This window comes from Carya illinoinensis, chromosome 14 (genome assembly GCF_018687715.1).
Source record: "Carya illinoinensis cultivar Pawnee chromosome 14, C.illinoinensisPawnee_v1, whole genome shotgun sequence".
Lineage (NCBI taxonomy): Eukaryota > Viridiplantae > Streptophyta > Magnoliopsida > Fagales > Juglandaceae > Carya > Carya illinoinensis.
This window is the reverse complement of record NC_056765.1, coordinates 31,962,505-32,023,452: the sequence shown is the minus strand read 5'-3', so window position 1 is coordinate 32,023,452 and position 60,948 is coordinate 31,962,505. Positions and strand designations below refer to the sequence as shown.

The window sequence follows — 60,948 nt, the reverse complement described above, 5'->3', positions numbered from 1 at the left end:
GGCACTTTCAATATGAGTGTCCTAAATGGGAGAAGGAAACGAATTATGCTGAGCTTGAGGAAAAAGAAGAAATGTTGCTGATGTCATATGTGGAGCTTAATCAATCAAGGAGAGAAGATGTCTGGTTCCTTAACTCAGGGTGCAGCAATCATATGTGTGCAAATAAGGAGTGGTTCTCAGATCTTGATGAGGAATTCCGGCAATTTGTGAAGCTCGGGAATAATTCCAACATGGCTGTGTTGGGAAAGGGTAACATTGGGTTGCAAATTGCTGGAGTTACTCAGGTAATCACTGATGTTTTCTATATACCTGAGTTGAAAAATAACTTATTAAGTGTTGGACAATTGCAAGAAAGAGGTGTAGCTATTTTGATACAACATGGAGTTTGTAAAGTCTATCATCCCAAGAACGAGCTTATTATGCAAACAGCAATGTCTGCAAACAGGATGTTCATATTGTCTGCAAAAATTCTGTTGAAAGCTCCCACTTGCTTCCAAACAATTCTTGAAGAAACCACAAACCTTTGGCATTGCAGATATGGGCCTCTAAGTTTCAAGGGTCTGAAAACATTGCAATATAAGCAAATGGTGAGAGGACTACCACAATTGAAGGCACCATCCAAAATATGCACTGATTGCATGGTGGGAAAGCAACACAGGGATGCAATTCCAAAGAGGAGTTTATGGAGAGCATCACAAAAACTACAGTTGGTACATGCTGACATCTGTGGACCCATCAAACCTATTTCCAATAGTAAGATGAGGTATTTCATAAGCTTTATTGATGATTACAGTCGTAAGGTGTGGATATATTTTCTTTCTGAAAAATTTGAAGCTTTTACTATCTTCAAGAATTATCAAAACCTTGTTGAGAAAGAGACATGAGCTTTTATTTGTTGTCTGCGCACAGATAGGGGTGGAGAGTTCACCTCTCACGAGTTCAATGTCTTTTGCAAAGCAAATGGTATTAGTAGGCAGCTCACTGCAACCTACACTCCCCAACAAAATGGAGTAGCTAAGCGCAAGAACAGGACAATCATGAACATGGTTAGAAGTATGTTATCAGAGAAGCAAGTTCCAAAGAACTTCTAGCCAGAAGCAGTAAATTGGACAGCACATGTGCTCAATAGAAGTCCTACATTGGCAGTGAAAGATATGACTCCTGAAGAGGCTTGGAGTGGTGTCAAACCCAATGTTGATTATTTTCGCGTTTTTGGATGCATTGGCCATGTTCATGTGTCAGACAATAAGAGAAAGAAGCTGGATGATAAGAGTTTTCAATGTGTACTGCTAAGGATGAGTGAAGAGTCTAAAGCATATAGACTTTATGATCCAGCGTCCAAGAAGATAATTGTAAGCAGAGATGTGGTTTTTGAAGAAAATGAGTGCGGGGATTGGGGGAGAAGTAGTGAAGAAGCAAGACTTGATATCCTTGAGTGGGGAGGTAGTAATGAAGAAGGAAGTGAACATGATCAAAGTGAAGAAGAATTTGAAGAGGAGGTGGTAGCAGAAGAAGAAGGAGGAGAGGTTAGCTTATCTTTGAGTGAATCACCTGGAGAGAATTCTCCGACATCTGAAGAAAGCTCACCAGAAGGGAGGAACAGAAGAGTACCGTTCTGGATTGAAGATTATGTGAGTGGGGGAGAATTTTCAGAACAAAAAGTTGAGCACAACAATTTGGTTCTGTTTACCTCAACTACAGATTCGGCTACCTTTGAAGAAGCTGTTCAAAGTTTAAAGTGAAGAGCTGCAATAGACTTGGAAATAGAAGCGATCGAAAGAAATAAGACTTGGGAGCTGATAGATTTGCCTAAAGGACTGAAGAAGATTGGAGTAAAGTGAGTTTTCAAGACCAAACTCAACGAAAATGGCGAGGTTGACAAGTGTAAGGCTCGGTTGGTGGCAAAAGGGTATGCACAGCAGCATGGCATAGATTATACTGAGGTGTTTGCGCCTGTGGCTAGGTGGGATACGATTCGAATGGTAATTGCTTTAGCAGCTCGAAATAGTTGGAGTGTGTTTCAGCTTGACGTCAAAAGAGCTTTCTTGCATGGAGAGCTAAATGAAGTAGTTTTTGTTGAGCAACCACAAGGTTATGAGAAGAAAGGTGAAGAGTATAAGGTGTACAAATTGAAGAAGGCATTGTATGGCCTTAAACAAGCTCCTTGTGCATGGTATAGCCGAATTGAAGCATATTTTGTCAAAGAAGGATTTGAGCGGTGCAGCTGTGAACACACCTTATTCATAAAAACAGGAGATGGAGGTAAAATTTTGATTGTTAGCTTATATGTTGATGATCTAATTTTTACTGGTAATGATGAGAGTATGTTTGTTAAGTTCAAGAATTCTATGAAACTTGAATTTGATATAACTGATTTGGGAAAGATGAAATATTTTCTCGGTGTGGAGGTTTTACAAAATCCTGAAGGCATTTATATTAGTCAAAGAAAGTATGCAAAAGAAGTTTTGGAGAAGTTTAGAATGGAGAACAGTAATAGTGTGAAGAATCCCATTGTTCCTGGCGTTAGACTAATGAAGGATGAAGAAGGAGCCAAGGTGAATGCTACCATGTACAAAAAATTGGTCAGAAGTCTTATTTATCTAACTGCAACAAGGCCGGACTTGATGTATGTGTTGTCTCTCATTAGCAGATTCATGGCAAGTCTAACTGAGTTGCATTTGCAAGCTGCGAAAGGGTGTTAAGATACTTGAAAGGTACTCTGGATTTGTGAGTCTTTTATCGAAAGGAGGGTAATGGAGAATTGATGGCATATACAGACAGTAATTATGCAAGAGATATAGATGACATGAAAAGCACTTCTCGTTATGTGTTTCTACTCGGTGAAGGAGCTGTGTCCTGGTCTTAAAAAAAAAAACAGCTTATAGTTGCTTTGTCCACTACTGAAGTAGAGTTTGTGGCAGCTGCCTCTTGTTCTTGTCAAGTGGTGTGGATGAGGAGAGTATTGAAGAAGCTTGGTCATTCTCAAGGAAATTGTACCACTGTGTTATGTGACAACAGTTCCACTATTAAGCTATCCAAGAACCCAATCATGCATGGACGCAGCAAACACATTGATGTAAGGTTTCATTTCTTGCGTGATTTGACCAAAGATGGAATTGTTGAGCTGAAGCATTGTGTCACACAAGAACAAGTTGCAGACATTATGACAAAACCACTTAAGTTGGATGTGTTCTTGAAGCTGCGTGAGTCAATGGGTGTGTGTGTGGTACCACGAGTAAATTGAAAGCATTACTACAATCAGTTTAGGGGAGGAATTGTTGGGGTTGTTAGAGTTATAGTTGAAGTTGTCAAAGTTCATTAAGTTAATAAATCCTATTATTCAGGACATGTAGGTAGAGTCTGACCATTTCCTTAGCCATTTACCACATTATTAGGATCAGTAAAACGTGGGTTGTTTGTTTCAAATTTTATCTCTTTGTAAGGCTTATATAAGCCAACAGCTTGTTTTGAATTCAATAATACTTTAGATATTTTTTCTGAATTGCTTTGTGCTTAGAGTTTACAACATGTGGTCCTTCGTGGGATGGGGTGGTGCCGTGGGAGGATGCAGTGGCTCATTGTGGTGCTAACCATGGTGGTTTCGCGATGGCTGAGCAGAGGCGTTATGTGAGATGGAGGCTGGCAATTTTTGTAGGGGAAACAGAAACACGGTGGTTGCAGCTCTTTCATGGGGCTGGGCAGTGGAACACTTTCAGTGATAGTGGTGCAGAGACGACGACAGGGAGAGGCTTGGCCTTGGGGCGGAAGCAAGAAGTCTTGGGTAGTTTTTCTATGCAGAAGAAAACGGCGTCGTTGGCTTTTTGCCACGTGGGACGTGATGCCGCCGCGGGGACGTAGGATGGTTGTGTATAGTGTTTCTCATTTCTCTTCGATCCCTCACTGATGCCCATACCACTTCCCACAATTTGTGCAAACACAGGTTCTAATTTTCCAAAATCAGCAAACACGACGTGATATTTCAGAAACTTATCAAAATTAGACACCCATGTCCCACAATTTGTGCAAATACATTGATTATTATATATTGCTAGTATGTGTTATTATATTTTAGTTATTATAAATTAGTATTACATGTTATTATAAATTTATATATTTGTGTTTATACATAATACATTAGTATTAAATGTTATTATACATTACTTATTATATAATTAGTATTTTATGTTATTATACATTAGTCTTTATAAATTAGTTGTTATTATACATTAGTGTTACATGGTAGTAATAGTTAATAGTATGGTGTTTAAGTATACTAAACAATTATTAGTGAATTTAGTCTATTTATATTATAGTATAAGCATATTATTTTATAATAATTTGTTCATATTAGTATATTATTGAATTTAATTAACTATATAAGTTATAGTTGTATAAAATATATATGATTAATATATAAAAAATACATATAATTTTATAAAATATGTACAATATCGGAGTCGGAGTCAGTACATTACTACCTCCGACTTTTTTAGTTAAAAAAATTCCGGAGTCGGTGCGTAGTTGGAAACAAAATCGAATTTCCAAATTTTTGCTCAACCCTAATATCAAACATTAAATTAATTTGGTAAAACTATTGATTGATTTGGCTACATGTTCTAGAAGAAGTGAATGATGTAACCTTGGAAATATAATTAACTTCATTTGTTCTCAACAAATAATTATCTCTGCAAGTTATGATATATATTCACGCTAGTGCCTAGACCAAACCAATGAGGACTCCCTGATAATGCCATTAGTTCTTTTTCACCATCTACGTCATCAAGGACGATAAAATCCTTTTTATTATATACGCAGCATGCTCCTTATGATCACCTTAATTCCCTCACGATGATCCCATATATATGTATTTCTTCTTGCATGATCATAGAAAGAAGTTTTTGTAAAGAAGCTAGACTACAAGCTTTAGATTTTTCTCTAATACAAGAAATAATATTTCCTCCTTCAAACTGATAAGAAGCTCGATCATAAATTATTTCGGCCAGCGCTGTCTTACCAGCGCCACCCATCCCATGATCAATTCCTACAAAGCGAACATCGTTCGATTCCATATATAGCCAATAAGTTCATCATTTCCTCTACATGGGAGTTTATTGCAACAAGTTTCTGGTAATCATGACGCAATGAGAATCTAGAATTCAACTCAATAGATATAGTACCACTGATTTCTTGTATAATTGTTGATTCGTACCTCTAAATTGATAGAACAATTAATTTTGACGAGACTTGAATTGATAGAATATTTATCGTTGTTTAATAGAAAAATCAAAACTCTTTAATTCATACTTCACTATTTCCCCTCTAGCAACACTTGAGCTATCGAACCAAAACCAAACAATGTAAAAATTTTAAAAATTATAATTGTCATATGTAGAATATAGATATTTAGAAAAAAAAAAAGAAGAAAAAAAAATAATTGGACCGGACCGGACCAATCCCTATGGATGTTCGGTCTGGGAAAAATGATGGACTAAAAATTTCGGTCCATCACCCCCCCGGACCAAACCGATTTACACCCCTACTAGAAACCATGGGAACCATAGTATATAACATAAAAAATAACTCAAAATATGCAAATTTTGAATTATGCTATAGAATTAAAGAACTCTACATTTTTACAAGTTCCTGTAACCAAGCCCAGCACCACACTAACATCAAACCATGGAATGGCATGTAAGTCCACCTTTCTCATCCCAAATGTTCATATCAATGGTGCTGCATGGTACTAATATATGTACATTTTATGGAACTGGGGGTGCCAGATTGGCCTTTATATGCAGAGGCATCAAAGCACCAAAGCTGAGTGACGTCCAATGAGGTTATTGATTTCAACTTAATCTGAGACAAGAAATGCAGACCAATTATATGACAGATATGTATTGTAGTGTTACTATCGTGACTCTCTCCCTCGTTACAGTTATGACTCCCTCCCTTGATAATCTCTGCATATTGTGTATCTATCACCTTCCATGTATAGCATGTTAGGATCCCATGTATAGCAAATGTATAGCTGTAAGTTATCCATAAATGGTAGATATTGAGCTTTGTATAATTTATTAAATCAATACGATGCCCTTGTAGCGGCTAGACTGGTTTTCACACATTATATAATACCTTTGGATTAAGTATAAAAAAAAGTAGGGAATGAGATCTGATATTAATCAACTCGGAGGGAGAAGTAATTCATGGCCTTTTCATATGACTCCAAAGAGTTCAAATTGTAACCTTAACTAGTCTTTTTAAAGTATAAATTCATATGTGGCTTAGTTTTTTTTTCCTTCAATCATTACAAGTTAGAAGAAAATGCATGTTTCCATGTTTGTGAGCTCCGATTTTTGGTTTCGAATATGGACTGAGAAATCATTAACTAACCAAGATGAATCATCATACTCCACATACGTACAAGCAATATATTGTTAAGAGTATTCCCTAGTGAAGAGTAGCCTAATACGGAAAAAACCATGCAACATATCAACTCAAAATCATTTGAAGATCACGATGATCAATTACCAGGATCTTGAGTATCATCAGTATGGCAAGTTATATTTTTCGTTTCATTGTATATTCTTTTACGTGTATTGTTTCCTTAAATAGTATTATATTACAAATCCTGAGATTGTAACCTCCCATTCCTTGTACTCTGTAAATCTCTATATAATGAAATACAATTCATGGTTTTGATCAAGTTGATCAACCATTATTTTATAATCTTGTTCATGGTATCAGAGCACTACTAGGCCAACGCCTCTGTCCACTCCTCTGCTCTGCTCAAATGACATTTCAGGCTTCAATTTTTTTCCCTCCTTTAGACAGTTTTCTGGTGTGAATTTGGATGGTTGCAACTACCTCCAATGGCTGTCTCAGATGGTTCTTATTCTAAGAAGTCACGACACTATGGGCATTTTGGAAGGTTCTGAACCATGCCCTCATCCTTGTCTTGTTTATGATCAAGGCAAAGAGATCCCCAACCCAGCACATGCTGCTTGGGTGAAAAAGGACCAACATCTTCTTGGTTGGATCGACATGACTTTGTTCGAGTCTGTTGTGTCCATTGTTTTTCGGCAAGTGTGGACTATATTTTTCAATCGGTTTTCCTCACAATCTATATCCTGAGTGTCTCATTTAAAGAGACGACTTCAATGTCTCTCTTAAGGCAGTAAATCTTGCTCTGAATATCTACAAGGAGCCAAGTCTCTTGCAGACCAGCTTGTAGCAACAGGGAAGCCCACTGATGATGAAGACCTTATTTCTTTCATCATTAGGGGCCTTAATCCCTCATTCCATTCCTTTGTGAACTCATTCTCATTGGTTACTCGAGTCAATCCTCTATCTTTTGCTGATTTCTAATAGTAACCACTCAACCATGAGATGTTTTGCAGCAACAGCATGATGCAGTACTAGATCCCTCCAACTTTGCAATATTAGTGCAAAAACAATGCTTCTCTACACCAAACAGGTACCCTCCTCGTGGCATTCCTCAAAATTTCCACCAAGAAATGGGAACTCCAAATCTTCAGGTGGCCCTCAACACTTGCAGTAACTTCTTCCAAACATCATAACGCCACCGAGGCTCGATGTCAGATTTGTGGCAGATCAAATAATGAAGCCTTGGATTGCTTTCACCATATGGATTATTCCTTTCAAGGGCACCATCGTCCTCCACAACTAGCTTCAATGGTAGCACAATCCAACCAAGGGTTGATAGTCAGCCATGGTATGTGATAGTGGTGCCAATGCACACATCACAAAACAACATGAAAATCTCGCCATTCAAGAGGCTTACCAAGTCATGAAACAGCTGCTGTTAGTGATGGAGCTGGCCTCAACATTCAAAACACTGGTTCCTCTACTATCTACACTCCTCATTCTAAATTTCAACTTAAAAAAGTCTTGCATTGTCTATACAAAGGCTTTGTGCAGATAACAACTATCACTTACTACCTCTTCTTCTTTTATTGTGAAGGACAATCAGACCGAGTTAACACTTTTAGAAGGCAAAGTTGAGAAAGCTAAGTAGAATTATTCAATTTTTAATATTATTTTTTATTTAGAATTTGAAAAAGTTGAATTGTTTCTTGTTTTTGTTTAGAAATTTGGAAAAGTTGTAATGATTAGATAAAAAAGTTAAAAATCTGAAATTGAAAAGTATTCATGTTTGTGATGTTTATATGTTGAGATGAGATTGGATGAGATGTGATCAGCATTTTCAATCCAAACAAGGCCTAAGTATTCCTCGCATAAAACGTTTATTTATCTTCTGCTTGGCCAAAGAAAAATTAAGAGAAAATAAAAGATGCCCAAACAGAAACTTGTACCCGTGACAACAATAGAAATGTAAACCCTTTGAACCAAGAAAAAAAAAAGTGCCTTCCAAAAAAAAAAAAAAAAAGAGGAAATAATCAGCATGAAAATTTTCCTTAGGAGTGGAGAATAATTAGGTCAGCATGGCAAGTACTTCATTAGCTCAAAGCACCAAATAATGGAATATCCACAGCACAACAAATGCTGATCATTTATTTAATTTTTTGCTGCTCTAGGAACCCAACAAAGTAACTAGTAAGATACTATGGCCTTAACTAGCACTCAGAACTGTTGATTTTCCCTCATTTTCAAAGGCATTACAACAATGCCATGTCTGCCACTTCAGAACTTCCTTTCAAAGATACTCTTTTCCCTTTATCAGAGGTAGAAACAATTAAGTTATAACTTTACAACCACCTGCTCAAGCAAAATAACAAGTAATTGGCATAGAATCATCTCCAATTATTCTCATTTGGGGGGAGAAGAAAAGAAAAGACAACCACTAGTTCAGGAAATTAAATACAAATTAATTAATATGGTAAGCAAAATAAATGTTTTGCACAATAAAGTTATAAACACCAGCAGAAAGAACAGGAAAAAAAAAGAACAGCTATTGTTTTCCATCTGAAGAATTTCATGAACAAGTACTGTTTCAGAATAAAAAGCTATCCAGAAGTTGCTCCACAACGTACGATGAAAACAGACAAAAAGCCTTTTTGGTAAATTAATAGCAGAGAACATTATTTGAGGATTTTAAAGCTATCCTCAAATAATATGCACACTTCGGTTCCGGTCGATTAAGTTGGTGCATGTTGGTTCACTCGCCTAATCATGACATCCGGCCATGGTGCTTCCTCTGTTTTTTCATATATTGCACAGCTATATCGACGATGGAAATCTGAATTTGAATATGAATTTGAAGATCCCGAGTGGCGAAAAGGAGCAATGCTATTAAAGAACTCAGAATTAGCACCATCATCTGGACATACTAAATGCACCCCGCATTCTTTCGCTTCATTGAATTTCACAGAACCATTCTCATAACGGCCTGTTTCAAATGAAATCTTTATGAGCCTCCTCCGTATATCCAAAACTCGCAAAAACTGCAAAATCACCGGTATATACACCCAAAATCCAATTGTCTTAATTAAACAGTCGTCCAAGAGACGAGGAATTAAAAAGTATTCAAAAGAACATTCCTCCCGACATTCTTCTTCATCCCTCTCAAAGGATAATTTAGGACTCACCGATGAAAAATGATAATCCCATTCCTTAAATAACGAAGAAATTGAAGCTTCTTCATCAAGGGAAAAGAATTTATCAGAATCACAAACAATAAAGAAAGCACACCCCATCTCCGGATTCGTAATACCATCCAAATCTATCGTTACAGAGGAGCCATTACTTTTATACCGGACCCACTTCGGGATATTGAATCCCAACGACCACCCACTTATCATCTATAAAAACAACCCCAAAAAGAGATGTTAATTGCAGCAAAAATTAATCAATTGCAAGGCGATTATTAGTTTTTCTATTTGTGAAATGAAATCCTTTTTTATTAAAGCATTTCTCTTACATGTTTTGTTTGTTTCTAAAGAAGATAATGAGAGATCAGACACACTGACTTACCACATTGCCATATAATTTCCCAACAATTCCACCTGCCATGTCTAAAATTTTTTCTCCTTTGCTATCAAAATCAATGCACACTACATCTGTTGAAAATTTTCCTTCCATCTGATATTCTACAAGTGATTCGATATCATAGGTGGGATCTCTCATCAACTTGCGTCCTTCAAGACGAACCTCATAGCTAGAAGCCCTTGGGGAGTAGATTGAAAGATGGTATTTGTGTTATAGCAGTTTCCCCTGCCTCAAAATATATCGGCCATTCCAACTTACTCAGTTCTGGCAACTTCTCAAGGCTTGAACATTTGTGAAGTTGCAAATTCTTTAATCGTTTGCGACTTCCGATGGATGGGTGGACCTCACACAAGCTTTTACAACCTTTCAGGTTTATTTTCTCAAGATTTGGGGCTTTTGTCAAATCTGGTGTTTCAATCAAATTCTTAGAAAAACTCACATCAAATTCTTTTAGATTGTCTAAAACCTATTATAAACAAGCATAGTTTATTGGATCAAAATATGAACATATTAACTTCTTTGGAAAAGGAAGGGGGATTATTAAGAAGAATACGTATTTATACGAGTGAAAAACTTACTATCGACCCCTTCCATAGTTGTTTGATGCGGCTGCCAGACATTCTTAGTACAGTAAGATTTTTTGGTTGGAAACTGCTCGGCCAAGATTTCAAAGGATATCCAGACCACTCTAGGTATCGCAACTCATTGGTTGGCATGTATTTTAAAGGGTTTCCACGCCATTTTAAAGTTTGAGAATGATGAAATTTAACATATCTCAATTTTGTCATCTTTGAAAATGCTTTGGCGTTGAGTCTCTCTTTCGTTTCAGGACAAAAATTCACGACTATGCCTTTAGTTGCATTAGTTCCCTGATAACCAAGAACAACAGGTTAGCAAGTATTAGGATGAAAATATAAATTTTTATATTAATGTCTACACTAATCAACTTACAGTATCATTCTTCAGTACATGACAGAGATCCTCCCAACAAAACAGTCTACTACATTTTCCAGATTCATCAGGGCATTTACGGCGAACTATTTCCCGGCCCAGTTCTTTTAGCAAATCATGCATCGACAACAATCCATATTTTGATTTGCTTATGAGGGAATTCTCAACGAGAACGTCAATGTCGATGTGATAATGACCAAAACTTTCTAACACCTCAAAAAAGTTGTAATGCACCCAATGCTGTCCTCGGAAAAAACACGCCATATCTAAAAATAACTCTTTTTGCATTTCCTGCAGCCCATCCAAACTTATTTGAAGTACATCCATAATTTTTTTATTAGGAATTGCTTCTAGTTGATTCCTAACACTTTTCCATGTATCTATATTTGTTCTCCCAAATAAGACATGACGTCCCAAAACTTTAAGAGCTAAAGGAAGGCCTTGAGCATACCTCACAAAATCCATAGATAGATCCATGTAATTCTTTGGAGGATGGGTTTTGTCGAAGGCTGACAAACTAAAGAGTTGCAAAGCTTTTGTTGTTTCGAGCTGCTCAACCTTATAGATATCATTCACTTTATTTCTTATCAACAGATGACTATCTCTGCATGTTATAATCACCCTACTCCCAGGACCAAACCATTTCCAATCCCCTGCTAATGTCGTCATTTGCTCGTCACTATCCACATTATCAAGGACAATAAAAACCCTTTTATTCTGCAGCCTCTTCATTATCCAATTCCCTGGTGATGATTGTATACATGTATTTCCTCTTGCATGATTGTAGAAAAGAGTTCTTTTTGTAAAGAAGATAGATCACCAGCACTAGTAGAATTTTCTATAATACAAGAAATAAAGCTGCTTCCTTCAAATCGACAATTAGAATTAGAAACTCTATCATAAATTATTTCGGCCAGCATTGTCTTACCAACGCCACCCATCCCATGAATTCCTATAAAGCGAACATCATTCGATTCCATATCCAATAACTCCATCATTTTGTCTACATGGGAGTCTATTGCAACAAGTTTATCGTAATCATGACGTGAGAATCTAGAATTCAACTCATGAGATAGACGTCTACCGATTTCTTGTATAATTATTGATTCGTACCTATTAATTGATAGAACAATTAATATTGATGAGACTTGAATCGATACGAGCCAAAAAAAAAAAAAAAGGCTAGCGTTAGCTGATAATTAGCCTTGTTTATTAGAGCAAGCGAAACACTTTAGACCAGATCACAATGTAAACATTTTAAAAATTATAAATGTTATAATTTAAGTAAATATATAGATGTTAATTGATTGCTAGCTGTCAATGGAAGAAAATCAAAAGAGGGCTAACCATTACCTGTGGAGTATGTTCCATCCGGCGATACTGCCGGCTTTTCTCAAAGCATTTTTCCACATATCCGTATCTTTCTTGTCTATCTTGGGATCTTTTTCATGTGCAGTGAACGCTTCTGCAAATGACCCACTTTGATTTCTCACGTCAGAAGGATCCACATGGTAGAAAATAGGAAGAATTGTGAGCTTTTTCTTTTCCTCCCATTCAACTATCTCAGCAAGTTCCATGAGGCACCATTTGGAAAAAGCGTATTTTGCCGAAAAAATAACAATCGCGTATTGTGATTCTTGAATTGCTTTCAGAAGCGCTTGAGAAATGTATTCCCCTTGCTTGAGTGCTTCATCATCCCTAAAGACGAGAATGCCTTTCCGTTTTAAATCAACATATAGATGATCCGTAAAGTTCTTGCGAGTGTCTTCACCATAGAAACAAAGGAAAACTTCATATTTCCATCGAGGCGTCGAGGAAGTAGTTGGGAAAGAGGTTATGATTTTTTCATCTTCTTCCGAACAAGATGAATTGTCTCTTTTTCTTTTCTTAGTATCTTCGGAAGTAGATGAGGAGGGTGATTGAGTGGCCATGAATGCAAATGCTAGAGATTTAGAAGCTTAATTGTGGAAGGAAATATTGGTAATTTGCGGGCTTAGAGAATGAGAAGAACAATGAAGATATCATGAGGTGATCTATATACCCATGTAGAAGCCATGGACTTAGAGTTAGACCCGTCGAGGGTGTCATAGACACTCAAATGACTTCAAAGTTACAGACGTCATTTGGGTTTTTTATTTTTTCTAAGTATATATTTTTTTTTAATTTTCTTAAATAATTATTATCATAGACGCGCGTTTATTAATCTTAAAGAATATTAATATATATATAGAGCCCGTCCGTCTTCGAAGGAGATGAAAGGGATATTAATCATTCCATTTCATCTTCTGCACAACCTAATTGATAAAATGGAGCCAGCCATTACCAAATTTGCTGCTTATTTTCTGTTAATTCTGCGAGATTATTAATAAAACGCGTAGAAGAATTAATTCCTTTGAATGACACGGCCAGAAGACTTTGTCAACTCTCTTTAGTTGTCCTTACAATTCATTAATTAAACAGAAATGATTTGTGCAGTCGGGAAATACAGTCGGCGTGCAGTCGGCTGTAAAAAAAAAATTAATACGAGATCTATATGAAAAAAAAATTATTTTTATAACTTTTTATAATTCATGTAGGTCTCCCTGAATATAAAATAATTTTTTTATAATTTTTTTTATTCATTCCGTACAGCCGACTGCACGCCGATTGCATTTCCCGACTGTATGTAGCAAAACCCTTAATTAAAACGCGTACGCGTAATTACATAGGGCGGGCCTATGAAGGCATGCGAAAGGTTTTACGTAATTTCTATCATCTTGTACTTAGCTATATTATTTTAAGTAAATTTTACGTAATTCATTCTATCATTTTAACTCATTATTATTTATAAAAATTTTAATTTAACTTAATATTAGAACGGGTTTAAATATTGAATTGAGTAGAGATAAAAATTAAAAATTAAATAAAATATTATTTTTTAATATGATTATTATTTTAAAATTTGAAAAAATTAAATTATTTATTATATTTTATATTAAAATTTAAAAAAATTATAATAATTAAATGAGATGAATTGAAATAAATTGAGAAGAGTTGAAAAATTAAACTTATCGTTCGATTGTCCAACAAGCTCGACGGGTTTAACAGTGTATATGATTATTTGTGTTTTATTAAAAAGTTTTAAAGTGGGTGGAAAATACTCTGGAAATCACGTACATACGCGCTTGTAACGGATAGTTGATGCTGCATCTACTTTGAACTTTCCATCTCAGGTTGACCAGTAACAGTACTATTTTTATTGTTTTTATTTGATTATTTAATAGTTATGAAAGTGATTATTAATAAAATTATATTTTTTTAATTTTTTAATAATTAAGAATGTTAAAAAAATATTTTAAAAATAATAAAAATATAAAATTTTAAATATAATATAAAATAATAAAAAGATAATAAAAGAATAATAACACTGTCATTATCCTTCTCTAAGTCAAGGAGAAGCGAAGTTTCGTAGAACCTTGGTGTGCAAATCGAACCAGTTCTTCTAGGGACAACCGTCCCTGCGTCTTCGCCGCGGCATCAGATGACGTGGCAGTGCCACTTCAGCTAATAAAAAAAATAAAAAACAAAAAAAATAAAAGAGAGAGGCAAATATCATGGAATGGAGGGAAATAGATTTTGGGAGGGATATGCAGAGCGAAACCAGAGAGAGGGAGATCTGAGCAGAGACGTCGCCCTAGCCATTGTGCCGTGCGTCTCCGGTCGATGTCTTTGGTAGTTGTCACCGTCCGGTTGTCTGGGTCGCCGTCGTCACGTACCCGTAACTCTGAGTCGCAGCGGGGTGGGTGAGATAGAGATCTGTGGTTGCCATGAGAGGTGATTCGGTTCTCCCAACCCAGTCCTCCGCATATTCTTGGTGAGTGTTTACACATTTCTTCAGGCATTCTTCAAGATTTCGTTTCAAAATTTTGCTTAATGACTGGCTCTGGTCTTGAACAGTTTGGGTACTTGACACAAGCAGAGTTCGGGCCTCGTGGGTGGATCTGTGTCAGGCCATCATCTCAGTGAAAATTATTCTTGGAGGTACGTATGTTCTATATATGGTATATCTCCCAAGGCTGCATGTAGTTCCATGATTCTGGAAGGGAAAAGCATGCATGTCTTTGACTTTAGATTCTTTAAGGCTGAAGCAACTCATGTAATTAGGCGTACATGTATTTTATGCAAATATATAGGACTTTTGTGCATGCGTGTATGCCTTTTCTATTCTCTTCTTTTCTATTCTTTAATTTATTTGGTGCTGTCGTTATGGATTAGGTATGCCAACCAAAGTAGTTTTGCTTAAGCAGCTTTCGATCGAGATGGTGACATGCATATAGTTGATCAGAGAAGAGAGATTAATTGCCGATCTTTTGATCTTAATCTCATGTTTGTGCATTAACATACGTATATTCAAAGTTGCCGCGAAGTACATGCAAAGACTCGTGGATTTTGAGTACTTTTTCTTTTAATAAAGGGTCATCAATCTTCACTTGGAGTATATAATGTGATTTTTATTTGTTACCTCTTCATTTGATTAAATTGAAAAAGCTTCAAATGAAGGTTTCCTTTACCTTCTATTTAGATGGTGCCCTGCTTTGAGAAATGTTTGAGAAATTGCTCAAAAAATTTTGGCATTACTTTATGAAAATCCTACTTCAGTTGGTTGTCTCCTCATAGCATACCTAACACTGGTTCAGCATGTGCATGATCATGGCTATCTATTCTTGTTGGGCATCCCCACCTACGGGCCTATTTCCTTTCGGTCAGGAAGCTTTAAGAAATTTGATGAAGACAAATGGTGCATGGACATACAGAAAGAGAGGGCAAGTCACCCTCTTCATTTATTAAATAAGTTGGAGCTATTGTTTTCGTTTATACAGTCCTCACTCTATCCATTCCATGTACGTGGGAGAAATATTATGATAAGACAAAGGAATATTCAGGAAAAGGACAGCTGGATGTTAGACAATAATTGATATAATCTGGTAAAGAAACATCAATTGACTCACAAATGTTAACTGCCAAAATTATGCTATAAAGGATTCTATATATAGTCCTCACTCTATTACTTCATTTTAAACAATTATATATAGCTTTCCATCATTTTAATTATTAGTTCACTCAATCTTACGGACACATACAAATGCAGCATATATATCTTCATGTTTTAAAATTGAGTCATATTTAAGATCATAAACAAATGGCATTACTTTTGCTAATTTTCAAAAGTAGAGTAATTTTTTTTTTTTTTTTTTGAACAGCTTATATATCCTTGCATATATTGACAATGCATTTGTCTCATTCTCAGCATGGGAAATGGGAAAGAACAGCCATCTACGCAAACATCATCTAACTCAAATCCCCCATCCGTGGTATGTTATATCATTTATTGCTTTGTTTTTATGAGTATTTATCACCAGGGTGTGCCACAAAGCACAGCTTTTGAATTATTGGATCCCAACTCTGAGAACAGTGATTCAGAGTCAAAAAAGTGTAAGTAGATCCCAATTTTTTCTGATATTTTAATGTATTTATTGACACCACGTTTATTCTTTATAGATGCACTTTGGGTTTGATGGATCACAATCATTGCACCATGGGATGGACGGATCACAACCACTGAAATGATTTTTGTGGCTTGAATGGATTTTTGTTGACTTCAATGTATTTTTTGTGGACTTTAATGTATTTTTGTGGACTTTAATGTATTTGTTTGTGGATTGAATGTAATCTAGGGATTTTTTATTTTTGTAGATTTAATGTATTTTTATGGACTTTAATATATTTGTTTTGTAGATTTAATGTATTTATGTGGCTTGAATGTAATCCAAAGATTTTTTTGTAGATTTAATGTATTTTTGTGGCTTGAATGTAATATAGGGATTTTTTGTGGATTTGATGCATTTTTGTGGCTTTGATGTATTTTTGTGGATTTTTTCTTAAAGAAGCATAGTTGCAGGTTTGTGATGATAGAGTGAAAGCAGATAATTCGACTTTTGATAGATCAGAATGGACTTTACTTCATGATTCATATGTTATCATATTGGAACTTTCAGATAATTATATTGTGGCCCAAGTTTAATGCTTATGCTCAAAATTAAAAGTTGGTTGAGACCGGTTTTCATACAGATCATGCCATGTTTCGGATTGTAATTGTGTATCAGATGGTATTGATGAATGGTAACTCACATTAGTGGAAAAAAGTATCATTCTGCCTGTGTTGTTGGATCTAGAGTTGTTGGCTCATGGATTATATGTGACATCCATGGAAAGCAAAACTAGAAAACATGTTATATCAGATTTATAAAATAAAAATATAAACTAGAAAACCGGAAATCATAGTTGACAGTATCATTTCTTAGACTTTGTAATTTGACTGAAACTTCAACTAGATGCAAAAGTCTAGTAGAACTTGTCAAATTACCAAAACTAGAGCTACACATATTTACAACTCCAAGCTCCAACAAAGTTCGAGATAGACATGTACAACTTCTCAATACACCAAAATATGTTGGAATAATTACTTAGTGGCATGTCCAATACAAATGCAAAAGTCCAGTACAAAAACAAAAGTCCATTACAAAACAAGCTATGGCTTCATTTTTTCTATGGCCACCTTTGCATAACGGTCAACAACATTCCCATCTTTATCAACCAGGAATTTAGAAAAATTCCAATTTATATTGTCTCCAAATAGGCCCACCTTTGCTAGACTTCAAGAACTTGTACAACGGAGCAGCTTCTTTACCATTCACATCCACCTTACAATGCATGAAATAAAGTTTCATCAGGCATTACTCCAACTAAGATTAGGAGAAAAAAGGCATAAACCCAGGAAGCAAATGAATGAATTGAATCTGTCTCGTACAATTATACAATGATTAAAAAAAAAAAAAAAAAAAAACAACTGCTACTTTCAAATTTTCAATCTCTCATGTCTACCCACAAATTTCAAAAGTGAATGTCAGAGGATAGATCCACAAATTTCAAAAAAAAAAAAAATGCCTTTAAAAAAAAAAAAAGAAAAAAAAAAGAGAGGAAATAATCAGCATGAAAATTTTCCTTTGGAGTGAAGAGAAGAATTAGGTCAACATGGCAAGTACTTCATAATCTCAAAGCACCAAATAATGGAATATCCACATCGCAACAAATGCTGATTTGTTTAATTTTTTGCTGCTCTACGAACAAAGTAACTATAAGATACTCTGGGCGCAACTTGCACTCAAAACTGTTGATTTTCCCTCATTTTCATAGACATTACAACAAATACCATGTCTGCCACTTCATAACTTCCTTTCAAAGACACTCTTTTACCTTTATCAGAGGTACGTAGAAACAAGTTATAACATTACAACCACCCGCTCAAGAAAAATAACACGTAATTGGCAAAGAATCAATTCCAATTATTCTCATTTGGGGAGAAAAGAAAAGAAAACTACTAGCTCTGGAAATTACATACAAATTAATTAATATGGTAAGCAAAATATTAGAATTTCAGGGGATCTTGATTTTCACGTAGTACTTTCCAATCCTCTTCAAGAGAACACTTAAGACCGCAAAGCTAATTCCTAATAGTAGAAGTATTTTGCAAATTAAGATACACATCTCGTGATACTTTGAAGCACAAGAAACTATAGAACATTGAAATTCTAATGCACAATAAACTTATAAACACCAACAGAAAGAATAGCTATAGTTTTCCATCTTAAGAATTTTATGAACCAGTACTGTTTCTGAATAAAAAGCTATCCAGAATAAAAAAAAAAAAAAAAAACAAACAAAAAGCCTTTTTGGTAAATGGTAAATTTAAATCCACTGCAAATTAATAGTAGATAACATTATTTGAGGATTTTAAAGTTTAAGATCCTCAAAATTTTCGCACATCTCTCTGAATGGTCAATGAAATAGTTCCACTGAGTTCACTCAACTAAATTCTACAATTCCCGCTTCCTCTTTCTTTTGAATAACAGCACTATATATACGATGGAAATCTGAATTTGAATCCGAATCTGAAGATACCGAACGGCGAAAAGGAGCAATGCTATTAAAGAACTCTGACTTGGCACCATCATTTGGACATACTAAATGCACCCCGCATTCTTTCACTTTTATCCATTGACCCATCATACGGTTGTCATCAAACAAGCATGCTTCAAATGAAATCTTAATGAGCCTCCTTCGTATATTCAAAAACTGCAAAAATTGCAAAACTGCCGGTATATACACCCAGAATCCAATACCCTTAGTTAAACAATCGTCCAAGAGAGGAGGCATATATTTGTAACTAAAAGAACATGCTTCCCAATATTCTTCTTCATCAAAAGAACATTCTTCCCAATATTCTTCTTCATCCCTCTCAAACAATAAGTCAAGACGCACCCTTGAAAATTGAGTCAAATCGTTGAATAACGAAGAAATTGAAGTATATTCATCAAGGGGATAGAATTCATCAGAATCACAAACAATAAAGAGAGCACACCCCATCTACGGATTCGTAATACCATCCAAATCTATCGTTACAGAGGAGCCATTACTTCTATACCGGACCCACTCCGGGATATTGAATCCCAGCGACCACCCACTTATCATCATCTGTAAAAACAACCCACAAAAAGAGATGTTAATTGCAGCAAAAATTAAGCAATTGCAAGGCGATGATTAGTTTGGCAATGATTAGTTTTTCTATTTGTGAAATGAAATCCTTTTTTATTAAAGCATTTCTCTGACATGTTTTGTTTGTTTCTAAAGAAGAGAATGAGAGATCAGACACACTGACTTACCGCATCGCCATATAATTTCCCAACAATTCCACCTGCGACGTCTAAAATTTTTTCTGCTTTGCCGTCAAAATCAATGCACACTACTTGCACCCCATGTTTTCCTTCCATATAACATTCTACAAGTGATCCGATATCATAGGTGGGATCTCTCATCAACTTGCGTCCTTGAAGACTAAACCAACAATTGCTCTTGGGGAGTAGATTGACAGATGGTATTTGTGTTATAGCAGTTTTCGTTGCCCTAAAATATTTCAGGCATTCCAACTTACTCAGGTCTGGCAACTTCTCAAGGCTTGAACATAGCAGAAGTGAAAATCGTTTTAATCGTTTGAGACTTCCGATGGATGGGTGGACCTCACACAAGCTTTTACAACCATACAGGTTTATGTTCTCAAGATTTGGGGCTCCTGTCAAATCTGGTATTTCAATCAAGTTCTCAGAATGGCTCAGATCTAATTCCTTCAAATTGTCTAAATCCTGTTATAAACAAGCATAGTTAATTGGATCAAAATATGAATATATTAACTTATGTGGAAAAATAAAGGTGGTTATTAAGAAGAATACTCATTTATTTGAGGGAAAAACTTACCATCGAGCCCTTCCATAGTTGTGTGATGTGGCTGAAAGGCATCCTCAGTACAGTAAGATTTTTTGGTTGGAAACTGCTCGGCCAGGATCTCAAATGATATCCAGACCACTCTAGGCGTTTCAACTCATTGGTTGGCATGTGTTCTAAAGGGTATCCATCCCATTTTATATTTTGAGAATGATGGAATTTAAAAAATCTCAATTTTCTCATTTTTGGCAATGCTTTGGCGTTGAGTGTGTGTTCCGTTTTAGGACAAAAATCCATGACTATGCCTTTAATTGCATCAGTTCCCTGGTAACCAAGAACAACAGGTTAGCAAGAATTAGGAAGAAAATATACCGTTTTATATTAATGTCTACACTAATCAACTTACAGTATCATTCTTCAGTACTTGATAGAGATGCTCCAAACGAAATAGTCTACTACGTTTTCCTGGTTCTTGAGGGCATTCACGGCGAACTATTTCCCGGCCCAGTTCTTCTAGCAAATCATGCATGGACAACCATCCAATTTGTGATTTGCTTATGAGGGACTTCTCAACGAGAACGTCAATGTCGATGCGATAATGACCAAAACTTTCCAACATCTCATAAAATTTGTCATCCACCATATGTTGTCCTCGGAACAAACACGCCAGATCCAGAAATAACTCTTTTTGCGATTCCTGCAGCCCATCAAAACTTATTTGAAGTACATCCATAATATTTGGATCAGGAATTGCTTTTAGTTTATCTTTCTCACTTTTCCATGCCTCTATTTTTCTCCCAAATAACAAGGAACCCAAAACTTTAAGAGCTAAAGGAAGGCCTTGAGCATAATTTACAAAATCCATAGATAGATCCTTGTAATCCTCTATTGGATGGGTTTTCTTGAAGGCTGACAAACTAAAGAGTTGCAAAGCTTTTGTTGTTTCAAGCGGCTTAACCTTATAGGTATGCTTCACTTCATGTGTTCTCAATAGATGACTATCTCTGCTAGTTATAATCACCCTACTCCCTGGACCAAACCATTTCCGATCCCCTGCTAATGCCGTTAGTTGCTTGTCGCTATCCACATTATCAAGGACGATAAAAACCCTTTTATTCTGCAGCCTCTTCATTATCATCCCAATTCCCTGGTGATGATTGTATACATGTATTTCCTCTTGCATGATTGTAGAAAGGAGTTCTTTTTGTAAAGAAGATAGATCACAAGCAGTAGCAGAGTTTTTTCTAACACAAGAAATAATGCTGCTTCCTTCAAATCGACAATCAGAAGAAACTCTATCATAAATTATTTCGGCCAGCGTTGTCTTACCAACGCCACCCATCCCATGAATTCCTACGAAGCGAACATCATCCGATTCCATATCCAATAACTCCATCATTTTGTCTACATGGGAGTCTATTGCAACAAGTTTATCATAATCATGACGTGAGAATTTGGAATTCAACTCACGAGATAGACGTCCGCTGATTTCTTGTATAATTGTTGATTCATACCTATAAATTTATAGAACAATTAATATTAACGAGACTTGAATCGACACAAACCAAAAAAACAAAAAAGGCTAGCTTTAGCTGATAATTAGCATTGTTTATTAGAGAAAGCGAAACACTTTAATTCGTACTTCAATATTTTGCCTCTTGCAACACTCGAGCTGTCAGACCAGATCACAATGTAAACATTTTAAAAATTATAAATGTTATAATTTAAGTAGATATATATATATTAATTGCTTGCTAGCTTTCAATGGAATAAGATCAAAAGAGGGCTAAATGTTACCCGTCGTGTATGTGCCATCCGGCGATACTGCCGGCTTTTCTCAAAGCATTTTTCCACATATCCGTATCTTTCTTGTCTATCTTGGGATCTTTTTCATGTGCAGTGAACGCTTCTGCAAAAGACCCACTCTGATTTCTCACGTCAGAAGGATCCACATGGTAGAAAATAGGAAGAACTATGAGCCTTTTCTTTTCCTCCCATTCAACTATCTCAGCAAGTTCCATGAGGCACCATTTGGACAAAGCATAATTTGCAGAGAAAATGACGATCGCGTATTGTGATTCTTGAATTGCTTTCAGAAGCGCTTGAGAAATGTATTCTCCTCGCTTGAGTGCTTCATCATCCCTAAAGACGAGAATGCCTTTCCGTTTTAAATCAGCATGTAGATGATCCGTAAAACCCTTGCGAGTGTCTTTGCCATAGAAACTAAGGAAAACTTCATATTTCCATCGAGGCGAAGATGAATCATCTCTTTCTCTGTTCGTACTAACTTCTGAAGTAGATGAAGAGGGTGTTTGGGTGGCCATTAATGCAATTCAAGAGATTTAGAAGCTGAATTGTGGAAGGGAATATTGGTAATTTGCGGGCTTAGAAAATGAGAAGAACACTGAAGATATGATCATGCGGTAATCTGTATGTATATATAATAGAAGCTAGCCATGGATACCTTCAACTTCCATATTTATCGATCCAAGTCTAATCACAGGTCGCACATCGATCATTCTCCGTAATTTCTTAATTTCAAAATAAAACACGTAGACGAATAAATTCCTTGGAATGACACCAGAAGACTTTGTCAACTCTCCTAGCCTCAGTCGTCCTTACAATTCATTCAAACGCGTAGGTACATAGTGCGGGCCTATGAAGGCATATGAAGGTTCTGTGCAACTTCTCTCATCTTGTACTTAATAGGATGATGGCAAAATTATAACTTAATTTGATAAAGTTGTTGACTGACTTGGATACATTTTTTAAAGAAAAATCAAAAAAATTCTTTTGATAATAGTGATTGTAAATTAGTAGCTATTTTACTTTTTTTCAATCATGAGTAGAACCAATTTTCTTAACCACATTATAGACCTTCCCTATGTCTTCAGGGAGAGAAAACTTCCCTGCTGACACTTTTTAAACTTACGTTTCCAATAATACAGCTTATTTTTTAAAACTTAAGTCTCTTATCTATTTAAAATATTATGACGTACGAACCTCTTTAAATACTTGAGAAATTACATATTTTTTCAAAGAAAGGGTAAATAACAATTCTTTAAGTGAAAATTGAACAAAAATTCACTTGTCACGTGCTCAATGAGTACCTGCTATTTCGGAAATTCCATCCTTTAAAAATTAAAATCATATTGCATGGTCTTGATTTACTTATTAAAAATGATGTTTAGGTTGAGAAAGTTTTTAAACTTGTTTTTATCAAAATTTGAAATAGAACGTAGGGGACTTATTAAAACTTACTTCCAACCTCAGCCACACTTGACTCCCCTCCTGTCATTCCCGTCGTAACCCCGACGAGCTAGTCCGAAGCTGGCAATGGTGTTCTTCCTCATTTGGTGTCACTACCTTGAGCTCTCTCTCTCTCTCTCTCTCTCTCTCTCTGCATCCACTGCTCATTGTCAGATGGTGAGATTCTAGGCTGCTGGCCACCCATCGATGACGCCCCTCTCTTGTGCTCTCTCACTGTCGAACTCCATATCTCACTACCCAGCAACGCACATACTTTTTTCTCTTCCTTGGAGACACCACATAACCATCATCGGGACTATTGTGTAACCCACAGTCGAGGACAACCATGACCATAACTAGCAGTAGTGCTCTGGGTGCCTCGATCATCCATAATTCCTACCTGTGCTCTAGATCCGGATGCACACCCCTAGCCGAGGATACTGCACATAATATTTTTTATTTTTTATTTTATTTTTTCTCTTATTAAATATTAAATATGTGGCGTATGAATGTTGAGTAGAAAAATTACTTTAATTAGGTTAGCAATTTCCGAGAGATGCTACAAGATAAGCTGAAGTCTCCAATTGTAAGTGAAATTACAGGATTGATCCTAAATAAGTGTACGTCACAATTCTTTACCCAATTTTAACTTGTGTCTAGATTAACAATATTTATTAGATTTCGAATTAACTCACATGCATCAAACCACTATAACGAATAGAAATATAAATATAAATGATAAAGCAAGACAAGACAAATAACTATCTTTGAGAGGTAAAACCACTCTGGGTTTCTACCCAGAACAAACCAATTCTATTGTTTGAATATCTTTACAAGTATGTTTGAATTTGCACGCCAAGGTTCTACGTAGCTTCGCTTCTCCTCGACTCAAAGGAGGGTATATAATGAGACTTTTATTACTCTCTTATTCTTATTTTATTATTTTATAGTATATTTAAAATTTTTATTTTTTTTATTTTAAGTATTTTTTTAACATCCTTAATTATTAAAAAAAATTAAAAAAATATATATAATTTTATTAACAGTCACTTCTTTAAAATAAAATTAAAAAATTAAAAAAAAATAAAAATAGTACTAGTACTGGTCAACTTGAGATGGAAAGTTCAAAGTAGATGCAGAATCAACTATCGGTTAAGGAATGCATTGCTTACAATTAGCGCGTATTTGCATAATTTCCTGGGTGTCTTCCACCGACTTTAGGACTTCTTAAATAAAACACAGAGTAGTGTTATGTGTATTTATAGTTTTACTTATACTTTTATACATGAAAATTTCTAAATATAAGCCTACACACCACAAATCATATTTTTTTTCATTCTTTTTTAATTTTTTTCTTTTATCAAATGTTTGATATATATCAAATGTTTAAGTTTTTTTTTTTAATTTTTTTCTTTTATCAAATATTTAATTTCTAAATTACTTTTGTATAATCTATTTGTGATCATAGGAGTCATCTTTTATATATACACAAATTTAATTAAGAATACAAAAACTTTACCTCGGTAAGGCAAAAGATTATTATGCCCTTCTATCATTGCTTGCTTAAAATTAGCGATAGGAATTGAAACATCATGCATCAACATAGCACGCGGTCTACTCAAAAGCCGACGTTGGTCAGCTTTCTCCTTTCGTAGTCATCAACATTAAATAATGCTTGTAAAAAGAAAGAGATTTAAAACGCACGCATAGGGCCAATGAATTTGCACGCCAAGGTTCATCGTAGCTTCGCTTCTCCTCAACTCGAAGGAGGGTATATAATGAGACTTTTATTACTCTCTTATTCTTATTTTATTATTTTATAGTATATTTAAAATTTTATTTTTTTATTTTAAGTATTTTTTAATATCCTTAATTATTAAGAAAAAATTAAAAAAATATACAATTTTATTAATAAGTCACTTCTTTAAAATAAAATTAAAAAAATAAAAAAAAATAAAAATAGTACTAGTACTGGTTAACTTGAGATGGAAAGTTCAAAGTAGATGCAGCATCAACTATCGGTTAAGGAATGCATTGCTTACAATTAGCGCGTATCTACGTAATTTCCTACATGTCTTCCACCGACTTTAGGACTTCTTAAATAAAACACAGAATAGTGTTATGTGTATTTATAGTTTTACTTATATTTTTATACATGAAAAATTCTAAACATAAGCCTACAAATCACACACCATATTTTTTTTTATTTTTTTATTTTATCAAATGTTTGATATATAGATAATAAGTAAAAAAATTTAATTAGTTTAAGAAGAATAAACTCAAAAAAAAATTGGAAAAAATAAAAAAATATACGGTATGTGGTGTGTAAGCTTATGTGTAGCAATGCTCTTATACATGTGTTAGTTTTCTTTTGAAATTCAAATTTTATAATTTTTAACATATTAATAACTTACACGTGGAGAAGTAAGTTTTTTTAAAAAAATATTTTTTCAATTTCAATTTATTAAAACATAACCAATATTGAGAAAATAAATCATTGTACAAATTAATGTTATTAGTATTATATGTTATTATATATTAATGTTTATACATTTGTATTACATGTTATTATAAATTTATATATTTGTGTTTATACATAATACATTAGTATTAAATATTATTATACATTGATTATTATATAATTAGTATTATATGTTATTATACATTAGTGTTTATACATTAGTTGTTATTATATATTAGTGTTACATGGTAGTAACAGTTAATAGTATGGTGTTTACATATACTAAACAATTATTAATGAATTTAGTCTATTTATATTATAGTATAAGCATATTATTTTATAATAATTTGTTCATACTAGTATATTATTGAATTTAATTAACTATATAAGTTATAGTTATATAAAATATATATGATTAATATATAAAAAAATAAATATTTTTATAAAATATGTACAATATTGAAGTCCAAGTCGCAATCAGAGTTGCAGTTGGTACATCGCCACCTCCGACCTTTTTAGTTAATAAAACTTTAGAGTCGGTGTGGAGTAAGAGGTAAAATTGCAAAATATTAAATTAATTTGATAAAGCTGTTGATTGACTTGGCTACATTTTCTATAAGAAGAAAAAAATTCATTTGATATAGTGATTGCAAATTAGTAGCTATTTTAATTTTTTCCCAATCATGACTAGAACCAACTTTTTCTTACTGACATTGTGGACCTGTCTATGTCTTTAGGGAGGGAACTTCCCTCCGACACCTTTTAAACCTACTGTTTTATTTATTTATTTATTTATTTTGAGTTAAGTCTCTTATCTATTTAAAATATTATCCGGTATACTCAAAAGTCGACGTTGGTCAGCTTTCTCCTTTCGTAGTTATCAACATTAATAATGCATGCAAAAAGAAAGAAATTTAAAACACGTAGGGCCAATGAATTGAATTTGCACACCAAGGTTCTACGTAACTTCGCTTCTCCTTGATTAGGAAAAAAAAAAAAAACTTCGCTTCTCACTACAACAAAAAACATTTTTTGGGATGAAATTACTTTGGGACGAATTGGAAATCGTCCCAAAAAGTGGGATTTTGGAACGAAATTTGAATTTCGTTCCAAAATGACGATGGTTATGCCAGACCGTTCGAACGCATTCGAACGGTATTCTTAGGGACGAAAATTTTTGTCCCAAATAAGTTAACCGTTCGACCGTTAGAGATTAACCCTTCGAACGTTTAATTTTTACCGTTTGAACGTAATATTGGCACGATAGGCAAAATTATTTTGGAGGGAAATAGATAAACCGTTCGAACGGTTAATATTAACTGTTCGAATGATGCATATTCACCGTTCAAACGTTATTTGAATCGGTCGAACGGTGACAGGGTTTTAATTTTTTAAGTTTTTTGCCAAATTATATTTAGATTAACTAGTAATTATAAAAAATTGGTTAATTAAATAATATGAATAATCTAAATTAAGAATTAGTTTAGAAAATATAAAACAATACTATTTCATATAACTTAAATACTGAATTTACAAAACACAAAATATTGTCCATACAAAAAACAGGAAATAAATAAATAAAATATATCATAAAGTAATTAAGACCCCAAGTCTTTGCACACTTCCTCAACTGCAGCTATACGTTCCTCTATTTGTGTCAGTCGAGTACTGATGGTGACCTGAGTCGCAGACATGGCAGCAAACTCTGTACGAAGCTCAGACACAGCAGAATGGATCTCCATATGCACTGCATCGATCACTGTTGATGTCTGCTCGCTGATTGCTGCACGCACTATGTCAGCCATCTCCTCACGAGTAACACTGTGGACTGATGCCTCGGCCCGTGTAGATGTCTCTGCAACTGCAGCTGAGACTCCATGATCTCCGGACTGTGCATCTCTGTGAGGATCAACTGGTTCTGGAACATGTGCACGAAAACGCAGTCTCGAGTGTCCCGTGCTGCGTGAGAGGGTGGTGCTGTTTATCGGTCCCATCGGCTCCCGTTTACGCTCAGCAACATCTGGCACAACACCAGCACATAGTAGATATCGGGTGATCAGGACTCTGAATGGTAGTATATCCATCGAAATGTACCGAGATTCTGATCGAATCCTATCGAATATATACCCCACCAAGTCGATAGGAATGCCACGAGCAACCCATATCATAAATGTCGTCCGATCAATGCCAACTTCTGTCTTGTGCTGCCGAGGGTCAATGTTATTGGCAATTATCAAATTTAATATCTTAAAGAAAGAAGATAAATCTGCCTGTTTGATGCTCTTCGTCCCGTCATACGGTGGAGCATCTAGACCGACAACCAAATCTCTCACCTCGTGATCAGCAAGGGTATCGACCTCATCAGTATAAACTGATGCCTCCTCCTCAGCTGTCTCCGCCTCAACGGAAGGATCAGACTCTCTAGGCACCACATTCGGATATGCATCTGGCAGCCTAGGAATACCGAGATGCTCAGCAAGTCCATCTCGTGAAAATACAACGGGTACTCCTCGGACAGTGATACTGTAGGCCCCAGAATCATCTGCGCAGGTACTGCCGAGTTCTCTATAGAACTCAGCAACAATGTCAATGTAGGAGACTGGCTCCCATGCTTCCTCCCGTTCATCCAAGATAGGTCCCCAACCACGATCACTGAATATTGAGGGCAATGAATGACCCTCCCAGAGAAGACTCTGGAAATCAGAAATCTTCACTGGTCGCTCCAGTGAAACTGTCCTCTCCCGAACTGGACCACTACTACTCTCACCAAGATTGCGTCGCTTACGTGTTTTCGTTTGCTTATATGAGTTCGTCATATAGTTTGCTATCTTTTGATGTAATATGGACTGTAAATTTTAGAGTTTTCGGAGGTTGAAGACGAGTGATTTCTGGAAGTAATCCGTTCGAACGGTATTCGTGTTCCGTTCGAACGTATGTCCTTAGATCGAACGGTGACGAGCACCGTTTGAACGTTATGTTGGGCAGTGTTAAAATAATTAACATTTTAAATGCAGGAGTGTAATTAAAAATTAATTATTTATAATCTACATTTAATAATACTTAAATACTTAAAAGATTCAAATAATCAAATGAGAATGAATTAAATTACAAATCATCTAAGATTTGTTACAAAACTTAATTATTTATGATGTTGAATTATTTGTTTGATACATGTTAAATATTGGCATATCTTATATTGCTTGTTCATCAATATTAGCCTTAGACCCGTTCGAGAGTTATCAATCCGCCTTAATTGAAAGATTGATAACTTTTGAATTGTCCAGAGTGGACAGTTTGGAATTGTAAGATCAATCCGCAAAAGGTAGTACGCCACTTTCCAATGACACCTAGATTACAACGATTATATATGTCACGTGCAACAGCTGCAGACATGATATGGCACTCATCAGCCAGAGTTAGAAACGATGATATTTTATCACATCCTGCTGACTCTCAGGTGTGGAAGGAATTTGATAAGGAGCATACATGGTTTGCAGAAGAACCACATAATTTGAGACTTGGGTTGGCAACAGATGGATTTAATCCGTTTGGGAACATGAGTACTAGTCACAGTACTTGGCCAGTCGTACTTATGCCGTATAATCTACCACCGTGGAAGTGTATGAAAGATCCATATTTCATGATGAGTTTGCTCATTCCAGGTCCGAGATCACCGGGAAATGATATAGACATACACTTACAGCCATTGATTGCAGAATTGAAAGATTTGTGGGAGAATGGGGTTGTCACATTTGATTCATCAACAGGCAAGTCGTTCAAGATGCATGCTGCCGTTTTATGGACAATAAATGATTTTCCAGCATATGGAAACTTGTCAGGTTGGAGTACTAAGGGGAAAATAGCATGTCCAACTTGTAACAAACATACTAAATCTGAATGGCTCACTTACGGGAGAAAATTATGTTTCATGGGTCATCGTCGATTTCTACCTGGTGATCATAGATGGCGGGGAAATTCACAAATGTTTGATGGTACTGTTGAATGGGGCCAACCTCCACCATATTTGTCTGAAGGTGAAGATTTACTTGCACAATTTGTAGATGTTGGTTGTAATGAATTTGGTAAAAAACAACGAAAGAGAAAACGAGCTACATCTGAGTTGAATTGGACTAAGAAGAGTATATTTTTTGATCTTCCATACTGGTCAAAGTTAAAATTACGGCACAGTCTTGATGTTATGCATATTGAAAAAAATATATGCGAATCCGTATTGGGAACATTGATGTCAACTGAAGGAAAAACGAAGGATACATTAAACTCAAGGAAGGATTTGAAGCGGTTGGGAATAAGACCGGAAATGCAGTTGCAAGAAAATGGTTCGTCCGTTTACATGCCAATTGGGTGGTATACATTGTCAAGGAATGAAAGGGCTACTTTTTGTGAGTGGATAATGAAAATTAAATTACCGGATGGTTATGCCTCGAATTTGACAAGGTGTGTGCGAACAAATGACTGGAAAATAACTGGGTTAAAAAGTCATGATTGTCATGTCCTTTTGCAGCGTATCTTACCTATTGGTATACGTGGGTACTTGACTAGAGACGTGCGCGTGGCTTTGACTGAGTTGGGTTTATTTTTCAAAGACTTATGTGCACGGACATTAAATGTAGAAGCTTTGGATCGAATGGAACGGGAAATGACATTACATATGCTACACTTCATTCAATACAAATAGAAAATATTGATTGTTTTTTTTATTGATATAATAGAAGTTTTATTTAATATGTAGGTTGTACAAATGCATGCCAATAATCCAAAAGATATATCAGATGAATTGTATGCATTAGCGCGTGGCCTATCGAGACGGGCTACAAGATATTCTGCATGTATTTCTCGTGGTAGTAGGTATCACACAATAGATCGAGAACATTATAGGAAAACACAAAATAGTGGTGTCCTAGTTGAGGGAAGTCATGATGGAGAAAATATTGATTTCTATGGAGTGATTGTTGATATAATTGGAATGAAATTTTTGGGGGAGCTTGCAGTGTATCTGTTTAAGTGTGATTGGTGGGATTTAAGCAATCCTCGAACTGGAGTCCGTGATGATGAATATTTCTTGAGTATTAATACATCAAGAAAATGGTACGAGAATGATCCATTTATTTTAGCTTCTCAAGCATCTCAAGTATTCTACTTAGATGACCCGAAGTTAGGAACTCAATGACGAGTAGTACAAAAATATGATCCAAGAAATATATATGATGTTATCCCTCAGGCAGAAGGGCGAGATGAATAAGAAGATGATGCCTCTACTCAAGAAGCATACCAAGAGAGTCAGCCCGTCTTTAATTTGTTTGTGGATTTGAGCCAGTATGAGATGATTCCATTGAATAGAGAAGATATTGAGGCTGAAATTGTTGATGCGACACTTGAGCAAAGTGTTGATTCATCTGAAGTATCTACAGAAGATGAGACTGAATTGTCAAATGATACTAATACAGATAGTGATTGACGAATTATATTTTTACATTACGTGATGATGAGCACTATTTTACTTAATGAATATTGTATCAGTTTTTTGAAATTATGCCTCCGAAGAGAAAGGAAGTGCGCAACCCATCTCCACCTGTTCCTAGCTCTCCTTCAGACTCACCATTAGAGATTGGCTCTACAGAACAAGGTAAAATTCTAATAGTCATAAAAGTTATTAATTAAGATTATAATAGAAAATTGATTATAATGTTATATATCATGATGACTTCACAGTACAATCTCGTCAAGGTCGAGGCACTACGAGAGGCGTGACGTTGGAAAAATATCGTAAGGTGGGTAAGATCAAAGTTAACATTCTTGATGAACATACCGGAGGTGAAGGACAACTAGCAGCTTGGCTTGCATCGCATGTGGGTGCTCTTACACGAACTTATGCACCTTTGGCAACAAGTTCATGGAAGAAAGTCCCCCAAGATGTTAAGGACCTTATCAAGAAGCGTTGTTTGGTAATGTTTAATAAATGAAATTTAATTGGACTTATAATTTTATTTTACTTTAAAGTTAGAATATTATAAATGATAATATTTTTGTCCAAACTTTTTTCTGTAAGGATGATTTCGAATTAAATTTTGGTCGGAGAGAGGAGCGTAAAATTGTGGAAGAGCTTATGAGTAATGCATTCCGCAAGTATAAGGCGAGGTGTCATGAGCATTATAATAAGTTTGAGAATAGTGAAGAAGCACGCCAACATCCTTTTCAAGATGTGCAACCTTCTGATTGGGAAAAACTTTGTGACATGTTTGAGGATCCATCATATAAGGTATAATTAATTTAATTATTTTAGTCCTATTTTTAATTTCGCTTTCTAATATTTTCAATTCTTATGTAGGAGCGAAGTTCTATAAACAAAACAAATAGATCAAAATTGAAGATTACTCATCATGCAGGCTCAAGATCTTTCCACCGCCTCTCTAAAAAATTGGTATTGCTATTCTTTCATTTGTATATAGTTAACTGAATATATAAATCATAATGACTTTATATCTTAACAAATCTTTATTATAGCAAGATTCAGATGCCAATTATGATCTGACAAAATTATATGCTGCATCACATACTAATCGTAATGGAGAGTGGAGTCATCCTGATGCCCGTGAAAATTATGTAAGTATTATAATTTGTTTTAAATAAATATATTTGAATATTTATGATGATATTAACTCTTTATCTTATGTGTAGGATAAAATGGTTGCCCTGCATGCTGAATCTGTGTCAGATCAAAATTCTTCAAATATAGATGTTGAGATTTTTACACAAGTTCTGGGTGAACGTTCAGGATATTTGAGGGGTTTGGGTCGCTATGTAAAACCTTCTCCCTCTTCCTCTTCTTCCGGGTCTGCCTCTATAGCTCAAGAGAATGCGAATCGTAGAATTGAAGAATTGGTTGCAAAACAACAAGAGTTAGAGGCTCAATTGGCGAGACAATGAGACATGGAGATGCGCCTCAAACAACATGAAGAAGAACAAGTAGAGTTCAGGAGAGATATGCAACTCCAAATGCAACAGCTTATGCAACAGTACAAGCCTCCAACCAACTGATGGTTTTTTACGTCTAGCTTATGACATTATCTAATTATGTATGAACAATGTTAGTTTTATGGTTGTTTATTTCTTCGCACTTATTATAAAACTTTTGTGAGTAATTAAACAGTTCCTAATTTATGTTTTTCAAATAATATGGATGTCTATTTAGTTTTTTTATAATTATTGATATTAATAAAAATAATATCTGTTCGAACGACCGAGCCACGTTCGAACATTAATGGGCATGCCGTTCAAACGATAATGTACCGTTCAAACATCAATGCGCAAACCGTTCGAACGATACCAGCTACTCAAAAAAACGTTCAAACGCATGACATTACCATATCGTTCGAATGTTGATCATCACCGTTCGATCTCTTATACCGTTCGATCGTCTCATTTAACGTTCGAACGTATTTCTATTGATCGTTTGAACGTATCTTGATAACCGTTCAAAAGAAACGTTAACGTTCGAACAGTATATGAGAAGCATTCGAACGCTATTCTGGAACGAATTTTAACCGTGACAAAAAAATCCATCGTTCGAACGGTATCGAACGGTTAATTTCAAAATCGTTCCAAAAGATATATTTTGGGACGAAATTGTGATTTTTGTCCCAATATATCTTCTGGGACAGTGATGTTGGGACGACCTTGGGACAAAATTTTTTCGTCCCAAAAAATCTTTCGGAACGAAATCTATATATTTTGGGACGAAAATTTTCGTCCCAAAAAATGTTTTTTGTTGTAGTGGATCTCCTTGACTCAAAGAAGGATAATGACAGTGTTATTATTCTTTCATTATCTTTTTATTATTTTATAATGTATTTAATTTTTTTTATTTTTTAAATGTTTTTTAACATCCATAATTATTAAGAAAAAATTAAAAAACATATACAATTTCATTAATAATCACTTATGTAACTATTAAATAAAATAAAATAAAATAATAAAAGTAGTACTAATACCGGTCAACCTGAGATGGTAAGTTCAAAATAGATGCAGCATCAACTATCCATTACAAGTGCGTAATTTCCAGGGTGGTTTGCACCCACTTAACTTTTTAGCTAAAACACAAATAATCATGTACATTGTTAGACCCGTCAAGCGTGTTGGACAATCGAATAAGGCATAGGAAAGTTCTGCGCAACTTCTCTCGTCTTATTCTTAATAAGGTGATGGCAAAACTTAAATTAATTTGATAAAACTGTTGACTGACTTGACTACATTTTCTAAAGAAAAATTGAACAAATTCATTTAATATAATGAATATTGCAAATTAATAACTACTTGATTTTTTTTTTCTAATTTTTCTGACAATCAAATAATTAGTGTTGCAGAGAATAAAGAAGATGAAGTACTCAAATTTCAGATATAAAAAGGCAAATTAAAGTTTGTCACAAATTTAATTAGGAATACAAAAAACTTTGCCTCGTAAAGCAAGAGTTCTATCATTGCTTGCTTAAAATTAGCAATAGGAATTGAAACATCATGCATCGACATAGCACGCGGTCTACTCAAAAGTCGACGTTGGTCAGCTTTCTCCTTTCATTGTCATCAACATTAATAATGCATGCAAAAACAAAGAAATTTAAAACGCGTAGGGCCAATGAATTTGCACACCAAGGTTTACGTAGCTTCGCTTCTCATTCTCAAAGGAGGATAATGAAAGTGTTAGGGGTGTAAAAAAAAATCTAATGAATTGGTAAACTGGACCAGTCCGGACTAAACTAGTGGGATCTTTTTTTTTTTACTTTTTATTTCAAACATTTTTTAAACATGTTTAGAGGTACATTTAAAAAAAATACCAATATACTAATAGTACTCACTTTAAAAAATAAAAAAATCAATATATGAACAGTTAAAATGAGTGGACAAATTGTGAAGGCATAGTAGCATTATTCTTTGAGGAATGCTACACATCATCCTATACCACACACTTTATATATTAAAATATTATTTTTTTTATTTTTTATTTCATTTTATTCTTATTAAAATAATTGAATTATTTTATTTATCATCCACACACTACATATTTATTATAGAAAAAATAAAAAAAAAATTAAAATAAGTGTGGTGTGTGAAGTGTGAGAATGACAAGAAGAATTTTCCTTATTCTTAATATATATACAGAGTGTGTCCGTCTTCCAAGAAGATCATAAGGATAATCACGCCATTTCATCTGGATATTCTGATTGATAAAATGGAGCTAGCCATTATCTTGATATATAGAGGATGGCAGCTTCCCTTCATTACTCATTGAAATGATTTTGTGACAGTACGTACAAGAATACCATATCATGTATATTTCAGAATACTTAATAATTCTTTTTCCAAAATTTGTCCTATCTTTCATCTATATATATACCATGCATGTTATTAAAAATTAGTTCTTACAGAAAATAATTTTACTAGTATGCAGTTTATGATAAGACCACGTTATGCATACTTTAGGATTATGTTACAAAAATTCTTTTCACCTACTTCTTTCAAGAGTACGAAGAAATATATATTTTGTTTCAATTTTTGGTTTTTGTTATATTTTTGTTTTATGCTATGTTATAAGAGTTATAATTTCGTGGAAAAGCAATATATATCAATAGGAAGGCAAAATCTTCTAATCGGCGATTCCGAGGATGCCCAAAAAATAGCCTCTAATGAAATACTGCCACATTGACCTCTTAGAGGACTTATCTTGTACCGTAAAACATAGGATGCCCAAACCCCTTCTCTTCCAACCCCACGAACGCCCAGGCCATTTCTCTTCCCTCACCGACGCCCGGATCACTTCCCACAATTTGTGCAAACACAGGTTCCGATTTTCCAAAATCAGCAAACACGACGTGATATTTCAGAAACTTAGCAAAATCTGGACAGCCATGTCCCACAATTTGTGCAAATACCTTGATTATTATACATTACTAGTACATGTTAATACTTTAGTTATTATAGATTAGTATTATATGTTATTTATACATTAGTACTACTGTTACATGGTACGAAGTAATAGTTAATAGTAGGGTGTTTATATATACTAAACAATTATTAGTGAATTTAGTCTATTTATATTATAGTATAAGCATATTATTTTATAATAATTTGTTCACACTAGTATATTATTGAATTTAATTAACTATATGAGTTATAGTTATATAAAATATATATGATTAATATATAAAAAATACATATATTTTTATAAAATATGTACAATATCGGAGTCAGAGTTGGTACATCGCCACCTTTGACTTTTTTAGTTAAAAAAACTCCGGGGTCGGTGCATAGTCGGAAACAAAATCGAATTTTTGAATTTTTGCTCAACCCTAATATCAAACATTAAATAAATTTGGTAAAACTATTGATTGACTTGGCTACATTTTCTAGAAGAAGTGAAGGATATAACCTTATAAATATCATTCACTTCATTTGTTCTCAACAAATAACTATCTCTGCAAGTTATGATATATATTCACCCTAGTCCCTAGACCAAACCAATCAAGACTCCCTGATAATGCCATTAGTTCTTTTTCACCATCTACATCATCAAGGACGATAAAAACGTTTTTATTATATACGCAGCATGCTCCTTATGATCACCTTAATTCCCTCGCGATGATCCCATATATATGTATTTCTTCTTGCATGATCATAGAAAGAAGTTTTTGTAAAGAAGCTAAACTACAAGCTTTAGATTCTTCTCTAATACAAGAAATAATATTGCCTCCTTCAAACTGATAAGAAGCTTGATCATAAATTATTTCGGCCAACGTTGTCTTACCAGTACCACCCATCCCATGATCAATTCCTACAAAGCGAACATCGTATGATTCCATATATAGCCAATAAGTTGATCATTTTCTTTACACGGGAGTTTATTGTAACAAGTTTCTGGTAATCATGACAGTGAGAATCTAGAATTTAACTCAAGAGTCAATAGATATAGTACCACTGATTTCTTGTATAATTGTTGATTCGTACCTCTAAATTGATAGATCAATGAATATTGACGAGACTTGAATTGATAGAATATTTATCGTTGCTTATTAGAGAAATCAAAACTCTTTAATTCATACTTTACTATTTTCCCTCTAGCAACACTTGAGCTATCGAACCAAAACCAAACAATGTAAACATTTTAAAAATTATAATTGTCATAAGTAGAATATAGATATTCGGAGAAAAAAAAAGAACAAAAAAAAAAAATAATTGGACTAGAACTAATGGACCGATTGGACCGGATCGGTCCCTATGGATGTTTGGTTTGGAAAAAATGATGGACTAAAAATTTCGGTCCCCCCCCCCCCCCACGCTGGGAACCATACCAATTTACACCCCTACTAGAAACCATGGGAACCACAGTATATAACATCAACAATAACTCAAAATATGCAAATATTGAATTATGGGATAGAATTAAAGAACTCTCACTACAAGAATAGTAGGCTTTTGTGACCAAAATTTAATGACCAAAATGATTATTTCCCACGATTTTTGTGGGAAATAGTCCTTTTGGTCACAAAAGTTTGGTCACAAAAGCCCACTTATCTTGTAGTGTCTACATTTTTACAAGTTCCTGTAAACAAGCCAAGCACCACACTCACATCAAACCATGGAATGGCATGTAAGTCCACCTTTCTCATCCTAAATGTTCATATCAACGGTGCTGCATGCTACTAATTTATGAACATTTTATGGAACTGGGGGTGCCAGATTGGCCCTTACATGCAGAGGCATCAAAGCACCAAAGCTGAGTGACTAAGAATATTAGTCCAATGAGGTTATTGTTTTCAACTTAAACTAAGACAAGAAATGCAGACCAATTATATGACAGATATGCATTGTAGTGTTACTATCGTGACTCTCTCCCTCGTTACAGTTATGACTCCCTCCCTTGATAATCTTTGCATATTGTGTATCTATCACCTTCCATGTAAAGCATATTAGGATCCCATGTTTCGCAAATGTATAGCTGTAAGTTAGCCATAAATGGTAGATATTGAGCTTTGTATAATTTATTAAATCAATACGATGCCCTTGTAGCGGCTAGACTGGTTTTCACACATTATATAATACCTTTGGATTGAGTATAAAAAAAAGTAGGGAATGAGATCTGATATTAATCAGCTCGGAGGGAGAAGTACTTCATGGCCTTTTCATGACTCCAAAGAGTTCAAATTGTAACCTTAACTAGTCTTTTTAAAGTATAAATTCATATGTGGCTTAGTTTTTTTTACTTCAATCATTACAAGTTAGAAGAAAATGCATGTTTTCATGTTTGTGAGCTCCAATTTTTGGTTTTGATTTTTTTTTTTTTTTAAAAGAGCCGATAGCCACCCACATAGAAGTCCTGTCCCAAGTTTATTAAAAAGCCCTCACTTAGATTTTTGGTTTCGAATATGGACTGAGAAATCATTAACTAACCAAGATGAATCATCATACTCCACGTACGTACAAGCAATATATTGTTAAGAGTATTTCCTAGTGAAGAGTAGCCTAATACGGAAAAAACCATGCAACATATCAACTCAAAATCATTTGAAGATCACGATGATCAATTACCAGGATCTTGAGTATCATCCTAGTATGGCAAGTTATATTTTTCATTTCATTGTATATATATTCTATTCCGTTTATTGTTTCCTTAAATAGTATTATATTGCAAATCTTGAGATTGTATCCTCCCATTCCTTGTACTCTGTAAATCTCTATATAATGAAATACAATTCATGGTTTTGATCAAGTTGATCAACCATTATTTTATAATCTTGTTCATGGTATCAGAGCACTACTAGGCCAACCTTCGGAAGTATGTTCGGAAGTACGTTTATAAATATTAAATACAATTCTTATCTTAGTATGTTCGTAAGTAGATGAAGAGGGTTTTTGAGTGGCCATGAATGCAAATGCGAAAGATTTAGAAGCTTAATTGTGGAAGGAAATATTGGTAATTTGCGGGCTTAGACAATGAGAAGAACAAGGAGGATAGCCATGTGTGGAGTACTAGTAGTAGTGGTCAACCTGAGATGGAAAGTTCAAGGTAGACATGAGCATCAACCTTCGGTTTGTGTAGTCAAAAGGTTATTGAAATGGGAAGAAGTGGAGGTGCACATGCAGAACCTGTTCTTTGCTTTTTAATCTGGCGTGATTCGCGGTTGGAGTAAAGATGCCAAAAGGAGTTGGAAGTGTTTGGTTGTTGCAGGCATATTAATATACCAGATCAAGCACGTGTACGTAATTTCCTGGTAGACAGCATCAACTCTCGGTTTATTTAAGCCCTGTTTATGGTAACCCATCACCGGCCATTATAATTTGAAATCGAACTTGGACAATGCTAAAAGTTGTAACAGTGGGGTATAATAAATGGAGAAAAACAAAAATCTATTTGGTTTGATTAAAAAAATCCTCATTTTTTCAAATCCAACCCAAGTATATATGGATTATGTTACAATGCCGATACGTAGATTTTCAACGTAATTTCTTAGTCATGATCTAGAGGAAGTTCAAAATAAAACGCGTAGAAGAATTAATTCATTTGAATGACACGATCAGAAGACTTTGTCAACTCTCCTTAGCCGTCCCTACAATTCATTAATTAAAATGCGTACGTACATAGAGCAGGCCTATGAAGGCATACGAAGTTTCTGGGCAACTTCTCTCATTTTATACTTAATAGAATGATAGCAAATGCAAGAGGGTGGCACCTACGTACCTAGCTAGCATAAATATTAAACAAACTGATCAATTCTTAATCAATGCATTCCGATTTCCACAACCACTCTCGAATTGACTCACTCTTAATTTTTTTTTGTTTTGTAATCTGACGTGATTTGCACTTGGAAGGATACGCCAAGGATGCGAGCTGGAAAAAGATATTTGTAATTAAGAAACAATGAAAAGCGTACGCATGCCTGCCTATTAATTGACTCCCTTATCGTAGATCACGAATGATTACATATTTTATTAGGTGGAAGGTTCGGCGAAGCTCCGCTTCCTCCCACTTTGGTTAACTTTTCTGACTAAAGCACAAATTATCATTATCATTGTCGTTTATTAATATTAAATAATATATACGAGAAACGACGTCCATGATAATTATAAGAATTTTTTATTTTAAATAAAAGTTTAAAATATTATATTATAACATTATTATTATTTTAGAATTTGAAAATATCAAATAGAGATTTAAAAATGTTGAATTGTTTATTATATTTTATATGAAATTTTAGAAAAGTTATAATAATGATATGAGAATTTTGTGTTTGAGATGAGAATTTTGAATTACCAAACCGTCTTGTTTAAATTTGAAAAACGTTTCATCTCAACTCATTTTATCTTATTATTATAATTTTTTTAAAATTTGTATACAAAATATAATAAACAATTTAATTTTTTCAAATTCTATCATAATAATATTAAAAAATAGTATCATAATAATATTTTATTTAACTTTCAAATTTTATCTAAAATCATCTCATCTTATTGTCCCTTTGTTCCTATACAGAGCCCGACTGGTTATCGATTTCATTATATAGGGGCTAGGGACAATGATATAGGAACAATGATCGATGAGGTCTGTTTTAGTGTATTTTTTTATTTTTTAAAAATATTTAAATATATTTAAAAAATGTGAAAAAAAATTGAAAAAAAAATTGGACTGGGCGACATGCCCAACGGTAAGAGCTGGGCGGCACAGTAGCCCTATCCTTTCTCATATATATTATTTAATATTTATAAACGTCTATGAAAATGATAATTTTTGTTTTAGTCTGAAAGTAACCAAAGTGGGAGGAAGCAGAGCTTCCCATAACCTTCTTCGTGATAACAGTGCAAAAAAAAAAAAAGTCGCGTACTAATCTGCATACTCATATTAATTTATTCATAGTCAAAATTTAAATTAATATTGTTTTCAATAAAATATACTTTTGGACCAATCAGATTAGATTGGTGCATATTTTAGTGCGCAGTTATGTTTGCAACTAGATTTTTTCAATATGTAATCATTCGTGATCTACGATATTCATTCTTAATTTTTTTTTTTTTAATATGGCTTGATTAGCTATTGGAAGACTTCCAAGTCTACTCGCAGAATTATATATAGAAAAATTCTATTTGCAATCCTTATTTAGAGATTGCATATACATATCTTTATTAAATGATGAAAAATATTATTATAAGAGAGATATTTTCATAATTTTAAAAAATTTTAAAGATAAAATTTTTTAAACCTGCATTACAATTCTCATTTAGAAACTATACGTAACATTACTCTTATATATATTATCTCTCTTTTCCAAAAGCATGCCATTAGAGCACTAGTAGTGGCCTCAATAAATTTTAATTAAAATTTGACTAGAAAATTTACTTTTACAAATTTTAACTAGTCACTTTTTACAATATCAAATAATAGGCTTAACAAATCTTTTACTATTCTATTAAAATATTAATTTTAAATTTTTTACTGTTTTAATTCTAATTATAATTTGAATATGATTGTATTAAAGCTTATGATTGCATTACAGTTTATTGTTATATTCACACCATAATCAAACTCTCAAAAGTCAAAACCACAATCCAAAAGTGGGAAAAAAAAAGGTACACACGGAATCAAGAGAATCGCAAGGAAGAAGAACAAGAAAATCGTAACAGAGAAAAAAAACTATAAGAATCCAGAAATCTTATTGTAGAATCTATCATAAAGCCTATAATCCTACAAAAAGAAAAAACAAATAGAAAAAGAAAAACGGAGTTCAGAGTGGCTTATGGTGGCGACGATGGGAGTCAATGGCGTGAGAGAAGCAGGCAACAAATATTTTAGTGAAAAATAATATTTAGCTAGCCCTTTTGGCTCAAAATATTTGGCCAGCCATATAGTCTTTGGTTAAAATTACTGTTCATTTATTGAGTCTATTGTTACACTTTATTTTACATTTTAACTATTCTTTAGCTAAAATTTAATTTTATTAAGCCCACTACTAATGCTCTTATATTGGATATGGGAGTCAATTACCTAGGCAAGCATGCATCATTGGCGTATGCTTCCATAAAATATAATTCTGCCAATTGTTTGTTGCAACTATATAATTAAGAAAAATTTTATTCATTATTTCTATATTATATATCGCACATAATTTTTTTTTTATTTTACTTTATTTTTTTTATTAAATATGTAGTGTATAAATATTGAGTAGAAAAATTACTTTAATTAGGGTAGCAATTTCCTAGAGATGCTACGTAGCTTCGCTTCTCCTTTGAGGATAATGAAAGTCTTATTATAAAATCATTTTTTACTATTTTATTATGTATTTAAAATTTTTATTTTTTTATTATTTTCTTTTAAGTACTTTTTTTAACATCATTAATCATTAAATAAATTTTAAAAAATATACATTTTCACTAATAAGCACTTATTTAACCATTAAATAAAAAAAATAAAAATAATAAAAGTAATACTAGTACTGGTTAACCTGAGTGTTAAATTCAAAGGAGATGCAGCATCAACTATCGGGTATGGAATACATTGCTCACAAGCGCGTATGTACGTAATTTTCAGGGTGGCTTCCACCCACTTTAGAACATTTTAAATAGGGCAATTCTAGGGATCCCTTTGGCGGATCCGTTCAATCATTCCGCTCATTTTTTTTTTAATTTATTTTTTTTACATAAAGATTAAGAAAATGTTGCTTAATTATATTGTGAATTTTATTCATTTTTTTAAAATATTTAAAAGTGTTAAAAAATGAAATGAAAAAAACAAAAAAAAACACTTTTAGATATTTTTTTCAAATCATTTTTTTAATACTTTTAAATATTTTTAAAAAATGAAAAAAATTATAATATTATTAAACAATATTTTCTTAATCATTACATAAAAAAAAACTAAGAAAAATAAAAAATTGGAGTGGGACAAATGAACGGGATCCCCCCGCATGATCTCCTATCATTTCCCTTTTAACTAAAACACAAATAATCATATACATTGTTAGACCCGACGAGCGTGTTGGACAATCAAATGACTAAACTCTGACTTAACTCGTTTGGACAGTAAGATGAGATAGAATGGGATGATATAATTTTATGAGTTAAATAAAATATTATTATTATTTTAATATCAATTTAAAAATATTACATTGTTTATGATATTTTATATGGGAGTTTAGACAAATTATCCAACCGAACCTTAAAGTTAACACGAAGTCATTTGAGTTTTTTTTTTTTTCTAAGTATTTTTTAATATTCTTAAATAATTATTATCATACACATTTATTAATCTTACAGAATATATTAATATATGAGTGTTACTATACTTCCTTAATTTGTTCACTCTAGTATAGATTGTACTTTTCTCTTTTTGTTTTTTTCTTTTGCTTTTTATTTCAAATATTTTTTAAACATGTTTAAACATTTTTTAAAAATAAAAAAATACCAATATATTCATAGTACTCACTTTAAAAAATATCAATATATGAATAGTTAAAATGAAGGGACAAATTGAGAATGCATATAATATTATTCTTAATATATATACAGAGTGTGTCCGTCTTCCAAGAAGATCATATAGGCATAATCACGTCATTTCATCTGCACATTCTAATTGATAATGAAAGAATTTCTCATCAAACAACAATAAAAGAAAATATCTTCCAAACGGTGCCGTTCCATTAGCTCTTCCTCTCTCACGACATGTCTTGATGTCCCTTACTTATTGAAACCTTTAGATATTCCCGGATCCCCCTCCACGTGTATTCGGAATCCATAAGCAAAATTGCTGATTCCATCCAATTTCACACGGGAAGTCACACGGGAAGTCAAAAACGTAATCTGGGCTCTAGAGTCCACCAAACTTAAACCCGCGATGAATCGAGCTCCACAAGAGCCTTGAGGCTCTGCAGTGTGCACACCAGGAGAGGAAATATTGGTGGTTCTCGTTCACCCATGCTCAATCTTGGGTGGTTGGCAGGGCCTCTTGAAAAAAGTATCAGCTGGGTTGGGAGAGAAAGGTTACAAGGCCGTGACCTTTGACATGAGAGCCGCTGGGAGGTTAAAGTGGGAGGCCTTCTCTCACTGGGCTATCCAAAATCGAGATTGTTGTTCATGTCTTCAAGTGGGTCTGTGAGATTCTGTCTGTCGACAGGATTTAACGAGTGGGCTCTTCTGCAGGAATGATTTTTCTTTTGCTTGTTTTGCAACAAATTTCAGAGATCGACTTTTTTCTTTTCCCTTCTTGTTTTGCAGTAAATATATTGTTCCTTTTGTTTGTTTGATGGATTACTTTACAGATCTATGGAATGAACATTCGATTTTAAAAGCTTTCTTGCTTTATATTGTAATTTAATAAAACCAAGGTTTACTTATCCAGAAAAATGCACCCTTCGTGAAAAATGATTGTTTTTAATGGGTCTTTTATACTTTGTTCGGTCATTTATAAGAATTATAGTTTTCTTATTGTTTAGTATAATACTGAACGTGCAGATCTAGTAGATGGTATCTCGTTGACGGGAAATTCGGTTGATAAGTGTATGGAAGTTTTTAATCCAAAATGTAGATGGCAAACTATTAATCTAATGAAAATGTTTTGATTATTAATAGTTATACCAGTGTGTAACTGAACCCAACAAAGAGACCATGTATGTGAGTAAGATTGTAAGTCCATTTGATGAGTGGTGATAATCTTTGGTACCAAACTTATCTCAACTCATTTTACCTAATCATTATAATTTTCTCAAATCTAAATACAAAATATAATAAAAAATTCAACTTTTTTAAATTTCAAAATAGTAATAATATTAATACGTGCACCCACCCACACAACTGCTTTGAAGAATACATAGTACTGCTTTTTCTAGTCCAAGATAACTGATCATTACTTAAATGAGGATGCATATATTATGGAAATTGCATTGAGAGAATGTAAATCTATCCTCCAATTAATCTATATACATACACCTTACTTGATCTTTCTGTCATTCGCATGTTAGTAGAAGTAAGATTGCCAAACCCATTCCTTATATAGACTATATAAGCATTTAAATCTTGGGCTACTGCTTTGAGGGGAGTCTCTCTAAAATCAAATGAGAAAATAGGTGGTTATACGTGATGAAGATGATTATGGAAGAAATCGTGAAATGCCAAACGGTTATTGAATCCATTCTGCATAGATTTACTATGAAAGACCCGCATTTATTTTACCGATATAATCAAACAGGGGGGACAAGAGATTTGGTAGAGATATTTACACAAAGTCGGCGTTGAAAGCTCTAGTTGAGTCTTCTGAGGTTGAATGTGGTAGATGTTGGTCGTGGGAGTAATTCCAACTCGTGGACGATGACGCTTTGCTTGGTGTGAAATTATCGCCACCAAATCCTAATTTCCTCAACCCACAAACATCGATCAAGGGTTTGGTTTTAGGAAATGGGAGAAATGTGATACCCCGTTTTTATGTGTATTTTTATTGAATGAGTATTTTAATTTAATTAAATTATTGGTTCTTTTATTTTATATTTTTCGAACTTTAATTGGATTTAGTAGTTGTGAAATTTATTTTGAGGTACTTTCTTAATATTAATTATTATTTTGTGTTTAAATTGTTGTTTAATTTAATTTCGTTTATTTTTAGATTTAAAATTTTGTTATTAGTTTTTACTAGTTATTTATTATGTTTTATTATATTTTAGCTAGATATTGTGTTTAGATTATTTTATTCAATTTATAGCTTTTAAAATTGTTTTCGTTGGATCAGTTCTAGACCTTAGAGGTGAAGACTGGACCTCATTTCTTTTCCTCATCTTTTCTTTTTCTTTTTCTTCTTCCTCTTTCATTTCCATTTTTTCTTTCTTTTTTTCTCATTTCCTCCCTATTTCTTCTCCCTCCCGCGCGACGCACTCCTTCTCTCCCTCTTTCGTCAGTTTTTCGTTTAGCCCAGAACTGCAGCCGGTCGCCACCGTGCAGTGCATGACCCCTCCCATTCTCTTCCCCTCCAGCCGGTGAACCTCCCCACCAAAACCCAACCCCATCCGAGCCGCTGTTAAGCCACATGCACCTTCCAAGCCGCGGCTTTCAAGAGCTCCAATCCTGCTGTCATTCCACCTCCATCCACCACTTCTTCACCGACCTCTTGTCGACCTAAACCATTCATTTCCAGCTCTGATCCGTCGTTGGAGCAGCCTCCACGAGCTCAACTCCGTTTTGGCCCCTTTTTTTCTTTTCACTTCCACCACCATTTTCGCCGCCACCCACGGCCAACCCTCACTTCCACTAATTTCATAAACACCTCTAAGCCATTCCCTATAAACCCCAAGCCTTAGTTCGTTCCCATTCAAAAGTGAGTATTTTTCCAACCCACGGCCACAGTGTTCTTACACTATTACGTTGTTTTTCCTTCGCCTTTTGCAGCCCATTGATCATTCGAAAATTATTACATAGCGCTGTAAGTATTTTCCAAACTTCCTTTTAGATTTAAATATATTTTTACTTTAACAATAAATTATGAATGGTTGATTATGCTGAACTGAGTCCGAGGAGTCAGGGGTAGGATGGATTGAAGGATGGAGTTATTTGCATGTTGGTTGATGTTAATAATTGTTGGATATATTTATGTCTTGTCATTTTGCATGCATGTACATGTGATGAAAAAGGAAAACTGGGTTTTCATGTAATTGCATGCATGTTCATGTGTTGGAACTTGAAAACTGGGTTTTCAAGTAAGAAATGATTTTTGAAAGAAAAGGTCCCACAGGTTGTGTTTATCTCTGAGACTAAGTGCAACCGTGAGAAAGTAGAAAAGATTAGGAACAGATTGGGGTTAGCAAACAGTTTTGTGGTGGAAAGTAGAGGGAGGAGTGGGGGTCTGGCAATGATGTGGAGTGAGAAAACTTATGCTTCTTTGTTTTCTTATTCGAGACACCATATTTCTTTAGAGGCATGTAATGAGGAGGGAGGCAGCAAGTACCATGTAACTGGCTTTTATGGGGATCCTGTCGTGATGAAAAGGAGAGCTTGTTGGGATTTGTTGAGGTTGTTGAGACCAGAAAGTAACTGCCCTTGGTTATGCATGGGTGATTTTAATGAGTTGCTGTCAAATGAGGAGAAGTATGGGGCTGCTGAAAGACCTTTTTCCCAAATGGAAAGCTTCAGAGAGGCTTTGGATGAGTGTGAGCTTAGTGATTTGGGTTTTTTTGGATCAAGGTTCACGTGGTGTAATAAAAGAGAGGGAAGGGCATTTATCAAGGAAAGATTAGACAGGGCTTTTGGCAATTCCAGTTGGCCTAATCTGTTTGAATCCTCAATTGTTCAAGTGTTACCTGTTTTAACTTCAGACCATGCACCATTGTTGATTCACTGTTTTAATTCACAGGAGGAACGGTTAGACCACAAGAAATTAAGCAGGTATGAAGCTTTCTGGTCTAAGAAACAGGAATGTAGGGATATTATACAAAGGACATGGCTATCTTTTAGGGGCAGAAATAGTAACTTGAAGAATGTTCAACATGCTCTTGAAAGTTCTATGGTTCAACTGCAAGCATGGGTAAGAAGAACAAGAGATCACCAAAGGCAGAAAGTGAAACAGAAGACAGATATGATAATGCAAATGCAAAATCAGAACGAAGGTGAGCTTAATGCTGAAATAAAAGCCCTTCAAGATGAAGTGGAAGTCTTTATGGAAGATGAGGAACTGATATGGAAACAGAGAGCTAAACAACAGTGGCTCAAAGATGGCGACAGAAATTCCAAATTTTTTCACAAATGTGCATCTCATAGAAGAAAAGTAAATGTGATCAAAAGTATTACTGATGAAAGGGGGAACAGGGCCACCAACCGAGCAGAGGTCAGCACAACTTTTCAGTCTTATTATGAAAACCTGTTCTCTTCATCTCATCCAACTGGCTGTGGGGAAGCTCTGGAGGTTGTGAATAGGTTGATAACACATGACATGAACCAACAACTAATGAGGAAAAGTTCAGTAGAGGAAGTGAAGGCTGCAGTTTTTGACATGAACCCTTTTGGGTCTCCTGGCCCAGATGGTTTTTCTGCAGGCTTTTTTCAAGATAACTGGCACATTGTTGGAGGGGACGTGGCTGCTGCAGTGCAGGAAATACTGGAAACTAGAAGAGGTGTGGCTGAAATCAATGAGACTTATATTGCTTTGATTCCTAAGAAGAAACTTCCAACTCTTGTCTCGGAGTACAGACCCATTAGTTTATGTAATGTCATCTACAAGGTGGTCTCTAAAGTCCTGGCAAACAGATTGAAGCTTTTCCTTCCTTCCATTATCTCACCCTCACAAAGTGCTTTTGTTCCCGGGAGATTAATTTCTGATAATATCATAGTGGCATATGAAACTATGCACTCAATGAAACATAGAATGAGAGGTAAGAGGGAAGGATACATGGCATTGAAGTTAGACATGAGTAAGGCATATGACAGAATTGAATGGCCTTTTTTAGAAGCTGTTTTGCTCAAGATGGGATTCAGTAAAGAGTGGACTGACATGGTTATGTCATGTGTGAGCTCTGTCAAGTATTCTATTCTGATAAATGGCACTCCACAGCAAAAGTTCTGTCCAAAGAGAGGGTTGAGACAAGGAGACCCTCTTTCTCCTTATCTTTTCATCTTATGCTCTGAGGTTCTTGGCCTATTGCTGGATCAAGCTGAACAGAAGGGTTTCATATCAGGTTTTCCATTTGCTAGAGGGAGGCTTTTGGTTAACCATCTCTTTTTTGCAGATGACAGTTTGCTTTTCTGCAAGGCAAATGCACTGGAGTGGAGCAGGCTCTTTGGCATCCTCAAAATGTATGAATATGCATCTGGTCAGAGGCTAAATATGGATAAAACAGCAGTGTATTTCAGTAGCAATACAAGAGCTGAGGCAAAAGAGGTTATACTTGCAGCAGCAGGACTGGAGGAGGCCAAATCTTATGAAAAATATTTGGGGCTGCCAGCCTACATGGGGAAACAGAAGTTAAATGCTTTCAAACCTGTCTTGGACAACATAAGGGCAAGAATGCATAGTTGGTCAGTCAGATTTCTATCTCAGGCAGGAAAGGAAGTGTTGTTAAAATCTGTCATACAGGCCATTCCTACTTATTGTATGAGTATTTTCAAACTTCCTAAAGCTATTTTGAACTCCATTAATTCCTTAATGCAAAGGTTCTGGTGGGGAATGAAAGGTGATAGATCAAAAATTAAATGGCTCTCTTGGAAGACCTTAGGAATATCAAAGGAAGAGGGAGGTCTTGGCTATAGAGATTTTGAGAACTTCAATGTTGCTCTCTTAGCCAAGCAAGGTTGGCGGCTTCTCAAACAACCAGATTCTTTACCTGCAAGGATTCTTAAAGCAAAGTATTTTCACAAGTCAGACTTCATACAGGCCAAGTTGGGCAGCAATCCTTCATTTCTATGGAGGAGTTTCACTGCAGGGAGGGAGGTTCTAAGGGAAGGGATGTTTTGGTGTATTGGTAATGGAAATTCTGTAAGGATTTGGAAAGACAAATGGATTCCCAGGCCTACGTCTTATAAAGTTCAATCAACTATAAGGGTGCTAGATGAGTCTTCGAAGGTGAGCTGTTTGATTGATCAGCATAGGGTTGAGTGGAATAAAGCCTTGTTACAGGATGTTTTCGATCCTGAGGAGATAGAGGTCATTAGCAGAATTCCTATAAGCATAACAAATGCTAATGACAAACTGACATGGAGGTGTACAAAAGATGGATCCTTTTCAGTAAAGAGTGCCTATCACTTGCTATGTATGATGGAGGCAAACAACCAGGGGCAGTCTTCTTCTGTAGTTCCAAATAACAAGAGTTGGTCTATGATCTGGAAATTGGGGATTCCTAATGCAAACAGGTTGCTAATATGGAGGGCCTGTCATGAGTCCTTGCCAACAAAGCTTAATTTATTTAAGAAAAGGATAGTGGAGTCACCTTTCTGTCCAGTGTGTCAATTGGAGCAGGAATCAGTTATGCATGCACTCTGGTCTTGTGCTTCAGTCCAAGATGTGTGGAGCCTGAGTTCACGAAAGCTGCAAAAAGGAGTGGTTAGAGATCATTATTTCAAAGATTTGTGGAGTCACCTGACATCTGTACTGGATAATAAGGACCTTGATGTATTTGCAGCCACAGTTTATCAAATTTGGAAGAGAAGGAACCACTTTATTTTTGAGCAAAAGTTTTGGGAGCCAGGGAAGGTAGTTGATGCTGCTTCTCAGGTTGTTACTGATTATAGTGTGGCAAATAACAAGGATGTAGCGGTTCAAGTTAGTTCAAGACAAAGTGTTTCTAATTGGAGAGCACCCCCTCTCAATGTATTCAAAGTGAACTGGGATGCTGCGGTTGATAAAAGTAAGTGCAAAATTGGTGCAGGAATTGTCATTAGGAACTGGGAAGGCAGTGTAGTGGCTTCTTTAAGATCACCTAAAGATTCTTTCCCTGATGCTCTCTTAGCAGAGTCTTATGGAGTCTTGAAAGCAATTCTTTTCAGTCAACAGTTGGGACTAACTCATGTGATATTTGAGGGAGACGCACAGCAAGTTGTCTTGGCACTCAACAAACCAAGCCAGGATGAGTTCCCAGCTGGGGTGTTTTTATCTGATGCAAAACTTCTATTAGGCTCATTTGTAAGGTGGTCTGTAGAACATGTTTCTCGTGATTGTAATTCCGTGGCTCATGTTTTAGCCAAGGATGCTCTTAAACTCTCTGAGGAGAGCATAACATTGGGGGAAATTCCCTCGTGTATTCATCCGTTGGGATTATTGAGTTGAATATGATTATTCCTTTCAAAAAAAAAAGTAAGAAATGATTTTTGGGTATATTTGAATGATTGGATTGATTGGTCTAAATCAGAGGTACTATAGGGATGGTGGTAAGCAGGGACGGTGGTGGAGTCTCGCTTGTGATTCCCGCCTACGATGCACACGGCGTAGGGATGGTAGTAAGCAAGGATGGTGGTAAAGTCCCACCTGCGATTCTCGCCTAAGGTGCATGCGTAGGGATGGTGGTAAGCGGGGATGGTGATAGAGTCCCACCTGACAGTGCTCTGATGGTTTGGTTAATGAGTCATTTTCTTGAAAAATGACGAGATTAGATTTTTGGGCCATTATCCCAGATAATGGCGAATAAATGTTTTGAAGGAAATGTTTTGGGCCAAAATGGGATTTTGGGGTGCGTTGGAAAAATGATTATTTTTGAGAAATGATGATTTTCGGGACATATGCATATGACATCATATTCATGCATATTGTTGTGGCATGGATATATTTTTTATCTTGAAATTTGGTTAGATTATTACTTACCTGCGGTACCGTCTTTGGTACCGTAGACTTTGATGCAGATGAGGAGGAGGAGGCAGAACCTGAGGAGGCGGCTCTTCCAGAGTACTGATTTGGAGTTGTATTGTTGGAAATTATTTTTCCTTGCCTTTACTTTATGTATTTTGGATTTGAGACAATGTTAAAACTTGTAAGATTTTATTACACTTGTTTTAAGCGAGTTTGTATTTAAACAAAATTCTGGTACTTAGTTGAAAGACTTTTATTGCCGCTGCATTATTTTTATTGTACACGTGTTGCATGTACACACATTTGGCATTCGGCAATGAGATGCATAACCCGTGTTGTCATCATCCCGATGCCTCGATTTCCACATATCCGTATGTGGGAGTTGGGGCCATCACAAAAAATTAATAGAGGTGAACAAAAAAGTTAGGAAAAAGCTAACAGAGGCCACACAAGTTGGAGCACAACGTACGAGAAAACAAACAAAAAGCCTTTTTGGTAAATGGCAAGTACTTAGAGGACGCCCAATGACTTTTTCATCTCATCCTTTAAAATATATTATCAAAATTTATTTTTTTTTTAATTTTATATATTGATTTTTATAATATATTATATATCAATTTATCTATTTTTTTATATCATTTAAATATTATATTTTATAATATAATTTATTCATTTTTAATATTTTCTCTAACTATTAATAATATCCTTCTATCTTTTAATATTTATAATATCTCCTCATATTTATTTATCTTTCTCCTGACTTCTCTTTCTCCCAAAACCAGAAATCACAAAAAAAATATTTTTTGTTCGGTGAGTAGTTTCTTTTTAATTCTTGTTGATATCCCCCTGGCAGGTTTGATATGTAGACACCATCTTGGTTAGTAAAAGGGAAACAACTACAAGATGCTGCAAAATGCAAATATCCAGTGTGAATCTTCCCAAATTGCATCTATGGGGGGCATTTTTCTTGCTGAAATTGTAGAAAAAATCTGAAACTCAGCCAAAATCACCTTGAAATCCGTAGCCAATCCACCAAAATCACCATCACCCACTTTGTTTTCAACCAAAGCAAATCCCATCCTCATCTTTGACTCCAAAACCCACCAACACAACCCCACCAAAACCAGTTTCATCACCATTTCCAGCAATCCCTCAACTTCACAAACTCTCATTTTGCACCTCATAAGATGTACTTTGGATGCAGAGGAAAGATTACCAAGAGGGCCAAAACCCACTCAGAAGAGGAAGAGCAATGGGGACTTGCAAATTTGAATTGGACGATGGGATTCTTCAACTGAAATTTGAAGCAAATTGAATGCAAATTGTGATTGCTGGATTCAATGAGAACTGAGGAAGGGAAGATGATGCCAAACACACGGAGGGGCTTTTGTGAAATAAAATGAACTTTGGAAGCAGAGGCCAAAAGACAGAAATTAATTAAAAAAATGTTTACATTCATGTACAATGTCACACTACGCGGTAACACTATCCCAAACTGAAAAATAGAGATGAAGTAGAGAATCGGTTGGAGGTGCATTTTAAGCTAAATTCTTCAAATTTTACATATAGATGGATTTTACATAATCCATTGGGAGTGCTCTAAGGATGTACCTGAAAATTAAATAATATGCACATGTCGGTTCCGGTCGATTAAGTTGGGGCATGTCGGTTTAGGATTTTAAAGTTTAAGATCCTCAAAGTTTAAGCTCTCTAAATAGTCGCTAAAGTCGGTGCATTGAGTTCACTCAGTTAATAACGACATCTCTCCTTTTTATTTCCTCTTTTTTTTTTTCAATATTACAAGTATATAGACGATGGAAATCTGATAGTTAACATGCAATGCATCCTATAAGTGCAACTAGTAGAATGTACTATCCACAATGACTTAAGTTTGAAAAAATAAAACTTATGCCAGAATAATTAAAAACATCACAATTCATTATTAACCATCATGAATTCAAAGAAAATAGTAGCAGAATCTTAGTAAAGCTAATTATCATAAAAAGTCTCTGAAACTAGATCAACTACTTTATGCATTCTAGAGCATGAAGGGTTGGTGCTATAAACATTAGAAGAGATCCTGTCTTTTATCGAGGTTTGACTCCTACTTAATTAGTTGGATCCACCTGTCCATCCAATCCATCTAGTCCATCCGCGTCGAGTCCTAACACAACTTCTATCATTCCAAGATAGTGGGTCCGCATGGGGTGAGATTTACTTGAAATATTAGTACGTCAAACAACCAACGTGCATAAAGATAAATTATGCATGAAGAATGATAAATATGAGATGCATGGAATGTAGAAAAAGAATCAGTGTATGTTTCCTATCTAGATTCTTCAACATTTTCAGAAAAACTAAAACACATTTTTTACAGAAAATATTTTTCATTTCCATTGGCAAAAATATCATAATGTTTCATCATTATTAGCAATTCATACTTAATCGTAACATTATAACATGTGGTATTATCATAGTTTCCCATATGCACTATGAGTACCTGCTGGTGACTATAGTACAATTCATGTTCAAACTATTTTGTTTGTAGACTCGTTTTCAATACATTGGTAACATAACATAACATTATAACATGTACACCCACTAGCCTTAAGTGTCATAAAATTTGACTTCATTCTAGCGTTCTTTAAAAAGAACTCATTCGAAGCCCGTTGGCTGTTCTTCGTCAACCCCAAGGTTACCACTCATTTTTAAACGCTCTAGAGTGGATAAAGGATTTCCATTAGGATAATTTCTCATCCTAACCTTTGGAGTCATGACAAAAATTATTTTTCATGCTATGTTTGAAAAATGTAGTTCATCAAATGTCCATGTGTAGCAAACTTTCGTGCGAAAATAACATTTATATTCAATATGTTAAAAATGGTGACAATATTACATGTCATGTATTTATGTATTCAATGTATCATATAGCATGATATTTTAAGCTCAAAATGACAATTATGACATAACATTTATCAATGAATAATAAATAACTTATCAAGGTAGTTATAGGTCAACTTGTTGAGGGAAAAATGAGCGTGTTGGCATATTCTTGTGAAAACCTGTGTAAAATGGTGTTGTAACAAGTGTTGTTGCGAAAGGATTGAAGTGGGCTTGAAGTGTGCTCATTATTGGTCAAAAGAAGCGACTTCGCTCGACCCTCGCTCGACAGAGCGCTCGAGCGAACTCAGGCAGATTCAACCGCTCGACCCTCGCTCGACATACGGCTCGAGCGAACTCAGGCAGATTCAACCGCTCGACTTTCGCTCGACACTGAGCTCAAGCGAACCCAGGCAGAGTGTGTCGCTCGACCCTCGCTCGACACTGAGCTCGAGCGAACTCAGGCAGAGTCGACCGCTCGATACTCGCTCGACATGGCGCTCGAGCGAACTCAGGCAGATTTCGGCGCTCGACCTTCGCTCGACCCTTCGCTCGAGCCAATGTTCCAGATCACTTACAATGTAGGGTTTTGAACGCCTCATTTGATGGGAACTATAAATAGAACATGTTAGCTTCTGTTCTATGGGTGGAGAATCAGAGCAAAAACCCTAAGGGCCTCCAAGAACATCTTAGAGCAATCTCTTCCCCATTTGATTGATTCTTTCTTGGAAAAACATTTCTCCACCACAACATACACAAAAATCAGCTTTCACTTGAGTCCATTGAAGTGGACATTTTTGTTGGCCGGGAGAGTCCGGAGCTGCCGTTGATGCAGAGATCGAGAGGTTCTCGTGGGAAGCTATAGGAAGGTCGGAGTTCCGACACTACATGCGTGTAGAGATCGAGTGGGTCACTCGTGGTGTTGCAAGCCAAGTTTAGCTACTACAAAGGTTTTGTGAGTGTTCTAAATTGGTTGTAACAAACTAAAGTTTCTATAGTGGATTTGAGGTGGTGTCTTACACCCGGAGTGGTTTTAGATTTTGAAGAGGTTCTTCAAATGAGTTTCCACTCCGTGAACAAAATCATGTGTTGATTATTTGTGTTATTTGTTTCATTTATTATCTGCTTGTTTGATTAATTTTCAAAAGGCCAGAAAAATTAGATTACACCTATTCACCCCCCCTCTAGGTGTAGTGTTGTGTAGAACTACTGCTTTTTCACAACTTACAAACTTTCTGAGTTTGAAATATCGTAGTAGTTGAAATCAAATTCATGCTAAGTTAGGATTTATGCTACTATGGGAAGATTTTCATAATCAAAAGGCTTCAAAAATGGGCATTTGCAAAAATAACCCTAAACTCTAAAAAATTGCCACTAATGCCCTAAATTTTTCAATATTTGTAAACAAATCTCAAATTTAACCAAATTTCATGGATCTCATATTTTTCATATTCTAAAACCATCTATACACTTAAAATTTTAAATTCAAAGTGGAACTATCTCAAACACACCCAACCCATGGCATGCACCTAGTTGATGCTTAAGTATGTTTTCAACTATTGATCCATACAAATGTATGCTTATGCAGTTTTCGTTAATTACAAATAATCACTATAGTCCTTAATGACATGATAAAAGAAAATTCTTGGGTGAACAAGTTCATTCCAACACTTAATCATGGCTAAAAACCTTAATCCTCTTTAATCATCAATTAATCAAGCATGATGCTCTTAACCTAAATCACAAAGGTATGCTTTCATAATTCACCCAAAACATGTATTTTCATTTTTATGCCAATCACAAGGCTTTATAAATGCTCATTGATCAACCCTAGGTGATGTAAATAAAAACTCCATGCCTCAATCATAACTTAATTAAAAACCATGCATGCTTGATGATCAACATAAGGTATAATTAAAACCTATCATGCATGCTTCTAATCTCAAAATAAAACCTTCAATGATCATTCTAAGACATTAATAAATCATATAAAAATATGATAAGGCATGCCACAGCCAAAATTTCCACTTAAAATAATTCAAACACTTAATCCATTCTTAATGAACCCGGTTTTGAATCAAGCATGGTAACCTTTTCTAAATTCAACTATAACTCATTCCAACACTTGAAAACAAAGCTTGAAATGTAAAATAAGATCTAGGTTAAGAAAAATTACAATTTTTGTGGCCCACTTAAGCTTCCAACACAAGAAAACAAAGAACACTCAAACAGTCACACCTTTCGGTTTCTCTCTAAACTTAGGAGAAAGAAGACTCTCAATTCTCAAGTGGAGCTTGGAGATAAGGTATGGAGGAAATGAGGGAGTGGAGAGGCTTTTTTTAGGCAGAAATGGGGGAAGGGACGTTGGTCTAAGCTCAAGGGGATTGAGTGAAGTGGGCAGTGATGCAAGGAGGTGAGATTTTAGCTTGCATGCATCATCTTGTGTCACTTGTGCAGAGTGAATAGTACCATAAAACCACCATGATTTCATCAAGTAACGTGCTACAATGACACTAAGGGTGCTATTCAGGTCTTGGTGCAGAAGGAAGAAGAAAAAAGAAAAGGGGGAAAAAAAAAAAACCCAAGCATGTAGCTGACAGGTTCAAGGGTGGCACCTTTGGACAGTTTTGATAATGTTCTTGACTCATCCTCTTATCGTCTCTTCATGGCTAATTTGTGTAGGTCATGAGTCACTCTTGGAAGGGTTTTCAGGTGAGGAAATGGTGCTTGATTGGCTGCCATGTGATCATGAAGTGGCAGCTCAAAAGAAATGGGTGAAGGGAAGTGGGTTGCCGAGTGAGGGTGGCTTGATGCCATCTTCTTGGTGCCTTCTTTGTGTGGGAAAAACTGGTCAAATGCTTGTGATGACCATGAGCGTGTCTTGGGGATTGGGTGGTCTTAACATAATTGATTAATAGTCTTAACAGAATTTCAAAACCTAATTTGAGTCCTAATAATCACTTAGGGTATAATATGAGTTTGAGAAAACCCATGGTATAGTGTATTGGGCTTCAATTGAATAGTGAATAGAAGCAAAACCAGGCTTGGGCCTTGTTGAGCTTAAGAGGGCCATGAGTATAAGTGGAGGGTTTATGGACTTTGGGTTTGAGTGGATGGGAGACCTTGTTTCCAGATTTTTAAGAGATTATGAGAGGTCTCAAGATCCACAAAGATGGGGCTTGAAAGGCTTACCTCAACATAATTAGGCCATGGGTCAATCCTAAACCAAGTTAGGCCAAAAAGGCCTTATGCCTTCCTCATACTTGGGCCAACCCTTGTCAAGGCTATTGTACCAAGACTTGTATTACTGTGAGGCTTGGTTTAAGGCTTCTAAGTCTTGACCTATTAACATTATAAAGTTCTAAGGGCCTTAATATAATTACTAATGGGCTTACTTCTCTTAGCCTTCATGCTTAATAATTAATGACATTAAGTACCATAGTTTAAATAAATCTAACCATCTTCAATGAAATAAATAAATAAAATAAAATAAAATAATAATATAGTAACAATAATAAAATATTTAAAGCCACAATCATAAGCTTAAGCTAAGGACATTTAAAGATTAATCTTAATGGTTAATTAGGCAGGGTGTTACATCCTCTCTTCCTTAAAACAAGATTTCGTCCTTGAAATCGGGATAATAGTAAAAAGTAAGACCTACATCAAACAAAAGCTAAGTGTGACTTACCACTATGCTAGAGCTCAAGGCTTGATGGGGGTTTCTCATTGCCATCCTCTGACATCTCGTCTTGAGTGTGATAATAAAACTCATTCTCCTCTGAATCGTAGAAAGTGTTAACTCTCTCCTCGTGGAACCTCCACTGCCTAAACTCCTCGCTCTCAAGCTAGGGATCTCTCTCCTCACGGATACAAATGCGTCTCGAAGAAGAGTAAAAAAGATCTGATTTGTCGAGGCCCGAGGGGAATAGGGTTAGGATATAGTGGCTACTGCTTGACCTAACGCTGCCTGGCTAGAGTCATGCTGATATAGCATTTGAGAGAGTCAATCTAATATGGCATCTAAGCCATCTGGTCCAGTCTCTCCTATCCATCGAATAGGTTCATAAGGCTGGCTCTCCTCATATGGCAGTGCTCTCCTCATATGGATGTTCCTTCTCCCATCATGGTTGAGGATGTGAGTCTTATGGTACTTCAACCTCTCTTCTTGAGTCCAAGGTCTAGTCGTCTCCATCACTGCTCGGCTCTCAGTCTCTAAAGTCAACTGGGGGTCATATAAGTCCGACAGACGATCCTACCATTACTGGCCATGGTGCTACTAAAAACGATGAGAAAGTATGCGGGTCACATGGAAAAATAATAATGGATGCCATGTGTGCATGAATGGATGCGAATGCCATGATGTGATGTCAACTAACTTACAGGCGAAACAAATAGGGGTATTTGTTTCTCATATCTACTTCCTTTTCCCACATAACCTCTTCAATATCGTGATTCCGCCATAAAACCTTAACCAATGGAATTTTTGGATCTCGTAGTTCCTTATCCTTCCAGTCTATAATCTAAATTGGGATTTCCTCATAGGTCAAGTTGAGTTGTAGTAAAATATCCTTTGTGGCTACAACTGTCAGTGTCTGTCCCTCGAATCTCTTCTATAGGGATGATATGTGGAATATGTTGTGAACGTCTTGGAATTCAGTGGGAAGATCTAGTCTATAGGCGACTGCTTCTACCCTTTCCAATATCTTATAGGGTCCCACGTATCTCATACTTAACTTCACCTTCTTCCTGAACCGAAAAACTCATTCCATGGACGACACTTTGAGGTAGACCCAATCGCCAACTTTGAACTCGAAGTTCCTCCTTCGATGTTCGGCATATCTCTTTTGTCTGTCTTGGGCAACAATCATCCTTGTCCTTATTATTTGGATTTGATCCTTCATCTCTTGAAGAATCTCTATACCGTAAATTTTTCCTTCTCCTACTTCATCCCAATATAGGGGAGACCTGCGTTTCCTTTCGTATAAAGTTTCATACGGCGCTATCTGAATGGTGGCCTGGAAGCTATTATTGTATGCAAACTCAATTAATGGCAAAAGTTTCTCCCAACCATCATTTTCTTGCAAGACACATGCCCTTAGCATGTCTTCTAAAGCCGAAATCGTTCTCTTAGTTTGTCCATCAGTCTGAGGGTGATAGGCACTATTGAGTCTCAACTTGGTGCCCAAGACATCTTGAAGGCCTTGCCCAAAACGAGAGGTAAAACGTGTATCTCTATCTGATAAGGTCATTTTTGGAACTTCATGTAGTCATACTATTTCTAAAACAAACAACTGAGTTAACTTCTCCATAGGGTTGGTATTTTTCACCAACAAAAAGTGAGCACTTTTTGTTGGGTGATCGATGAGGACCCAAATAGAGTTGTTTCCTCTTGAAGCTCTTGGTAGTTTGACTACAAATTCCATGGATATGTCTTCCTATTTCCATTATGAAATTGGAAGTAGTTGTAATTCACCAGCAGGACTCTAGTATTTTTCCTTTACTACTTTGCAGACAACGCACTTACTAACATATTCTGCCACATCCTTCTTCAAGCTTTCCCACCCAAAAATGTTGCTTTAGATCCCAATATATCCTAGTATAATGTCGATAGTTTGTTGAAGATGATCAAGTCGGCTTCCATCAATCTCTCTCCGAGGGTTAATGGGCAATTTTTCAATACGTAGGTATAGGTGATCATGCTTCTATCAGGAATTGACACTACTAAAGTTTAAGGTAATGTCTGAGTTGGCAGGTTACACGTGCGTGGAAACTTAGAGGACACAAAAGACCTCATAGCGCTGGAGTCAAACAAAGTGCAAGCCGTGTATTTGTATAACGTGATTTTACCTAAGGTGTAATAAACTACTAAGTACTAAGCAGCTAAAGCTAATTTCTAAAGAGGGATATTTAAGGAAAAATACCAATGATGATTTCCGTCTCCTCATCTTTGGTTTTCCCCTCGCTTATCTCTCCAGGGGTGAAGGTGTACACACGAGCTTGGACAGGCAGCCTCTGATTGGGTTGGTTGTTAGGAGCATTTCTTCCACCTTGTGCATTTTGAGGGCCCTCCTGAATCATGTTTCCTGACAAACCGTATCGGAAACATACTCCTAAGCCTACCTGACATTCTTCATCGTGATTCTTTCCACACTTTTTAAGAGTAGTAGGTGGAGCTAGCATAATGCCCTTGCCCTTGCAGGCTCCTTGTATAATCCTTCTCTTGGTATTATTTCCTCCTACAGAGAAGGAAGAAGTCCTCATTCGCTCAAGGTTAATCTGGGCTGCCACACTTCATTTTATCGTTTCTGTTATTGCAGCCACAGTAACCAACTCCTGGAAGTTGTTGATGTGGAACCCAGCCATGTAACTCTGAATTCAGGGTTGTAGGCCTCCTTAGAACTTATGGGCTTGCATCTTTTTAGTGGTGATGATCAGATGTGGAGCGAACCTTCCCAACTCTATGCGTTTTGCCGCTTATTGCTTGACTGAGAGATTACCTTGTATCAGAGTGGCAAGCTCTTGAGCTTTCTAGGTCTTCATTGACTTGGGGAAGAATCGGTTGTCAAAATCCATCTGGAACCTATCCCAAGTCAAATCAACAAATACACGCCGCAGCAACACAAAGAGCTTCCAATATTTGGATTACAACCAATGAATAATTAAAGGGCAGGTACCAATATCTATGAAGAAATTGTAGCCCAGCAATCACCCGCTTCTACCATAGTACACAACAGATTTCAAAATGGCACTTGAAGACATAACAACCTGAAGACATCTTATCATATTGGTTGGTTCTTGTGTTGGCTTGAGAAATCAA

The 60,948-nt window shown here is 35.3% G+C and overlaps 3 protein-coding genes and 1 long non-coding RNA gene across 5 annotated transcripts; 1 reads left to right on the top strand and 3 right to left on the bottom strand.

Moving 5' to 3' along the window:
* Nucleotides 1–9,116: 9,116 nt before the first annotated feature.
* LOC122293856 (disease resistance protein RUN1-like) lies at nucleotides 9,117–11,649 on the bottom strand. The gene is made up of 5 exons (XM_043102302.1): nucleotides 10,918–11,649; nucleotides 10,545–10,835; nucleotides 10,225–10,432; nucleotides 9,952–10,115; nucleotides 9,117–9,779 (listed from the first exon to the last, which is right to left on the bottom strand). The coding sequence occupies exons 1-5, from the start codon at nucleotides 11,647–11,649 to the stop codon at nucleotides 9,117–9,119; spliced, it is 2,058 nt and encodes a 685-aa protein (XP_042958236.1).
* On the bottom strand, nucleotides 11,649–12,926 carry LOC122293855 (TMV resistance protein N-like). The gene is made up of 2 exons (XM_043102301.1): nucleotides 12,271–12,926; nucleotides 11,649–12,030 (listed from the first exon to the last, which is right to left on the bottom strand). Exons 1-2 carry the CDS (start codon nucleotides 12,846–12,848, stop codon nucleotides 11,649–11,651), a joined length of 960 nt encoding a protein of 319 aa, XP_042958235.1. The 5' UTR covers nucleotides 12,849–12,926.
* Nucleotides 12,927–14,417: 1,491 nt separating this feature from the next.
* Nucleotides 14,418–16,793, top strand: LOC122294105. Of its 2 annotated transcripts, none has more exons than XR_006237495.1 (4): nucleotides 14,418–14,770; nucleotides 14,854–14,937; nucleotides 16,158–16,268; nucleotides 16,456–16,793. It is a non-coding gene; the product is annotated as an uncharacterized LOC122294105 (long non-coding RNA). The 2 variants fall into 2 exon arrangements; XR_006237494.1 differs by having other exon boundaries at nucleotides 14,440–14,770; nucleotides 16,205–16,268.
* Nucleotides 16,794–18,458: 1,665 nt separating this feature from the next.
* Nucleotides 18,459–22,836, bottom strand: LOC122294100 (disease resistance protein RUN1-like). The gene is made up of 5 exons (XM_043102564.1): nucleotides 22,030–22,836; nucleotides 20,639–21,746; nucleotides 20,266–20,556; nucleotides 19,677–20,153; nucleotides 18,459–19,488 (listed from the first exon to the last, which is right to left on the bottom strand). The coding sequence occupies exons 1-5, from the start codon at nucleotides 22,554–22,556 to the stop codon at nucleotides 19,381–19,383; spliced, it is 2,511 nt and encodes an 836-aa protein (XP_042958498.1). The 5' UTR covers nucleotides 22,557–22,836; the 3' UTR covers nucleotides 18,459–19,380.
* Nucleotides 22,837–60,948: the final 38,112 nt, after the last annotated feature.

Excerpts from the sequence above, each read along its gene's own strand:
- LOC122293855 (XM_043102301.1), bottom strand. The coding sequence starts at position 12,848 with ATGGCCACTCAATCACCCTCCTCATCTACTTCCGAAGATACTAAGAAA. Across the intron at positions 12,031-12,270 it reads GGATGGAACATACTCCACAG|GTACGAATCAATAATTATAC; the intron begins GTAATGGTTAGC and ends ATCAATTAATAG.
- LOC122293856 (XM_043102302.1), bottom strand. The coding sequence starts at position 11,649 with ATGAAGAGGCTGCAGAATAAAAGGGTTTTTATTGTCCTTGATAATGTG. Across the intron at positions 10,116-10,224 it reads TGAGAAGTTGCCAGAACTGA|GACGCAAGTTGATGAGAGAT; the intron begins GTAAGTTGGAAT and ends TTCGTCTTGAAG. Across the intron at positions 9,780-9,951 it reads GGAAATTATATGGCAATGTG|ATGATAAGTGGGTGGTCGTT; the intron begins GTAAGTCAGTGT and ends TTGTTTTTATAG.
- LOC122294100 (XM_043102564.1), bottom strand. The coding sequence starts at position 22,556 with ATGGCCACCCAAACACCCTCTTCATCTACTTCAGAAGTTAGTACGAAC. Across the intron at positions 20,557-20,638 it reads AAGTACTGAAGAATGATACT|GGAACTGATGCAATTAAAGG; the intron begins GTAAGTTGATTA and ends CTTGGTTACCAG. Across the intron at positions 20,154-20,265 it reads AACTATGGAAGGGCTCGATG|GATTTAGACAATTTGAAGGA; the intron begins GTAAGTTTTTCC and ends TGTTTATAACAG.